We start from the raw sequence: 72,089 nt of genomic DNA on the forward strand, positions 1-72,089 counted from the left end.
AGAATTTGAAGCAACACAAACTTATTGCCTCCTAAAATTCCTTCCAGAACATCTCGGGCCTCATTTATGAAAAGTGACGCATTGCTGCGTGAAAACAGTGATGCATTACTTTTCATTGCGCCCTCCTTGCGACATGCTGGATGCGTCATATTTACAGTATGACGCATCATGTCGCAAGGAGTTACAGATGCGTCAGTATTTCTGACGTATCTGTAAGGGCAAAAATGACGCATTGCTGGAGCGTGTCACAAAAGTGACGCAACTCCAGCAATGAGTCATTTCACATGGACAAATCCCATTTCGAATGTGTCTGCGTCAATCTTACGACTGCTGTGAGGCAGGCGTAAGATACTGACGCATAAGCATCCTAGAAGGGGTGCAGTGAAATCTCATAGATTTCACTGCGTCACTTCTACGAGGCTTACTTGCGTCGGAACGCACACCCTGCATAGATTATACCTGGCAGAGGTATAATGTGGTGCAGGGGTTTAGAAAGTGACGCATCTACCTAGATGCGTCCCTTTGAAAATATGACGAAACATGGCGCATTGTTTACGCCGCTGGTGCGTCACAAAAAGTGATGCACCAGTGAAGCAAAAGTGACTCAAGTGCTCATAAATAAGCCCCTTCGAGACCACCCTATATTCTGTGAACCATTCTTCTTTAATAGACTCCTCTCCACATCAGGCAAGGCTCAGAAGATGGAATCGTGCCTACTCACCTTAATTAATGATCTCAGTCTAATGCGTACTCCCTACTCAGTAAAAGGATCCACCTGGAGTTTGCAGTAGGCGTCATGAACAAGAACTTCAATCTTTCTCAAGTGTGCCTCACTCCAGGACTCAGAAACTCTATAGGGCAATGTAATGGAGTACCAGCTGTCAACTCAATAGTCTTTAATAATATCAATTACAGTAAACACTTTGCACCAGAGAAAGATTACAAACAGAAAATATGACCAAATACACATTTTCCACAGTGTCCAAATAAATAAACATTAGAACAGGCAAACATACAGTTACTGTATACACTTTCAGGTAATGACTTTGCAGTGCACAACCTTCCTATGGATAGAGGTGGTTTAGGCACAGTTAAGTTTCTTGCTGAAAGAGATGATGTCTGAGGAGCAGTAAGGCTTGCGGCCCCAAGAGCTGCAATATTCACTTATGCGGTGGTTGCAGGTCATGGTTAAATACCCCATGCTCAGGTCAGTGAAAGATTGCAAACTGTCTGGGATCAGGAGCCAGAACTCAAGGAATGGCACTGCAGGTAGCCTTAAAGGGGGAGACAGGGCTTCAATGGGGATTCCAGCATTACATGGGAATCTTAGGGAACAGGCAATGCAAGCAAATAGATGAGTTTGTGGCCAGCTGAATAATGCAAGGAGCCGGTGTTCTATCAACATCCGAACTCAGCGACGGATTGGTAACGCAGGCACTCGGGTAATGCCCGAGGGACCGATGTCCAGTTCCAGCTGTGGGCTGTTTTTTTTAGCAGCCTTGGGAAGATTTGTCGGCTTCTGCGTTATTCGGATGCTGCCAGCAGTCCAGTGGGTGCCTGAGTGGCCTTTCTGGAGGCAGATCAGCCTCAATTACTTCTCTTTTATCAACGAGTAGAGCTGGGGCCGGCCAATTAACATATGCTTATTGAGAGGGGGCAGGGAGCATGACCAATAGCGGCCTCACTTGTATACAGGTGTGTTTCACCAGTGCAAGCTAATCCGTGCATTTTTCTTAAACCCCCTTTTTTTTAAATAAAACTTCGCCGAAGCAGTGTTTTGCAAAAGCAATATGCAAATGTGGCGCACGTTTTTTATCGTGCCCGGGCCGATTTTTAATCCCAATCCAACCGTGTCCGAACTTTATCTGTGTATGTACCCCCTAGGAGTTGCCTTCAATTTGCGCATGCATGTTTGTGGTAGCGTATGCGTACAATACGTCCCACCGTCTGGCTATGTACCCCTAACGTATTTCATTTCATTTGCGCATGCTCAATTAAAACATGCCCAATTGCAGCTCTCACACCAATTGACATCATACTCAAACAATCACCCTTCTGCCAAGCATTTATAACCTGCCAACCTTCTTGAACTTTTCCTATTCCGCAGTCACAGCCATTGATAGTGTTCGTATCTACGTCTTCGTAAGTGAGCATTTTTTTTAAGACTAATTAAATTAATTAATCTGAACGATCTTTAAATATCTCGTAAATGCAAATTTTTGTTTGATTTGACAATGTTGTTTTTAAGCACACTTTCCTGCTTTTTTATATTGTTAAAGTGGACTTCGTAACTTTTGTATCTGGGCAAATCACTTAGGGCCATATGTATCAAGATACCAATTAGCAATTCTGTAATAGCGATTTTTAATAAATATCTATTTCAGAATCGCTAATTGGTATGTATCAAGAAAATCGCTATTCTTTAGCGATTTCTTGATATTCCTTAATTGCGGATTCGCAAATTGCGGATTTGCAATTAAGGAATACTTTCCCATTCACTTCTATGGGCCTCCTAGCCAATAGGGAGGAATGGGAATTTATTCTCAATTTGCGATTCGCAATTTGCTAATCGCAAATTGAGAATAATTTCAAGGGTGCAGGGGTGTCCAAAGGACACCCTGTTGCACCCCTGAAATAAGTATGGGTGCACATGTGGTGCACATACATGTCACATTGCACTTTGAAAAATGCTGAAATGTGCATTTTTCAAGGAAATCGCAACCTAACACCAACTAGAAGTTGGTAGTAATTTGTGATTCCTTAAGGGCATTTTGGAATTTTTTATTGCTTAATACATTGCATTTAAGGAATCGCAAAATTTGCAAATCCTTAAATGCAATTGCAAAATAAGGAATCGCTAATTTTGCAATTCCTTATTTTGCACCCAAATTCTTTCATACATACCAATTTACGAAAATGAGTTTGCAAACGCCAAAATTCTGTGAATTTCGGCGTTTGCGAACCCATTTGGCCGTGATAGATATGGCCCTTAATCCTGCCACATTTCTTTAATTTGGCAAGCGCCACGTGGCTGTTTCCGCACCAGTGTGCTACGTGCTGTTCAAGTTAATGCGATGTAGTTTTTGTCATGTAAGTAGTGCGTCACATGCCCCATGCATTGCAAAAGTAATATTTTCGGCAATAGTGTATTTTAGCATGATTTCCAGCTCTTATACCTCAAATATCTTGCATTGGTAGGCGATGTTTCTGGGCAAATCACTTAATCCGGCCGTCTTTAATTTTTTTAAGTAGTGCGCCACGTGCTGCTTCCTCCCCATGCACTGCACATGTAATCGATTGGTCAATGTTGTATTTTAGCACGCCCTCCATGTTTTTTAATAATGTTAAACTTGATTTGCTATCCTTTGTTCTGTGCAAATCTCTTATTCCTGCCATGTTTCTTTAATTTGCCAAGTGCCACATGGCCGTTCACGCAGCAGTGTGCTACATGCTGTTCAACTTAATGCGATGTAGTCATTCTCGTGTAAGTATTGCGTCACGAGCCCCATGCATGGCAAAAGTAATGTTTTCGGCAATGTTGTATTTTAGCACAGTTTCCAGCTCTTATACCTCCAATATCTTGCCTTGGCAGGCGATGTTTCTGGACAAATCACATAATCCTGCAGCCTTACATTTTTTAAAGTAGTGCGCCACGTGCTACTTCCTCCACATGTACTCCACATGTAATCAATTGTTCAATGTTGTATTTTAGCACGCTCTCCAAGTTTTTTAATAACCTTAAATTTGATTTGTCCCCTGTTCTATCTCATTGTACAGATAGCTCAACCATGGGACGTACTGGTCACCACAAGCTGTTTATTCCTGCCAATGCACTATTCCAGATGGTGGTCAACCACTCAACGTACCAGATCCACTGACTGCTCTCCATATGCTATCAGCCGAAAATTGCAATGGACATAATGGAGTTATCAGGTTTGACTTTAACATTTCATGATTGAAAAGCATTCTGAGATAAGCATTTGTGTATTTCATGTGTTTGCAGACAGATAACTGTGCTGTTCTCATGTTTTGGTAGAATTAGTGGGCATTCTGGTATCAAGAAAAGGAATACAACATGTCCTCTCGATTTTATTGGCTAAATATGTCATTTGAAATTTAACAATGTGTGTTATAATTTTTCTTGCTTCTATACATATTTTTTATAAAATCTAAATCTCCATTGTGATAGTCTTATAGACATTTGTTTCTGAAACAAATATGTTTCTCATTTAAATGCTCGTTACACGTTTTGAGCCTGCACTTGAGATACAAAGTGAAAATGTTGTTTTGAATTTTTTTATTTGAAGACGTGTCTTTTAATTTTTCTTGATGTTTATTTCTCAATTTCTTGATCATGGAAGATCAAAAAGGGTTCTATCAGATCAAGGCCAGGAGTTTGTAAATGAAGTGAGTGACCAATCTCGGCCTAACATTTGTATAATGCAATGCTATTTCCTATTTCGCTTGCCGAATATAACCTCTGATGATTGCTTTTCAACCCCAATCCTATTGAGAACAAATGTTTTTATGTACATTTAAATTAATCTTGGACATATGTACAACATATACATTTTTAACTCTTTTTTTCAGTTTGCAGAATGTTACATAAATTAGCAGCAAATTGCAGAGGTTGAAGAAAAGTATATCCTCCTGTTCCAGCTGATTACACTGATGTCTCAAATATGGCATGAACTGGTTGTCTGAAGCCATACAGATGCACACATTTTTAATGGATAATGTTAAGGTAAATACTCTCAATATGAGTAGTCAACGAAGTTAAAAAATAACAGATATAAGTACTTGAGGGTTTTTTGGTGTCAGATAATGTCCAATTCACACTTGTACGGATGAGCCTGATATAGGGTGGATCTCTGTATAACTAATGGATGATTAGGTACTTCTTACTTTTTCTCTTAAAGGGTTCCATATTGGGGACGAATATTAGGCTGTGCAGTAGAGGTTAACGGTGTTGCTCCACTGGTACTTGGGCCTTCTCATGAAACAGAAGGAGCCTCTCTCAATAGCCTTAACTCTCTTATTCTAAAGTTGACCGGATTCTTAGTCTGTAAGTCCTTCCGCATACTTGCAGTTCCCCTCCAGTACTCTTTATTGGGGTCTCCTCTTGAAAGCAGTCTTGCATATCCGGCAAGCAACCAACCAAAGCGGAGGTCAAGTTGAGAACTCTGTTGGCCACAGTGTTTACACGAGGTAAGCAGAGCGGCCTAGACATACAATACCTCCAATTAAATGCATTAGAAATAAAAGAGCTTATTTACAAACCCCTTGCGCCACATTTGCGGCACTTTCAACATGAGAAAAGTAACATAAAAGTGTTACAAGAGTTTTGTAAATAAGCCCTAAAAATATTGTCCTGCATAATGACTTCATCTCTCACCTAATTCTGTCCTATCTCTGAATCATTTTAAAGACCTCTTCATCAGTAATATAAATATGATGCAATAGGCACTTCTATACAGACACCGTTTGAATGCAAGCCTATAAGAGAAGTAAAATCTATCAGGTACAATGCGCACATTGAAAAAATAGAAAATATTGACGTGTTACTTTGGCTTGTAATGTGTGACCTCATTTAGTCACATCGATCTAATTTTAAACACTAATTTTCTTTTTTGTTTTGCAGATTAACTTCCATATTTCTATTGGACTCCATATTATATGTTGTTTGTTATTTTGTTTTGTTAGAGTTATGGTTCTAGTCATTTATTGTATTGTTATCATTTAGTTAAATTTCCAGTTATTTATTGTTTTAATAAAAGTTAATTAAAAAAATACATACGTCTTTTTTTGTTGTGGGGGTAGCAGTCCACAATAGAAATTATGGGGCAGATTTATGAGGCCGTTGCGCCTCTTTGCGCCGCAATTGCGTCACTTTATTTGACGCAACTGCGGCGCAAACAATGCGCCCTATTTACAACGTGACGCATCTAGGAGATGCGTCACGTTGTAAAGCACTGCGCCATAAGGAGGCGTTCCTGCGCAGGGGGGGCGTTCCTGCGCAGGAACGCCTCCTGAAAGTGGCTGAGTGAAATCTATGAGATTTCACTCAGTCACTTTCAGGGCAATGCTGCGTCAAAACCGTGCGCCTGCTTGAAGCAGGCGTAGGTCTTGACGCAGCATTGTGCACATGGTGTACCCCCGAGCCTTGCTGGAGCTGCGTCGCGCTTGCGACGCAACTCCATCAATGCGCCACATTTCTGGCATAGATGCGTCACGCATCTTTGCCGTTTTTGCACCATGGTGCGCCGCATTATAAATGCGGCGCACCATGGGTGGCGGAGCTGTGGTGCACTGTGGCGCATGTTAACTGGCGCATCCCTGGGGATGCGCCAGTTAACATAAATCTGCCCCTAAATTTATAATTTGAAGTATAATTCTGAGGTTAGCTCTTCACCAGATCTTTACCAGAGTGTATAGCTACAACTTATGGTTCCAAATCAAAAGAATAAAAAGTACCACGCCATTAGCAACATAGTGTGGTGAACTTCTAACCTCTGTGCTCACGTAAGTGTTCCATGAACTGTTATTATAGTAACAGGCAGGAAACCGTTTGGGGGTAGGGTTAAAAGTTACTGGCTGTACAGAAACCGTTATATTTACCCTGGATCCTCTAAATGACAGAAAGTAAAGCAAAGTTAAAAAAACACTGTGTACCAGATTTACAACCCCCTTGCACCACTTTCACATCCAAACCCCCCTACAAAATTACAAGTATGTGGGCCTCAACGACCCCCCTCAAGCTCCGGGAATCACCACCCCCAGGAATTTGTGTATTACGGGAGGCAGACTGCGTGGCCCACCGCCTGGTGCCCTCGAGGGCCCTGGAAACTACTACAACCGGCTCCTGCAGTGTCCCGAGGTGCCTACCCCCGGTATACTACTGTTTGCTTTGACAGAGCAGGACTCTCACGACTCCCGCCCTCCCATAGCAAACATAGTTTGCATTTTGACAGACAGAGCAATGACATCTATTCTCATTTTCAAAATCCAAAGCAGATTGCATTTCCATATACTAATTAGCATCTACCCATGCAAAAAAGCAATACTGGCTCCCGGAGAACGCAAAATTTCATCACACAATGTTGCTTAAAAAAAACAGCAAGTGTGCTTGACTTCTCAATATACTACCTTATCCTATGTAAGGCTATTTTCAATCATGTTCTGAGAACCAATAAGAATCATGCTTTTAAAAAACAGAAATATGCCCCCTACTTTTCTGTGTAGAATGTTGTCAAACAACCAATCATTTATTTTCTGTTTTAATTTCACTTTTCCCCCTATCTCCCTTTGTCTATTCTAACATATGCCAAAGGCAGAAATGGAACTACTCCAATCTATTTTGTCCACAGATTGAGAATGCTAGGAAAAAATGTGAATAAATATGTTTCTAATTTTCTCCGAGACTATAGAATGGAGTCCATATACCACAACAATCTGTGTTTCAATATGCATGGCATCTATAGGAGAGATGCTGTACATTTTACAGATGAAGGGAACAGAGTCTTTCCCATGAACTTTACACTCTGCATCAGTACTTACTTGTAAGTACTAAAATCACTCAATAAACACAAGGGCTCTTTTTAGAGCCACCCAACATCTATACACATAAGCTTCATCTATATCTGAAAAATACATGCTTCTTTTTTTTCGGCGGCAAAATGCGCAGATCCTACACGCATCCCGTGACTTTAAAAAAAAAGAAAAATACTATCTTACTTTTTTGGCCCTACGGGTCCTTATGTGACCCCCTGAGAAGACCTATGGGGTCAGGGTGTGTCTACCCTGCCCACTTTTCACATTTTGCACACATATTTCTCTGACTTCCTCAGCTTCGCTTCTAACGAGGCACAAAATGGCTGCCAACGGTTCCTGGTTTTGAATGTTTACAACCACTTGGCAGCCAATTAGAATTCAACGCGTCATCGGGACGGTGAGCTTATCCTACGAGGCCAATCCTCGCACAATCCGCGGATCCTCCACGCCCATAGATATGTAAATGACTTTAACCATAATTTTCAAAGAAACTACTGAACAGATTGACACCAGATATGCGAAAGGCACAAGTTGGAGCTGAGGACTACGCCAAATTTTGTGTAATTCCGTTCAGCCATTCGGGCTGTAGCAGTGGATAAAAGTCCAATGGGAAAATGCATTAGGAAAACACGTTTTGGGACCCCCTTTTTTCTCGGCCCCCGCTTCACCAATCACCTCCAAACTTTTAGGGAAGGAGCAGAACATTCATCAATCAACACCAAAGTTATTGCCACTAGAATGTTGCGGTTTTCCTATGGATAATAGGTCCTAACTATAACTACCTACTGGCGGCCGTGTAATTATATACACACACACATACACATACATACATCTTTAGGTGGGATGGAAAAGCTGAGGGGTCTCGCAAAGGGGCATTGCCGATGTAATTAAGGGTGTGGCTTAAAAGCACCTAAGTTGAAAATCTATGCTTAGCTTAGGCAACAGCTCCTCTGCACTTTATTTACTCTTCCCATGGGTGTACAATTTAACTTTATATTAGCCACTAAACTACCGCATGGTATCGAATTTTAGAGGGGGCTGCATCTCATTATTTGTGAGAGCGCTTAAACAGTGATTCATTTATAACCACGGAGATCTACATTGCACTAATGTGCGATGATATGCTGCATCACCAAATACTTATAAGGTCCCAAATGCGAGACCGATTGCATTGCAAATGCTTGTTTCTCCAGTTGGTGGTGGTCCCAAACTGAAAATAAAATGAAATATGTAACTCACTGATTGGATCCATTGGTAAATCTACCTGTGGGCCAAGTTGATCCAAGTACTAGGCATAGTGATGATGATATCATCACGCCTCACATAGTGACTGGAAGCACTTCTGTTCTCATCTCACTCTAGTCTCCCCATTCCTCACTGAGCCTGGTGCAGTCTATCGCTGTCTTAGTCATAACCTCCCATTTGCTAGTTGTTGCTGGGGCTGGCTCATGGCTGAGATTGGGTGGGGAAGTTTTGGAAAGAGCAGGACGAATTTGGGAGTCAGGACATGTGCAGGAAACAAGCGGAAATGCTGACTTTGCGTTTGCTGCATGGACAGTGCAGCTGTAAACTATCGTTGAGGTACTGGGGTTGGCCGTAGCCACTACAACTTTCACTCTTTTACTGATTCAGACTAAGTGAATCTCTCCCTTTTCTGGTGTGTTGTTTGCACTGACTGTGCATGGATGTTTCCTATCTGTCGTTTGATCTGTACCCTCTCCCTCCTGAGACTCCCTCCACTTACGTTGGGTCTCCCACGTCTCTCGCTCTCATCACTCCATATTGCCTCCCTCATCTCTACAAACAGGCCCTCTCTAGTCTGGATCTCAATACTGATAAGCGCTCAGGCTCTCTCCACTCTCCACTTCAGAAATCCGTCTTTGGGCAGCCTCAGTCCCACCTGGTGTCATTTCTCTCTTATCAGAAATTCTTGGTATGGACACTTCCCTCTCCGGTTCTCCCTCTCTCTCCATTCAATATGTCTTCATTAGAACTCACTTTGCTTATTTTATTCATTTATTTATGTATTTATTTATTTATAAAGTTTTGTATAGCACGAACAAGGCCCAGGAGGGTATCAGAGCGCTTCACAGTTGAGGTAGGTGGATAACAAAATGTGACAAGAACAAACATTACAAATAGGTTCCCTTGTCTTAGTCAAACTGTTTTATCTCTCTACATCGTGCTCGTACCTCACTGTAGCTTGCTCTCTAGATTCTCCTTGACCCATTAAGATTATTTTCTCTTTTCATTTAAGCCAGGGGTCTCCAACCTTTTCTGTACTGAGAGCTACTTATGTTCAATAAAACGCATTTGTTCAGGCCCTTTCATTTCTTTATTCGTCCCCTTTCTCTGTATGAGGCATTCCCTCTTTCTTACATTGGGTCCTATACCCTATTTGAGTATACTTATGTCAATTTAGGCATTCCTCTCTTGACACATTGCCTCTAACCTTTCCTTTCATTTTGTCTGCACTATTCTGTCAAATCCTCTCTGTCCTGCTTCTCTCTGTTCCCATTGCACCCCGGCCTCCATGCAGATCCCTCCTCTGTCCATCCTCTCTTGGGCCCACTGCTCCTTCAGGCTTTCTACTCCTTCTATTGTCGTCTCCTCTCTCCATTAAGGGGAGGAGGGGGTTCCGCTCTGGTTCCGTCAGTCTAGGCTCTCTTTAGTACCTGTGCGTACCAGTACATGCATGTACTTGAATAGTGTTTATTTCTTTGTACGAACCCAATCAACATATTGTGCCCCCAGCCTCACTGCAGGTGTACGAGCAGAGCAGACCTTAATGACGAGGCAGGATATTTTCACAGAATACCTTCAGATGAAAATAATTTTGATGTGTACCTCTGAATTGTGCAGCAGGTACAGTGGCACAGAGGCCCAGGATTCTTTAGGGCGCTCAGTACCAAAATGTTGCCAATATCTTAGTATCTAAATGGGGCTGGAAGGATCAATCCCCTTGATGGCATTAGGCTCATCTGTTGTAGCTTGAATTCTTATAATGCATCCTTTCCCTTGGTTACTCATTCCCTGCTGCTCAGCCAGTATGAATGTGATGTGGGTGGAATGTTGGAATGCTTAATGAGGTAGTGGAATGCTGGAGTTCCTGGTAGACTGGAGACAGATACAGTTGGAGTGTGTGGGCTAAGCAGCAAAACTGCTGCTCCTAGTGGGGCTGAACTTATCATCCTACTTCCCTTCCCTAACTAAGCTTAATAGACCTCTTATCTAGAACCTACTTCATGGCTACCTCTGGACTTCTTTTGAAGTGTAACATCACCCCTACTACGCCACTGGAATTCTGATATAGTGCGTTTCATCTAAAGTGTGGGATAGCTCAGACAGTTAAGGTTTTGCAGCTACAATTTGTATATAGTCGGCATGTCAAAGGCTCGAGTTCTAGCATGTCTAAATCGCGTTTCATTTTTCCAAAAACGTAGACAATAAAAAGTGTGGCCTCTGGTTATATTATCATCTGCAGTTGCATACTTAATGCAAAAAACACTGGTGCACTGCAAATATACATCGACCATTACAGAAACAACCCAGGCTTTCAGAAGCGGTCGGATTCCAAAGAAAATGTGGGTCGCAGCACCTATTTTTTACAAATGAAGCACTGTCCTAGGCCTGCCCACAACCAGAGGTAAACAAAGGCTCCTTTACTTCGCTGGCTGTCCTTTGGAGTTGTGTGGGTCTCACAACACAAAGACAATGAAACATTGAAAGCCTATGGGAAGTGGTCCACAGCTGCAAATGTTTGAAGGTGTGCATGTTTTTTTGGGATAGGATATGACATTCACGGTCTGGGTCCAAAATCTACCAACAAAGGGCCCAGAGCTGCACAGAGAGTAGAACATTGATGTACCACAGCTGTGAGGTGCTTTGTGCTGCGTTTAGAAAGGAATAGGTTAGTGACCTGTCTTATGCACTTCAGAAGCATTGCAGCTGTTGTAAAGCAGTTTCTTGACGAATACCGTCATTGGAAGGGATCATTTCCATTTCTAAGATTTATCTCCTTCCTACTTGCTATAAAGTGTCACTCAAAGTGTCACACATAAAGTTTTGAAATGTCACACATAAAAACCCTCAATTCATGGAAATGTCACACATAACCAGACTGAAATCTTGGCAGCTGTGCTTGAGTAGACTAAAACTTGCCAGGCATTGCTTGTGTTTTTAAAGTGTGGACATCAAGAGAAACAAACATGAAATGACGTTGAATGTGTGATGCAAATAAGCTTGACCCTTACTGGGAAGGTTCCATTCACCCTTATAGCCAAGGCTCTAGACATTCATCCTCACAACCTCCCAACCTTCCATCCATCTTACCACCCTTCCTTCCATCCTTTTCATTCATCAGTTGAACTTTCTGTGTATCCATCTCTCCTTTCATCCATCCATCCACCCTTTCAAAAGCCCACCCACTATCCTTCCATCCATCCATCCATCCATTCTTTTACCATTCGAACCATTGATTTATCATTCAATTCATGTATCTATCTAGCCTTCCTTTCGCTCTTCATTTACCCATTCATCTGTCTGTCCATCAATCCTTTCACCAATTGAACCCTTCCACTCATCCTTCGACACCTCCATCCAACCATGCTTGCACTTTTCCTTACTATGGGGCAGAACCTGGGCTTCCATGGGAATTCACAAGGGCATATTATCAAGCCCATTATCGCCGTTTTAGCAGCAGTTTTCTGCCGCTAAAGCAGTGATCATTTTAACGCCATTCTTGATTATATGCCTCTTTGTTCTTTCAGCATTCCTACCTTCATTTCATCCTCCCTTTCAAATATCAGTCTTTCACCTTTCCTTCCTTCCTTTCACCCTTCTTTTCATATTCCCTCGGTATTTCAGGCAATCAGGTCCAATGGCAGCCCCCACTTTAGCTGCTTGTAGACATGAACCACCATTTTTGTTGGCTGGAGTATTCGTGTCGGAGAGGGAACGCAGCTAATTTTCACTAGGCTTGTCCTTATTTGGAGTGACACAGTGAGCAAAATAATGTTTTTGAACGTAATTACCAGCAGATGGAATTTACTGAACTATTTCAGGCACCTTTTATTTTGTTTCTGATTTTCCCAGTTGGCTCTATTACCGATTCTACCAATCACAGGAAGCCATATTTGGAATAATAAAATTGCCTATACATGTTGACGTACTAACACTTGAAAAGGTTCAGAAACACTTATGTTCTCTCCCAAACCAACAGTATTCTTCATTTCCTGGAATAATGTTATATCAAGAAAAATCAGAGTTCTATTGTTGGATCGAAATGTGTGGTTACTTTAGAAGTAATCGTCACTGTGGCAGGGTATACAATAGGATAAAAAAATCTGTTTAATTCCACAGCTAGCTTCTCATGTATCAGACAAAGTATTAATGTGGCTATATGTTTTGAGTACTTTTTATACTATCAAACGTATTGCCTTATGGCTGATTCAGACCAAATCATGGCATTGAGCCTCAAAAGAAGACCGTCACCGACCGGTCAAGACAGCTCCCTGTAAAAGAGAAAAAACAACTCATACATGAGTACACAGCAGTCTTGTAGAAATGTTTGACTTCTGTGAAACTCACAAACAATTCCAGAGTACATGAAAATCTGTCACCATTACATCTTCCCAGCAATTCCTAAATGTGAAATCATTTACCCAGGGAGTCAAAATAAAACAAAATACATACATTTCTACTTACTCAACTTCACTTTGTAAATTCGTTTTCTTTTGTCCACAGGGAAATATTTATGGACCCACTTCTAGCCCTGAGCACACCCTACAATATACTAAAGTGTAGTATACAATAAGTGATGGAAAGAAAGCTTGAATTACTCAGGGCCGCACCCCAGTCCATCCTTATTTTGGACGCCATGACACCTCAGTTTGGACCCAGCTACATGCAAATCAGTCTTGACCATGTTCCAATGGGAACAGTCCAGCCCAAGCTGCCAAACCAGGTCCTCCCTGAACCGGAACACAAGCAATCCAGAACCAGTTTTGCCCTTGTTGTGGGCTCATGAGTTGGACATAGCTTGGTTCCAGTGACACAGTGTGCATGGGACCCACATCGGGACATACCTGTCCCACTTAGGGTGACCTACTAAAGTATACAAAAAGTGATGGATGGAATGCTTGAATTAATCTCAGCAACTGTTAATTACTCGGGCCGCATCCTACTCCATTGTTATTTTGCATGCCATGCCACCTCAGTTTGTGGTTTGTGATCTGGTTCAGGGAGGACCTGGCTTTTCAGTTCAGGCTGGACTGTTCCCAATGGAGAAGGGTAAAGACTGATTTGTATATAGCTGAGTCTCAACTGAGGTGGCACGTCGAGTAGAATAATGTTGGACTGGGATGAAGCTGGGTGATTACCTGTGGCTAAGATTAATTCAAGCATTTCATCCATCAATTTTGTATACTTTAGTATGTCGCCCCAAGTGGGACAGGTATGCAGTGATGTGGGTCACATGCACACTATGTCAGTAGAACCAAGCTATACCCAGCTAATGAGCCTATAACAGGGAGGAAACTGGTCCTGGGATGCTTGTGCTCTAGTTCAGGAAGGAATTGGCTTAGCAGTTCAAGCGGGACTGTTCCTATTGGAGCCGGGACAAGACTGATTTGCATATTGCTGGGGTCAAACTGAGGTGGCATGTTCTGCAGAGTAACGAAGGACTGGGTTCGGCCTGGGTAATCACCAGTGGCTGAGATAAATTCAAGCATTCATCCATCACTTTTTGTATACTTTAGCACATCATACAATATAAGCTAATTTGATCACACAAAAGTGTTACTCTATGTTTGGCCCTTTTGACCTATCTTGTGTATCCCCTGAAAACTCCTCTTCAGCTCTATCTTTCTCCCAGTTCTCCCCAACACTTGCCGTCTAAAGTGAGTGGCTTGTTTCTTAAACTTCTGTTGACTTGCTGCCCATCACTTACCAATATTCTGCATTCTTGTGCTTCATATTTAGTTTTTGTGAATTTGTGTAAAGTAATGCTTCCTGCATTCGCTTCAAGTAACCCAAACAATCACAAACATAGTCACAGAACTTCTGGGCAGGTCTTAGTGTGCCCATGCCCTATGTCACTACTAGGGAGATGTCATTTAAAGATGAGGGTAAGAGTAAATGACAGTGACCAGATTCTGCTCTGGAAAAAAACATTCATTGCCATCTCATTTTCAGGAGTAAATTGTAATGTGTTTGTTATGAAGTACAAGCAATCAAATATAATTTGATGATAAGGGGGCGACACTACAGCAATAAGTAATACATATTTTTCTAATCATTATCTTCTGTTGCTTCAGTCCACTATATCGTTCCTATTGCTTTAAAATTATGCTATCATGATGGTGGCTCTACATTCTCATAACACATCACACACTTATGAAGCCCTCTTCTGAAAAAGTCATTGCTCCTGATATTCCAAATACAAGCATTCATTTTTCACATCACTCATAGGGTACTACTAAGTATGAGTCACATTTATTAATGTATTTGTTATAGTGCAATTTTATAGCGGTGATCACCTGATCTTCAGGCCCTCAAATAAGACCTTGCTCTGGGTAGTTTATTGGTATTGCAAGCATGCGACTGACAGTGAAGTACAGTACAAGAAACAAGGTCAGATAGACAAATAAGGACAATAACCTGTTCAGCAGTCACAAGCCCAGCTGTGGCCAGAGAGCAAGGTAACTGGCTAAAAACCTGATAACATGTGTAAATAAGGATCTGAAGATCAATGTGTATTCAAAGTAAACACACCTTCAGCATACATGGTAGAGGGCTTCTTGTATGACATTGAGCAAAACAGCAACATTGAATCACTGTAAAGTAGAAGTGCCCAACAAAGGCTTGATCAATGTTAGATGTGTCGGATATGAACAGTTAATAAATTGATATGCAATTCATCTGAATTGATATCATTTAAGTAATAAAGGGTTTTTCTGAAAATCTGGAAACTGGAGACTGAAAGTTAGTTTGCTATCCTTATTTTGATTTGTTGGACCAGCATAAGTATGACAAACAGAATCTAGTATGGAAGGTTTGGTCCTCAATTGAGAGGCTGTTATACTAAAACAGCATTTCTTAACCTTTTAACTTCTGTGGACCTCCATTGAATCACTAGTGGAAGCCGGGGACCCCACCTTAAGTAACTTCTTGGATGTGAAACTCAAATAAATGCACAAAACTACAGAGACAAGTATGCGTCAATCAAATATCCAAACTAATGAATATTTTTTTAATTCACAAGCAAAACAAAATTATTATTTTAATGGGAAGGTTGGAGCTCTTCAGAATTGGGGTTCACTTATATAAGACAAAGCTATATGCTATGCGTCACCATTTCGCTTGTATTGTTTGCCTTTAATGCATCCTATTTTTGTCCTAGCATGTAAGTGCTTTAATTGAGGCCAGTAATCATTCAGTCCACTCTATCGATCCTATTGCTTTAAAATTATGCTATCATGATGGTGGCTCTACATTCTCATAACACATCACACACTTATGAAGCCCTCTTCTGAAAAAGTAATTGCTCCTGATATTCCAAATACAAACATTCATTTTTCACATCACTCACAGGCTACTACTAAGTATGTGGCACATTTAATAATGTATTTGTTATAGTGCAAATTTATAGCGGTGATCACCTGATCTTCAGGCCCTCAAATAAGACCTTTCTCTGGGTATTTTATTGGTATTGCAAGCATGCGACTGACAGAGAAGTACAGTACAAGAAACAAGGTCAGATAGTCAAATAAGGACAATAACCTGTTCAGCAGCCACAAGCCCAGCTGTGGCCAGAGAGCAAGGTAACTGGCTAAAAACCTGATAACATGTGTAAATAAGGATCTGAAGATCAATATGTATTCAAAGTAAACACACCTTCAGCATACATGGTAGAGGGCTTCTTGTATGACATTGAGTAAAACAGCAACATTGAATCACTGTAAAGCAGAAGTGCCCAACAAAGGCTTGATCAATGGCAGATGTGTCGGATATGAACAGTTGATAAATTGATATGCAATTCATCTGAATTGATATCATTTAAGTAATGAAGGGTTTTTCTGAAAATCTGGTATTGATCAGACCCTTCTGGAACTGTGCTGTCCAAACCTGCTGAAATGGTGACCAGCTATATTCAGTAAAAAAATTAAAAACACTTGGAAAATCAACAAACACAGCCATTTCTATAGATCCTGGTCGTAGATTCCTGCAGGGGTGAAGCCAAAGCTTTTAATTGAGTTTGTTGATATTGCTTTGACTCTCTTGTCACCAATGAAAACAGCCATCAGTTAATGAAGTCGAGAGGCTCTTGCGCATCGCAGAATGCAATGAAGCTCTATGCACTCTGCCAATTTAATGCAAATAATTCCATGTATATTATTTAATATTTTGGGGGCATTTAGTCATGTTCATGTTTAAGATACATTTGCGAATATATCTAGAGGAAATGTGATCAAATTTGAAGGCATCTTTGCCAGTTATCAGGAACAATTTGAGCACATATCTTCAGTGTCTCCTTGGAATATTGACCAAAATGTATGCCAAACGAAAAGCATGTAAGGCTGTATGTTTTATGTTACTTTTAATGTAATGGATGGTATGAATTTTAATTGTGTTTTTATGAATACAATATGTATTTGAATAAAGTAATTGAATATAATTGAAATTGACTGTAAAATAGATCAAAGTAGCAGTTTGTCAAAATTAAAATAACATTTTGGGCCAGACGAGGTGGGGTTTGGGATACAACGAAGAGGATCATTTATTTGCTGAAGTACTTCTAAACAAATGTACATGTTGTATTAGGAACCAAATAGATTTATTCTTTGGTTGGAAACCCCCCACTGCACATGCCCTGCCATCGTCTGCAACAGTGGCCAGAGTTTCACTTATACATGTTGGCACACTGCATTTCACCCACCACCTCCCTTTCATACTCCATATGCACAGAGGAAGTAAGAAAATGGTTTCACCTTGTCCCATGTCCCAGTTCTTCTACTACTGTGTAGTACTTGCCTTCTTGTCTTGGAAAATCCCTTATTAATTTTTGTACACTAATTCCTTCAATGTCTCTAAATGATTTGATACATAATTGTTATGTTTTAGAAAAATTCTCACTCTCTTGCAAGGGGGGTATCAGTGTTGATTGATTTTTTTAATCAGACACAACCACCAAGAGCAAAGATGCGGTGGCCGAGGGAGCTGAACCCTCCACCAGAACCTGCTCAGGTTGCAAAAAAACTGGGCTTTAAATTTGATTCTGGTCTTTCAGGATAAGCAGAGGTTAATCATGTATCCTCTCAATGTTTTTGGAAATTAAAAATGCTTTGTAGGTTTCTTTATTTTCTCCCGATGGATAGCAGGAAGACAGTGGTCCATGCCCTGATTACCTCACAATTAGACTATGCCAACAGTCTTTATCTGGGCCTCCCTGCATATCTAATTAGGAAACTACAGATTATTCAAAATTCAGCTGCTGGGTTGATTAGGAACATCCCACTTCGTCATCACATCTTCCCTCACCTGCGGAGCATTCACTGGCTCCCAGTAAAGAGAAGAATAGAGTTCAAAGCATTAACCACAGCACGCAGGGCTTTGACAGAGAGAGGTCCCAAGTACCTCAAAGCTAGAGTACAGAAATACACCCAGACCAGATCCCTGAGATCCAACCATCAGGAACTTTTATCAGTTCCTCGTTATAAAAAAGCGCGTTTCGGCGGTTGTTTGTTCACTGTAAAAACAGCTGCACTCTGGAACACCATGCCAATACATATCAGGAAAGCCAAGACAGAGAGACTGTTTAGGAAGGCTCTGAAAACCTGGCTATTTAGCCTTCCATGAATCTCCTAGCCTCCCCCTCCTGCTGCTGCCAGCGCCGGGACACCCCCGTTGGGGGTAGCCGCATGCTCTATAAGTGGTAATAATAATAATAATAATTGATTGACCAAATTAAATACATTTTAATAAGGGTGCTAGTACCTTATCCAGGAGCTAGTTCAAAATGCAATGTCAGCTATACGTTGCTAGGTGACAAAATGGAGCTGGATCACAATTATTTTTTAATGGTGCTACTATTCATGTCTTTGAGGGCTGCAAGGTAGTATTTTGTGCAAACTACCATATTATGACAGCAGTGTTCTAGAAGTGGTAATATGTGACAATTTGTTGTTGTGCATTTTGTTGTGGTGGTGTCCTTTGGTGTTGCTATTAATGTTGCAATGTTTCTTTGCTTTTATTATGTTGTATGTTGTGTACTGTTGTACTCTCTATTTACTTTAGTGATGTCAATAAATTTCCTGCCAAAAGCAGCACATTCCTTTCAATTGCAAGTGATAAACCACCATTTGCCAGGATGTCCAGCTCGTTAACTACTTAAGACACTAGTCGGCCCAAAACTGTGCCAGAGACTAGTCTTAAATTAGCACTCATAGTGCCCACTTTATTGGATAGTGGCCAAGGTGCAGAATAGAGAAAGGCCCTCAGGGATTTTCAAATGCCTTGGGCACGCATATTAAGAAGGGGGCAATTCCATAATTTGGCAGTAAGAAATGAGAAAGAGCAAACTCCTTGTCTTTCTTTCTTTCCTGAAAGAGAGAAGGCAAACATGCAAGGAAATGGAAGAGCTGAGTGTGTAAGAATGGAAATTCATTTTTAAGTCTGCTGAGTAACTAAGTCAGCCCTGTCTGATGAACTGGTTTTGAAAAAGTAGGCTAAAAAACCACAACAGGTGAAAATAGTGTGGGGGAGTGAAGGGCAGATTATACTCGGGAATGCAAGACCAGGTATTTATTCCACAGAACAGACAGTCTGACAACTGCCTGTACCTAGGATATCAGAAAATACGCCAAAGACATGCCCCATTCCCCTTTCAGAAGCAATTCCAGAAAGGATGGGTTGTTGGATCACAAGTTGGAGTTGTTGTAATTGAATTTGCATATAATTTGCCCCGGAAAGTCCCTCAGAATTGCAGTTGTGTTGGATAACATATATCAGAGGTATGGAGTTTTATTTGCTCTTTAACCTAGCAAACATGAACCCACAATAAGCCAGACAGTGGTAAATCCCTAAATGCAGTTTTACTAATCACCCTTAAATAAACAGCTCTAAGATCAAACAGAAAATAAATAAATAAACTGATGAAGGATGAAAAGGCAGGGGAGCTACAGGGATTTTAGGAGCCCAGTGTAAAAATAACATTTTGCCAGAGTCTTGCGTGAAAAAAAGGCCTTATTAACAGGTATTGACCCAGAGCAAGAAAGAGGAAGGCAGAAATAGAAAAAAAACGGAACGAGAAAATAAGAAAACAGTGGCAAAGGTACAATGCAGGGATGAAAAGGAACATACAAGAGAGATAAAGAGAAAGAGAGTGTAGGATGGTGGAAGAAAGAGGAATGAGATAGATTTTGTAATCTTTGCATTCTGCTTCTCTAGCATTCGGGAAAAAAGTTTTCCCTCCATTTTATTTTTACAAATGAAACAGTTGCTAATCTGACTACCCACACAGTACACAAGGGATTATAAGCATGTAATGCAAGTGCAAAGCAATAATAGATAAAAAAATATGCATAAAGTATCTTCTTGGTATGTGGGTGAATAAGGAGCTTGAGTCTTTTATATGGAAATCCTCCCTGCACCATGTTCTTGGCAGAGAAGGATTCATCATTACCACCTACCTCTAGTTCAACTAGAGCAGTGATACTCAAAGTACGGCCCGGGGGGCGCTTGCGGCCCTCTTGACCTTTCCATGCAGCCCCCCCACCCTCCCCCCCTGGTAAACAGCAGCACGAGCTTCTGTTTGGCTGCTGAAAACTAACATGCAGAAAAAAAGTTAAATAAACAGGTAAGCCTTTATTAACCTGCAAAATAAATACTTACCTGTTTAACATTTTTTTAGACCTCTTTACACAATCCCTGACCCACCCAGACCCCCTACTGCCACCCTGCCTGCATCAGTGTGGTCCTCGGACACATCACAAACCGTACTTTTTGGCCCCTGGGAAAATGTTTGCCAGTGCCCATGATTTAAAGCATCAGTTCTTAAGCAGGGGTCCGTGGACCTCAGGGGGTCCCTGGGAAACACATAGTGGGTCCGGTATTGTTTTAGAAAAAAATAAAATAACAGATTAGTACTGTATATATACATAAAAAGATAAATTAAAAAATGTAAAACACTTTGTAAATGTGTTCTGAATTTGAAAATGGAGACTGAAAGTTAGTTTGGTATCCTTATTTTGATTTGTTGGAGCAGCGTAAGTATGACAAACAGAATCTAGTATGGAAGGTTTGTGTCCTCAATTGAGAGGCTGTTATATTAAAACAGCGTTTCTTAACCTTTAAACTTCTGTGGACCTCCATTGAATCACTAGTGGAAGCCGGGGACCCCACCTTAAGCAATTTCTTGGATGTGAAACTCAATGCACAAAACTACAGAGACAAGTATGCGTCAATCAAATATCCAAACTAATGAATATTTTTTTAATTCACAAGCAAAACAAAATTATAATTTTAATGGGAAGGTTGGAGCTCTTCAGAATTAGGGTTTACTTATATAAGACAAAGCTATATGCTATGCGTCACCATTTCGCTTGTATTGTTTGCCTTTAATGCATCCTATTTTTGTCCTAGCATGTAAGTGCTTTAATTGAGGCCAGTAATCATTCACACACTTGGTTGATGTACTTGGGCGGTTCTCGCAAAATCAAGCTGAGGATATCAACCTATTTTTAGCCTCTGGTTTCAAATTCCTTCACATTTTCAGAGCGTTATAACATTTTCAATTTACCTTTGCTATGTGTATATACTTTATCGAGCATATCCATATCACCCACCAAGAGCGCCCCTTATCTCTTTATAGGCCCTTTCTCATATTTACTGAATTATTTTTATAGAGCTGTTCCTCATAATATAGGGAGTCAGAGCGCGGAGTCAGAGCGCTTTATACCACACACGCTCGCACACACACGCACAAACACACATTAATCAAAATTTCCATTGGACAAACACAGACTTCTCCACCAAGTATATTAATCACCACAGTTAACTTGACATTTTTATTATGACCTGATAATAACAGGTCACAGGAAGAACTCTGCAACATGTGCCTTCAACCCAGTATGATATTTTAAAGTGAAGTGCCCCTTACCTTGGGACCCAGTGGGGCAGCACAACCCTGAAGACACTAATATTTAATTTTTTGGACAGTCATGGACCTCCTGAGTAGGAGTCACGGACCCTTAGGGGTCCACGGATAGCAGGTTGAGAATCACTGTACTAGAACCGAGGGAGAACATGCTTTACGGGCAAATAAAAGATAACATGATGTTCTAGAACCAAACATAATACTTTCAGAAATTAAAGTAAATTTTAAAGGCTCCAAACTTCCCATTAAAATTTTAATTTCCATTTTTGCAATTTGTTTTGTTAATTAAATAAAATATATTTCATAATGTTTTTGTTTGAGGTATACTTCTGTATTTTTGTGTTGTTTTGAGGTTCAAATCATAGAAATTACTGAGGTGGGGGTCCCGAATTCCAGCAGGGATTCCTTGAGGGTCCACAGAAGTCAAAAAGTTACTCTAGAGATGATATTGGAGTGCATTCTTGGGTAGTGACATGCCAGCTGCTGCAGGATTGGTGGGTTTTGGCCACTAGAATGTTGTACTGGAGGCACTGGGCTCAACTGAAATGTTTGTTTTACTTGTGCATGTGACAGATATGATCTGTTCCACCCTGGCTCCTTCCTAGGTCGCAAGATGTGTTGTTTTATGGTGTTCAGTTTTGATACCAGTGCTTCAGCCTCATTGCTCCCTGACAAATGAATGCAGTGTATTAGATCTCAAAATATTTTGAGCCTGCTTCACAAAGCTGTGCGTTTGAGTCTTTTTGGTAAGATTACTCCCAGGTTTGTGGCAACATTTCTGACTTTATTGCAATTCACAAAGAATGCCAGGAGTGCTCACTGTCTGATTGGTAGATTTCCATTAGTCACTTATGTAACTATGCATCCGGACATGTGCACCAATGGAAAATTCTACATTCATTAAATTGATGCAAACGAGCATTTGCAGGAAATATTTCAATGTATCATTATATCTGTGTTCCTCTTGACTGCCTTCAGCCATGAGCAGCAGTGGGTAAACAACTGCTGTCCAAATGCCATGCTCTAAGCCATTCCCCATTTCTGGAAGTCCCCACCTAAAGTCCCATGGGGTCCTTATGGGGTGGGACTTTAGGTGTCAGGGAACTGCAGAGCATGACTGCTGAGTGACCTGGCTCTTTACCTAAACCGATCTGCCTCTCTGCCTCCCCTCTTCTCTGTATCTTTTAGCGCCAAGACGCCACGGCATTCGTGCGCTCTACAAATATTTCAGTCAGTCAGTCAGTCAGTCAGTGGCCCCGTTTTGCTCTTATTGGCACATTGTCAATCTTGTGAAGTTTAAAAAACATAAACTAAAGAGCATCACTCATTTGTGGGCCATTAACCTGGTGATGTAGAAAAAAACACACACTTTCCAACCCGCCATCTTACTGTCTTGTGAATACAATAGGTAAAAACGAATGAGATCCTTTTAGAATTAACCAGCTTTCCTGGTTTGGCAGTACAGTCTTTGAGGCTGAAAATCATTTTCAATACTTGCTTGGCATTAATGACCTCACTACTCATTTTCCATGCTCTTTGCGGCTCCCATCATAAAATGAAGTCCCTGTTCTACAACACATATGCCTTCCCCACACCTACTCGCACTTACATATAACTTCTGATCGAAGAATCCAAACACTCAGCTGATTAATGTCCCATATACTTCCGGGTTCATGCCAGCCTTACACAATGTGTTAAACACACCCCCTTTCATTGTTTATTGTGAGTGCCTACACAATCTTTTACACGCAACATGGTGGATTTGCAGTTTTCTCACTTATACTGAACCCATGAAAATGCTATGGTGTGATCTACGGGGTTGAGGAAAAACACAAGCCTATTAATTACAGAGGAAACGTGCACTCGAGCATCTGCAGCACAAACATTCGCAATACAAGAAGTACAAGAACCACAGTCATTCAATGAATACATAAAACATTCGTTTTTTCTATATCTTTGCAATCTTTTTTTAAAACAACAACACTACTAAATCAGTTTCAGTTGAGCCTGTCTTTTGAATGCTTAGAGAGGGTAAATAGTTTTGTGAAACTGAAAGCAAACTGAGTTGTTATCTTAGACCTACTGCCTTCTTCCAACTATTATCAAACCAAACAACAAGTACAAATATTGATTTAGATACAGACTTATCTTTGAAATTGGTAAGAATTTAGAAATGCGAAATCGGATCCCTGTTAGTATTTGTATAATCGTTTTGCTAAAGTGGGCCAAAGTATAATGACGTAGGTGAATGCCTCTCCCCTTGATGATGGAAACTGGATGGGGAGTTGGCAGCTCGGGCAGGAGGTGCAGTGTAGGCATGATATTTCTTTGTATGTAACCGGCCCACTCCAACATGTTGATGGTTGACCGTGACGACACGTACTGCCATGTTGGTGTTCAGAAATCATACCAGATTTTGCTTTCCGCAATGATACAAATATCTGCATGGCCTGCGCTTTCTCTCTCTGGGTGGAAATCAGTAGAAAAAAGCAATGCGGGGAGACAGGAGTAAGAATATGGGTAAAGGAAGGCAAGGCATCAAAAGTAAAGTCTTGGAGAAGAAGAAAGGAGTCTGCGGACGCTGAAGATATGAGAAAGAAGGACCATACAACAGAAAGATAGTGTCTCGAAAGGTTATGTGTTTGGAGTAAAACATAGACTTAATTGCTGTTTGTTGAGGTTCTGGTTGTTCAGGGACGGTACGTATGTGTTGTGATGGTGGAGGGTTTTGATAAAGAACAAACGCACTACCAACTCAACGTTAGCTGTTTTCAATCTCTTATTCCTTCTAAAAAAAGGAACTCTTAGGTTCATTTAAAAGAACCCTCACTCACAAACCTAGTTGGTGGCATGCTTCATCTTTGGGGTCCCACCCTGGGTGCCGAATGCCCCCAGGGTGTGCTTCAACGCCAGATTTACTGCGAAGCTGGTTCCTTTAGAAGTGCGTAAACTGCAAGTAATTTAACATTGTCTCAAGTCTACCACCTGATCTGGAGCTTTATTTAATTGTGACCTTGGGCAAGTCTATAAACATGGGGGATATTTTTTTGGACTTCGATGGTCCTTTTTTATCCATTTTTGTGTGGTCAACATGTTTTCAGCTATTTACCATGTGCCCATAGGGGTCAAGATGGTTTTCATCAGGACCAAAAATTGTGCGATGTGCATGCACCTTAAGGCACACACTGCAAGGTTCTGTTGTGGAACTTACATATCAAGAATCGCCTCTTGCGACTTTACCTGTTGTGCATTTTTTTCATACAACATGGTGGCTCTGAGAGGGGTAGACCCTATTGTCACACTTTTGTCAAGGCGTCTCACCCTCTCACATCCCTCTGTTGACTACTTAGAACCCCTATCCCGAGGAGACAACAGAGGAATGCAAGAGGGTTAGATGCCTTAATTACATTTTGACAATAGGGTCTTGCGTATGTCTGCATGTAGCGTCTTTCAGGAGTTCTGGAGCCAGGCTTAACATCTTTTCCTCGCCTTCTCAGGGCCACTTGTATTTGTACCTGCCAAATACAGTGGTTATGGGGTTGCTGGAAAACCATTACTGGGGCAGGCATGCATTCTGAAAGGGCCGGGCACATACATTCTAGACTGTTCTAGAGTAACACTCTGATGGTTATTTTTTGCAGTATGAAAGTGTAAAGGGTAGAGAAGTCATTAAGGAATCAAACAATTAGCCAGTAATTCCTTTGGATACATAATAACCCACGGATATCTATCTGAGGTTAATTCATTTATTACAAAGCCAAAAAACACTGAACATAGAGGCACCTCAACAGAAGTGTGTAGAAATAAAGAGGAATCAGCCTAACGCCAAATCTGTGCATCCAGTTCAGATGGTGCAGCATAAGCAGAATCATTAATTAAAAAAGTTGAATACAGAAAATCAGGAAGCATGAGATTTCTTTGCATCGGGGGGTTGATGAGTATACAGCATTAAAACCATCCCTACTCTAACACTAAGGTGACATCCCTCACTAGGAATTTTCAGAAGGAAAGGATAAAAGGTGTCAGTGCATGAAGTCTTCCTAAGAAGACTCTCCACAATCAATGGGTCAAGCCACATAAAGCTACCAAAGACAGAGCTTGTTCTAAGACGCTCTCTCTCTGAAGGCAAGAAAGAAGTGGCACACTATCCCTAAATCCAACATACAATTATCCTCAGGTGGCACTTCCATGGTGCACTTCGTATAATGCCATCCACCCTGGGTACAGTCCTGAAGGACATTTTCCATGATGTCGATGGAGTACCTTCTTCAATACAATTTGTCGTTGGTTCCCAGGCCTTCTCCTGTGTGAAGCCCAACGACCTTCCTTTATGGACTCAGACCACACAATTGTAACTTCTTCTCTCCTTGCCTGACTAGTAAAACAAAGACATTATTCTATCTAAATGAGCGCTTCTTTACCTGCAACACAAAACGTGAGAAATGAAAAATTCCACAACACACACGAAATTCAAACTGTTATTCCTTAAGCGAGAGTTTCAGGGACAAGCAAATCAGGCCTACGAATTTCAGCTAACATAAGAGAACAACATATAAGCTTTATAAATTTACATAACATTGATGTAGTTTCAGCTAGTATTTTTACCTATGTACAAAATAACAAAATGAATAAACATTTGCAAACATGAATAAGTGTCATTTGCAAACATGAATAAGGGGCCGATCAGGATTGCGGTTTTTCCGCATCCTCGGGGCCGGCGGAAGCCACCGCCGGCCCCGAGGATGCGGAAAAACCGCAGCGGACTGACCAAGGACCCACCGCCACATTAGGATGGCTGGTGGGTCCTGGTTTCCGTCCGCAGATTTTCCGCCGCGGTTGGCTTACAACCGCGGCGGAAAAGCTCTAATATGGTGACGGTGTCTCTCAGACACCGTCCACCATATTAGGATGGGCAGTGAATTATGCTTTTCCGCGGCGCGTTTCCCGCCGTGGAAAAGCATACGGAACTTCACTGCGGGGGCCCGTTGCGGGCCCCCTAGGTGAAGGGGGGGTGGGGGTGCACATGGGGGGTACCTATGGTACCCCCCTGCATTTGCATGCAGAAAGCGGCAGGCACCGCACGGTGCCTGCCTCTTTCTGCATGCAAAAGCAATGCGTGCATTTTTAACATTGCCGCGGGTGCAGCTTGAAGCTGCACCCGCCGCAATGTTAAAAATAGAGGATGTGACCGCCAGGGTGGCGGTCACATCCTAATTGCACAGGAGGGAACTCCGCATGCCATGCGGAGGTTCCCTCCTGCTCTGGGGTCGCGGACGGACGCAAGTCCGTCCGCGATCCTGATCGGCCCCTAAGTGTCAGTTGCACAACACGAGTTCTTCATGTTAAAGATTCCCGCTAGTAACATTCATTTTCTGCATCGATTCTCCATGTTATTTGCCAACGGACTAATTTACACCACGTATTTATGGTAATACATTTCAAAATTCTAATAATTTGCATTAATGCAACAAGTGATTATATATGCGGGTGTGCTCTAAACGTGATTATGATGCCCCCCTACAATTAAGATGAAATTCCAGCTAAATCAACTCTATATATTTTATTAACATAGTATAACTTTCTTTCGTGGTGCTGCGTTCAGTACCTTGCCACAGGTTTATTGCATCACTACGGCATCACAACAGTGCTTTACAATATCTACAAAGGTGTTTTTTTGTGCAGTGATAAAGTTACAGTATAATTTTATTTGCAAAACACAGTAGTGCATATGACATGTGCATGAACAGGTTCTGGGTATTTTATTTGCTTTTCTTCCACTAGGTGGAAGAAGAGGGCAAGTTAAGATAAGGAGGAGCATTTAACCAGCGTCTAGGAAGAATCTTTTTTCTTCACATATTGAGATACTTCTAAGTTTTTCGCCTTAGTTACCAGATGACTCCATGCAATCAGCTACACTTTCCCTGCCCTAGGCCTTTCTGTACTTAATGCATTCTGGGAGTTGTCGTTTTGTTTAAATTAATTTCAACAAGTTGGACCAACACACCTGAAAACAATGCATGTAAAATGAAATCCTGTGACTGGAACCATGTGCCCTTGATGACACGGAGTTACCCGCAACCTTATTTTTGAAAGTCACGAATCTATGTCCATGTCCTTCTATGGAGTGACCTCTAAAGCGCAGGTGATCATCACAATGAAACTCTTGGAGCTATCAATCTGAACATTCAGTGCCTCAGCCCCAAAATGAATACACTCTTAGCTACAGAAAAGTCACATTTTATGTATATACAACAGAGTTCCATAATTTAACTTCCTGTATGCTATAGTAACTGCCGCCATATTTAGCGTAACTGTCTGATTATAAGGAACCCGGGCCGCTTTAGCGTTGGGGGCGCCCGGTGCGACAGTCACTTATGGCGCTCCCACGTCCCATGACTGCCTCCTCGGTTTCTCTCCCTACCACCTGCAAAAGTGCCCCTCATCTCTCCTATCATAAGATATTGCTAAACACCGCGTTCCCCTGAGGTCACAGCGCCTCCCTCAACAGGTCAGTGCCCAGTGCAGCCACGCCAGTGACACTGCCCTAAAGCCGGCCCTGTATAGAGACCAAAAGTATGGATACTGGGGCATATTATCAAGGGGGTTTATCTCCGCTTTTTGGGCTTGAAAAGCTAAGAAAGCGGAGATAAAATTATCTCCCTAGTACCTACCTGTCGCTAACACCAGTTAAAATGTTTCTGAGAAACCTGAAAGGTACGTCCTGAGAGGAATGAGTACAGCCAGTGCAGAGCTTTCCTGCCAATATCACAAAACCACAGCCTTTCTAACAGAATGTTATGTGATACCATGTCAAAGGCGGCGCTGAGGTCCAGCATCAAAATGCAGCAGTGTATCCCTCATCTAAGATAAGACGGACAGTTTCGGAAGTCAACAGCAAGGCTGATTCAGTGCTATGTGAAGGACAAAAACCGGATTGGGTCTCAGGCAGGATCTTATTCTCCTCCATAAAACTGGACAACTGCCTATTGACAAGCTTCTCATTTTCTTTTAGAGAAGAGTAGGAACAATGATATAGGCTGGAGAAGTGTGGCTCAATGGTTAGAGCGGCAGACCCTGATGCAGAGGTCTAGCCCGGGACCAGGGTTCAATTCCCTGCCTCGGACTTAATAAATCTCGCCTCGTACCTATTCCAATCATGGAGTCCCACTCTGCAACTCTGGGCAATAGCTTGCTTAATTTCCACAATGGCCCCCACAACGCTAAGGATGCCTGGCCTCCACCTTGGGGGAGCTTTCCTCACAGGGAAAGCCAGGATGGGTTCCACAGCGGTATTCGTAAAAGCGCCTTGAGACCCTTGCGGGTGAGTAGTGCGCTATACAAGTTTCAATTTACATTTACATAGGCTGAAACGTTTCCTGTTCTGAAGGATCCAGAAGAGTTTTGTTCAGAAAAGACATCACAAAAGCATGCTACCATTGCTAGGGTACCATCCAGAGGCTAGGGACGGATTGATAAATTCACATAAACCCTGGTGGAGGGTTTCACACCCCTGCTCTAAGATAGAGAGAGATAAGGTCGACTTGGGATCCAGATTTAACAGTGGCTCAGACGTCTGCGAAATCCTCCATCTGAATACGATGGAAATGGCAGAGCTTGCAATTGTCAATTGAGGAGGCAAGATGGCGACCGTGTAAGACGGTCGGGAGACAGCTCGCGTGAGGAGGAGTGTAAAGTCGAGCAATGACCCCGTTTTTCCCCTAACAGAGGCTGTGATTCGGATGCTGGGTGGAATCTGCGAGGGTCTCTGACATCAGGAGTAAAAGAAAGTGCTTGAGAACGGCAAGAAGTCGGCAAGAAGTCGGCAAGAAGTCGCGGCTGGGTGAAACTGACGCGCATGAAACTTACGTGCTGTCAGCCGCTGCAGCGGCTGCTACTGGAGGTGTTCCAGCTGACGCGGCGGGTCAGAGGCGGAGCTGCTTCCAGACTGCAAGCGGAGGCGACGGAGCTCGCGGAGTTAATCTACAGAGTCGAAGCCCTGCGGAGTCGCTTCCAAAATCGGCAATCCCAGCGGAGAAAGAAGTCTCGCGCTAAGAAGCGACTGAAATCGGATACTCTCCTTCCAAAAGACGGTGAGAAGCAGAGAGTCTACAATCTGGAGGGCATTGGAGCTTTACAAACTGAGAGCGACGAAAACGAGGATTTGTTTGGCGGTAAGGAGACATTTGGGCCAGAAGAGAGGCGAAGGGCAATTATGGCTCCTAAAATGAGCGCTAGCGCTAAAGCAGCAGCTAGGAGAAGAGCAGCAGCGGCGCTTGCAGAGTCTATGGCTGACAATGAAGGCAGTAAGAGGAAGAGACAAGACTCCCCTCAAATAAAAAAACTAGCTCAGCAGGGTGCTAGCAAGGGGAATTCGGATAATCAGGGCACTGTTCCAATATCAGACATCTTCCAGAAGTTGAATAAGAATAAAGACACTAAAGATATGAAAGATATGAAAGATCAGAAGGAGGATGATACACAGGCTCCCCCGGATAATGGTAATGGCAATGAAGAGGTTCCACCCTGTACTGTAACTGAGGATCTCACAGAGCAGTTGGATTCTATAGTATTGGTGGAAGAAAGGGAACTGCAAGGGGAAATTCCGGTAGAAGATCAGTTGGGTGACGTTAAACCTTTACATCATGGCATGGAAGGGATCTTGCAGGATGATACAGGGGGAAGCAGCTGTAGTAAAAAAGAAGCCCAAAGTGAAGCATTCTTCTCGGTATCGGAGGGTGGCGAATGGTCCGAGGAAGGAGATGATAGCTTGGAACAAGAAATCAGCGATATAGAGACTGGCAGCGACTCAGAACCTGAGGAAAGTACTCCCCCAAGCACAGCGGTAAAAATGGTGGTGAGAGCAAAAACACTTAATCAAAATGGAGAGCCACCGCTTTCGAATGCTCCCCTAGACAGCCCTGAGGGGGCCTCGGCACAAATGTCGCTCCTGGAGATTATTCACCAGGAGATATTGGCTCACAGAGAGGAAGCAAGGCAAGACAGTCGGAAATCCCAGGCGGCAGTGAGGAAGATACAAGGGGAGGTGAGAAAGCTGACAAAGGCGTGTGTGAACCTCGGTGAGCGAGTGACCAATCTGGAGGATAGAGTGGTATCCACTGAAGCGGATTCAGCAGCGGCAGTCAAGAAAGTTGACATGCAAGCAAAACAGTTTACCGACGTTCAGTGGAAACTTGAGTCGTTAGAAAATAGGTCACGGCAAAACAACCTTCGGGTCCTTGGAATTCCCGAAGGGGCCGAGGGGACTGATATGAAAGCATTCATCGTCAAGCTCTTTGTGACCGCCTTTAAGGAGTTGAAAGATTGGGATTTTGAGAGGGAGATCCAGAGAGCACATCGCACCCCGGCAAATATCTATCAAAAGGCAAAAGAAGGAGTCAAGCTTAGGGCAATCTTGATCTTTCTGGGTAACTTTAATTTGAGACAAGCAATCTCTGAGAGGGCGAGACCTGGTAAAAAAAAAACAGTCGATGAATATACCTTTTTCGTTCGCCCTGACTTCTGCCATATCACAGTCGAGAGACGCTGGAGATTACGGCAGATGATCAAACCTTTCCAAGACAAGGGTATGCAGGCTTACCTGATCAACCCCGCCCAGCTGAAAGTAATACGGGATGGAAAAACATCTTATTTCTCGTCAGAGATTAAAGCTAAAGAGTTTTTGATGTCATAATTTGTGTACTAAAAGAATGATCAGATGCTGACCCAAATGTGAATGGGAATGAAAATGGGAGTACTGTAGTATAATATTTTTGCGGGTAGTGAAAAGAGTAGGGGGTACTCCCATGCATCACTGAAGGAGCTCAAGGAAAAAGGGCGGATTCTAACTGGTAGCTAACACATATGGTGGAGGGGTTTGTAAAAGGTAGGGGATCATGTTTTGCTAATGTAAATTTGGAGGGGGGTAAAACTAAGGGGCACAAAAGGTTACAGTAGTTGAAACTTCTCCTCACGCTAAGCTGTAACCATCACGTGCACAGACCAGTGGTCTGAGCGCCTCAAGACAAGTGGGAGGGTTGAGGGCGAGCTCTATTCTGGAGCTCGACAGGGGGAGGGAGGAAGCGCAGTGGGAGGAGAGGGGGGTGTGGGGGGGAAGGGGGGTGGAAAATTGGAAAAAACAAGAGATGGAAAGGAATAGTCTGCAAGCTAATATCAGGTATCTGGATAAGAATCAAGGTAGGAAAGGCAAATATTTTAAACATGTCAGACATTAGAATTTGCAGTATTAATACAGGGGGTTTAAATGATTGGAAGAAGAGGCAGAGACTGACCCATTTAATCAGAACAAATAATATAGATATAGTTTGCGTTCAGGAAACCCATATTCCCTGGAATAAAAGGAAGATCTTGGAAATGTATGGGTATACTTTGATTGGTTGTTCCACCCAATCATCAATGATAAGAGGAGTGGCTATACTAGCTAAAAATCATCTAGGTGGAGCGAAACGTATCAAAACAGATGGCTCAGGCAGATGGCTATTGATGGAAATGAGTATGGGGTTCACATTATGTGTTATATATGGTCCAAACGAGGATGATTCTATGATGTTTGATAAGTTGGAAGAGGAATTGGCTAATTGGGACGCCCCGCTGATAGTATGTGGGGATATGAATATCTCTGCAGACTGGCGCCAGGGGAGCATATATACAGGCCGAAAACGAAAGGTTAAGGCAGCAATAAGCTCTATGATGCAGTCTCATGGCCTGGTAGACATCTGGGGAGATAAGATGCCAGGAGATAGTGGCTATACATATTTCTCCCATCCAGTAAAAAAGTATTCTAAGTTAGACTATTTCTTCATCACAATGGGAGAGATTGGGAAAGTAAACATTCAGAAATTACCAAGAGTAATTTCAGATCATAATCCTCTGGTACTCACTTATAAAGTTCCCAGTGTATTAAGGAAAATCTCTAGATGGACCTTTGACAGGAAATTATTAAATGACGAAAGGTTTTTAAATCATATGAAAATGTGGTCAAAAGAATTCTTTGATCTTAATAGGTATAGTGCATCCAGAAATGGTGTCTGGGAATCGTATAAAGCTGCATTAAGAGGGGAGACGATTAGCTGCGCAACAAGAATTAGGAAAGAAGATAAGAGCAAGATAGATAATTTGATAGCAGCTCTGGCTGAAACAGAAAGACATCATATCGAGGAAATAATAACTGGTAAAGATAGTAGCGAGACTACCAGAAATATGGCCAGGATTAAGGGTGACCTTTTAAAAACAATCATTCAGAACGAGATTTGTGCATATCAAACGCAAAGAGCAAGGCGCTATGAGACCGGGGAGCAGGCGGGCAGAGCACTAGCATTGCGTATAAGGCAAGATTTGAATAGAAATAACATTAGTAAGATAAGCTATAATGGGAGAGAATATAACGACCCGAACTCTATACTACAGGCATTTCATGAATTTTACCAAAAACTATATGATCAGGATCCAGGGGCGGTATTTCCTATAGAAGACCAATCTTTTATAACACCTAGGGTGGAGGATGAAGATAGAGATCGGCTGGAATTGGGTATAACAAAGGAGGAGATAGAAAACGCTCTGAGTGAACTAGCATTGGGTAAAGCGGCAGGTCCAGATGGGATCCCGATCGAGGTTTATAGGGCTCTGAGGGAAGAAATTCTGCCAATACTGGAGGATCTTTTTAATGGAGTCATATGTTCAGGTGTTATTCCGGATAGTTGGAAGCAGACCAACATTGTGGTATTCCACAAAAAGGGAAAACTGGAGGAAAACCCGGGCTCATATAGGCCGATCTCTTTAATCAATACAGATGCGAAACTATATTCAAAAGTTTGGGCTAAAAGATTAGGAGGGATTATAGATAAACTAGTATCGCCCTGGCAACATGGGTTTGTTCGAGGGCGTGGTACTACCGAACACACTGCAAGGGCTATTTCATTATTTGATGCTGCAAATATGACAGGGAGTGATATGGCTATGATTTTATTGGATGCCGAGAAGGCGTTTGACCGTGTAGTATGGGATTTCATGTGGGATGTGTTGGAGAAGAGAGGTTTTGGAGAAAACTGTAGGAAAGGCATTAAGGCTATGTATGCGGATCCAGTTGCCAGAATCACTACTATGGGGCTTCAATCTGAGGAGGTAACAATCAAAAGAGGCACACGCCAGGGCTGTCCCTGCTCACCTATATTATTCGCGTTATATATAGATCCGTTGATTAGGAAAATCCTGGCCTCAGACAGAATATCCCCTGTTATTTCGCATGGTCATACTACTAAGATACTAGCGTATGCGGACGATTTGGCAATTGTTACGGATAATCCGGATATAGCAATACAGGAATTAAATAATCTGGCTTATCAGTTTGGGGCATATTCAGGGTATAAACTCAATACAGAAAAAACTATAATAATCGGTACAAAGAATATCCAGAAAAGAGATCAAAGATATGTTGACGCTGCTATTTATTTAGGAGTTAAAATTAATGCAGATGTGGGAAAGATAATTCAGGAAAATTATTTGCCAGTATTGGCGGCGATAGAGAAAGAGCTGAGGAGAATCGATGTTTTACATTTATCTTTGATTGGACGAGTTAATGTTCTCAAAATGACAATGTTTCCGAAACTGCTGTATCTATTTCGTGCTATCCCCTTATTAATTGAAGAAACTTTGATAAAAAGAATGGAATCAGTCTTCTCACAGTTTCTCTGGCAATATGGTAAAGTAAGAAGATCGCTAGCTAAACTGTCACTACCTTTAGAGAGGGGAGGACTAGAAGCCCCTAATCTCAGACTATACCACTGGGCCTGTTTAGTGCTGCATATGAAACAGTTATTATGTTGTAACACTCTGGTAGGCCAGCTTGGCCTTTCAAGAATTCCCACAATCTACGAATTAGTAATAGGCGAAAAAGCCAAGGGGATCTTGATACGGGAAGTAAATGCGCAATTTTATAAGAGGAGTAAAAGTAAATTGATGTTAGCTGCATGGGGCGTATGGAAGCAACTGTTGAAATTCCTTAAGATCCCGAAGATTAATGGTATTTTAGACCTCTGGGATTCAAACCCATTTAAACATCTTGGACAGAATAGAAACAGTGCCCTTTGGAAAAGACTGGGTATCCGGTATTTGGGAGATGTAATGAGTAAGGAAGAGTTGGTGGGGTTCGAGACTTTGCAACAAAGATATGATATTTCAGCGAACCACTGGATGTTGTACAATCAATTAGAACAATCAGTGAAGTCCATAAGACCCAGGGTTTCTATCCAGGAGATGAATCCAATTGTTCAATATATAAGGAATGGTGGTCGTAAGATCAAAATAGGCTATGGTCTTTTGTTGCAGAGTCTGGAAGATGACGTGGTGCAAGTGGAAACCGCATGGGCTCTTAGAATTGGGGATCCAAATGTTGATGTGGACTATGCATTAGCATTGAACAAGAAAATATTAAGAGCAACCAACTTAAAAACACAACATTATAAAATGATTTTTAATCTATATTACACCCCATCAAAGTTGTTCCAATGGGGGAAAGGGATACAGATAAATGCCCGAGATGCGACCAAAGCCCTGCAGATTTAATTCATATGTTTTATTCCTGTCCAAACTTGAAACCTGTTTTAACTGAAATGGAGAAATTTTTATCGGGGCTGCTAGAGGGACAAATCTCTCTATCCCCAACGACTGTGTTAATTGGCAGGGATGAAAATCTGAAAATCACACACGAGGCGGAAGCCTTTGTCTTTCTTTGTGTTGCAGTGTTAAGAATTTTAATAGCGGCGGCATGGAAAGACTCAGTTGCCCCCTCATTCCAGGTCTGGTTGACAAGATTGCTTGGAACTCATAATATTGAAGAATGCTTATATAAATTCAAGGGACAGAAGAAGAAAGTATTTGGTGAAAAAATCTGGGCACCCCTTAGTAAGTGGAGGGAAACAAGAGGATGAATTGATTGAATTCCTGCCTGTCTGTAAAATTACTTTTAGATGGTGATTTGTATTATGTATTGAAGAACTGTTTTTTAAACTCTTTTGTATTTTTGTACTTACCGTCTTATCCAGCTGATATCTCATTATATGTATGAATATATTTCTTTCTTTCTTTGTAGTGCTATTCTAATCCATCTCAATAAAAAAAAAAAATAAAAAAAAAAGGAAATGGCAGAGCTTTGTGCTATCATCGGTAGGATCAACCCAGGTCTACAGTTGTGACTTGTTACTTGCTTCTGATGAGAAAGAAGAATACATTTTTTCCACCTTTCAGAAAAGAAGGAGGCAAAGGCGTTGCAATTCTCCACCGTAGGGTATGCGGTGGGTGACACTACAATAAGTCAGGTGAGGGATTTAATAATCTTAAAAATTGCATGTGAAAAGTTCTTAGAAGCTGAAGTGTGAGTAGTAAATCCATTTATGCTTGCCAGGAATTTCTTTGTGACAGATGTAAATGATTTTTTTCCCTGTTGTCGCACATTTTACACCCTGAACCTTTGTGAATAGGTCACTTTATTTTTAGGGGCTTATTTACAAGCTCCGTGGCGCAGGGCAACACAGTAAGGGACCTTGTCGCTCTGCCCTGCGCCACAGGGAATGGGCAGAAATGGGCAAGATACCGCGCATTTCTGTCCTCTCTCCCTGTGTTGGTGCACAATGGGCTACCTGGTGCCGACGCCGGCACCCTTGCACTATGGTTCATGGATGCCTACGTAGCAGACAGGATTGTTTCTGTGTAGTAAGTACCTGTGTGCTGCAGCACACATAGAAAGACAAAACAACGAGGAGAATTAAAGATATTTCTCCTCGTTCCACCTCCCCAGGGGAAGAATAACATTTTAATACATTCCCAGGTTTACAGATTCTTGTAAATCTGTGGGGCATAATTACAATAGTTTGTCATATGGCAGCGCCTCAAGCCTTCTAGCTGTGCTATCCTAAGTAAAAAGAAAAGGGCTGCATTGCACCGTATCTACAAGATACTGTGCATTCCTGTCCTTACTGCCGGCAAACAGACTGCAGCCAATTGCCAACTCAGGGGCACCTTCCTGTACGAAAACAATCAAAAGAGGCATTTTCCTCATTCTATGTGTGCTGCAGAATGCCTCCCCATCACAGTGTAAGGCAATGCAGGGAATTGCGCTGAGTTGCCTAGCTCCATATCTACTAGGCCATTAAAAACCAAGCAGGGAGGCTTTCCATGGACTTGTAGATATGGCTAAGGCCTGGGCGCCACCGAAATGTCACAAAAAGTGATGTTTCAGCAGCTACCAGGCCTTGTAAATAAGCCCCTTTGTTTTCTCGTTATCCTGCTCCATTTCCCCCCTTCCTTTTCACCTGCATCAGTCAAACCTCTCTTGAAAGAACATCTTTTGGTCCTCCTCTGTGTAACTAGGTTCAATCTCATTCTGGCCCAACCTCTGGAACTCTCCCATTATCTTCTCTTTCCAATCTGTTATTCTTTGTCAGTGTGGATTCTGCCTTTCCATTTTACCCAGGATCCTTGGCCTCATTGTAATCATCATTATTACCACCACAATGTCCTCTGTTCTGACACTGTGAATAGGACACGTTACAACGCATGCCCTTACAACACATTTTTTACAACGCAAAATCTATTACAACGCATGTCATTACAACGCATACCATTACAATGCATAATCCATTACAACACAAATTACTATTCTAACTTCGCCGGGGAGTTACTTTGGGGATTGTGTTGTAATAGCATGAGTTGTAATGATATGAGTTCTAATGGATTTTGAGTTGTACAAATTGTGTTGTAATGGCACGCATGCGTCGTAAACGATGTCTCCCGACACTGTGGATTCTTCTTCTCCTTTTGACACTTTTATCATCCTATGCTTCTGTCTTCTGAATTTCTCTGGGTATTTCCAGTTCTGCTCACTTCTCCTTTTCCTCTTGCTGTTAAAATGTCTCCTTTTCACACCTTTAATACATGAAGTCATTAAGGGCTGTGTTCATGGCCCTTTACTCTTTACTCTCTGAGCTGCACCCTTGCCTTCAGTGATCATTTGTTTGGCACCTAATCCTGCTGTCATCGAGTCCTAGGATGCTTGCTTTCGGCTTGTCTTCCCGCTATTGCAGCTAGCATGGCTACTCACTTTCTTTAACTCGCTCCTTCAAAGAATGTCGGGGCATATTATCAAGAACAGAGTTAAGATTATCGCTGATTTAGCGGCAGGAAACTGCAGCTAAAGCGGCGATAATGGGCTTGATAATACGCCGTAGAGAATTCCCATAGAAGCCCATGTTAACACCAGAACCTGGGCTGCTATGGGAATTTACGAGGGCATATTATCAAGCCCCCTAACGCCGCTTTAGTGGCAGTTTCCTGCCGCTAAAGCGACAATAATTTTAACTCCGTTTATTGATAATATGCCCGACATTCTTTACTTTCCTTCTTCTGATTCAGTTTTTCTGCCATCTTCCATGTCATTTCCTTCTTCTGCAGCTGCTCTCTGGGCTTTAGTTTCAGCTCTATCCTACATTTTCATGAGTAAATGAGAACACCAGTGCCTCGGGGTGTTTTACCGAGAGAAGGGTCACTATACAAGTTAATTGATTCATTCATAATCATACACCATTTTGGGACAAGAGTTTGATATTACTCGTACCACGTGCCACGCTGATGCCCAAATACTTTTTTTTTGTTTTAAATGTTTGAGTTTGGGTACCCATTCGGTAAAATATATCTGTTGGGAAAAACATCAACCGGCATTTTTAAACAAAAATATTTTGAGTTGGCAACGCGTTCAAAATGTCTAAATTTGAGTCCTGAATGAGCCACTGTGGAATAGTTTTTAATAAGAGCGCATGAGATGTGCATGGCATCTTGGCACACTCTGACAACTCTGTAGGCCGTTGACTTCTGGTTGTACGTTTTTCACATAGCTTGTGCTCCATGGGCATTCACAAAAGCAGCGAGTGTTTGTCCAGTGGGTCATGTATACAAATCACGATGTGCATATCTGTGTCTTCCTGTTCAGGTAAGAGCTGTGTACCTGACCCAGCCTGGGTGTCAGTTTCTTTCTCTCTATTAACCCCTTGCATGCTTATGACGAGCTCAGCTCGTCATGAGGCACAGTGGATCTGAGCTCATGACGAGCTGAGCTCGTCATAAATGCCGCGGCCGGCTAATTCCCCGCCTGTGCGGGCGTTCTATGAGATTGGGCGGAGTCATGACGAGTCCAGCGCGTCATGAGCACAGCTCCACTGTGCAGCATGACGAGCTGGACTCATCATGAGTACCGCGGCACCGTGCGTGGCCCCTCCCCCTCCACACCGCGGGGGAATTATCCCCACATGGAAGGGGTTAAAGGGATTGACACTTTTCCTTTCCCTGTGCTCATCAGTGTTTCTTTGTGCCTGTGTTCCTGACCCAGGATGTGTGCCTGTCTCTCTCTGTTATGTGTGTCATGGCCTTTGTTCCTCGATGTGTGCCTCTCTCTCTTTATCCTATTGACAGACAGTGTCGTTCTCTGCTGTGGTGTCCATGTCTCCCTGTGCCAGTGCCTATCTACCTGTCCCCATGTCTCACTTTTAATGTCTGGGGCTACATCTCCTCATATCCTATTTCCCCATGCCAATATCCCTGCCATCCTACCCAATAACCTAACTCCATTTACCAGTACCTGTGTGTTCTCTGCCATCTACCACTATTCCCTCTTCCAGTATCAGTGCCTTACCTGTTCAAGGTTGGGGTCATTTCCGTGTTTGTATTGTATCAACAGGGGCGTAGTTACCATTGGTGAAGCAGGTGCAGTGTCACCGGGGACAGAACCCCGAGGGGCCCATTGAATCCTGCCAGTGCTGTATTTTTCTACCCCAGCATGCAGCCAATGGGATTAGTGTCCTTGCTTGCACTAGGGCCCACGGCATCCTTGCTATGCTACTGTGTGTCAAGATAGTGTGGCTGGCGGCGTCCAAGCGTACGTGCCCCCACATGACCTGCCGCTGTACGTGTTTCACTTTGTCAACACAACTGCTGTCCTGACTCAGTGTCAATCTGATCCGTGGCTCAGTGCCAGCCGACAGGCGTGCAACTCTCATTGGGCTGAAAGTCCTTCAGCCCTCCCCCACCCCCTGTCACTTTCCATTGGGAGGGCTGGTGGTGACTGACTGAAGGTAGGCAACCATTCTGCTGGGTCTCCTGAGGAAATGTGCAGGCTCCATGAGCCTCTGTTAGTATACTTGTATGCTTCTGTGGCACTGCTGCCCCAGTCTGTCATTCTTTCTGTTCAAAGGAAAGGAGCAGTGACTTGGAATACTTAGACCAGTGGAGAAGTGGGAAACTGCAGCATGGATAAAAGCTGACAGAGTGTGGAGGTGTGGCGCAGCGGCCAGAATGGCTGACTCCAGTGTGCGGGGCCCACGGTTCAAGTCTTGACAGCAGCTTAGCTTAGCATCATGTGACGCTGGGCAATAGCTCACTTAGGGCCCGATGTAGGTAATTCCGATTTACCCACTCTTAAATACCGAATCATACTGATTCGGTATTTAAGAGTAGGTAAATTGGAAGTAGGCAGATGTAGGTAATTTTACTTTTACAATTACCGATTCTGTAAGATTCGGTATTTACCGCATCGGTAAATACCGAATCGGTATTTTTTTTTTTTTTTTTTTTTTTGCGTAAGACCTTTATTTAAAATCAAGCAGTTAACACATCATGAGCCTACAACCCTGGGGCCGGCTCGCTACGTTTATTCCATTAACCAACATTGTGAGTGAATGTTACATATGTCGCAGAATATTGTAGTTTATCGTATGTATGGCTAATAGCTGGTATTAGAACTGAGTCTCACATTTTCTCTTTTAATAACAAGAACAATACAACAACATACCCCAATTCAGACCGTACAGTGTAACCTTAGCGTACTACCTAGCAGTTGTGGTGGCTTTCATAGGTTCCCCCTCTTCCCGCCGTCATCCTGCACCCGTCCTGTGAGTACACATGCAGTCGGTCAACCCATTCAGTCCACGGGTTGAAGTTCCTCAACATCCTGTAGGGAGGCCAGATAATCCTCCAAATAAACCCACATATTTTTTGGTCTCGACTTAGTTGGTAACAACTCTTCATAAGTTTGTAACTTGTCGCGACAGGTGGACATGTCATGCAACCATGTTTTTAACTTCGGCACTTTACGACTGTGCCAGCATTGCGCCACTTGTCTCTTAGCTAATAATAATGCTACCGCACAGAACTTCCGCTTCAAAGCCCTGAACTGTGGTACTATCCCCAGTAAGCAGACTTTGGGTGTACAGTGTACCTCCTCCTCCAGCATAATAGACAAAGTGGTAGTTACCTCCCCCCAGTAACTTTCTACCTTGGCGCAGCCCCACGCCAAATGTGCAAAGCCCGCACCCTCCTGGTTACACCTTTTACATCTGTCCTCCTCCTGAAACCCAAATTTTAGCAGTTTCGCTGGTGTGTAATAAACTTGATGGAGGAATTTAAAGTGAATTATCCTCAGATTACCGTTGGGTGTAAGTATCTGTGTCAGGGCGCAGGCGCTAGCCCATTCTTCATCAGACAATGGTGTGTCAAGTAGTGCATCCCACCGCCCCTTTGCCTTCAATTCCTGCCCGTCTAGGTCCGATTGTGTAGCTGAATAAAGCCTAGACACCAGGTGTGACAAATCATTAGTTGTGATCAACAGTTGCAGTGGTGCAAGGCATTCCGGCTCCGAAAAATACCGAATCGGTATTTACCATTGATTCCTATGGGCCTTGAAGCCCATAGGAATCAATGGGAAATACCGAATCGGTATTTACCGAATTGGTAAATACCGAATCCTGGCAGGGGGAACGGGGTGTCACTTTGACACCCTGTAGCACCCTAATTGCAAGCTTGTGTGCCAGTGACACACATACATGTCCTAAGGGCATGTCTGTGTGTCACATGGCATAGGTGTACATGCACAGATGTGCATGTACACTGGAATTCGGTATTTTACCACCCAATAGGATTGGGTGGTAAATTAAGAATTCCTAAGGGCCTGTGGCACTGCAAACTGTGCCACCTACATATGGATTTACAGAATCGGTATATTTACCGATTCAGAAAAATACTGAAGCGGTAAATTTACCGAATCGGTAAATATACCGATTCTGTATATTTTAAGGCCCCTACATCTCCATTAGCAAATACCGGTCGGTAACGGCCGAAATCGGCCGTTACCGACCGGTATTTGCCAACCTACATCTGGCCCCTAATCTCCAGGACAGCCTCCAGCGCCTTGAAACCTTAAGGGGTGATATGTTCACACTTTACAAATATGGATTATTGTAGATCTATCTAATCCCTCCCTATCCACACAGAAGCAAAAGACATGTGTGCATATAATTTTTTACTTTTACTAAAAGCGCATCTCGAGTTATTATTTTTCATTAAAAAAAACGGTATTAGATTAGTTTCAGTAGAAAATGTTTATTGGTGAGATATTTTCTACCCAAAGCAGTCTCCTCTGATACCCTCTAAGACTTTTTAACACAAGATGCATGCTCTGTAAATAAAAAAATACATAAAATCAACAATGCAAAGTTTTGAGACATTTATGAATTTTGTGTAACGTGAAACTTGGGAACTTTGCAAATTTCGCAGGTGCAATAAAACTTTTTCGCAGCCCTTCAACCCACCCATTCATTACAAATGACAGACACAATATTCATTTACAAGACAATTAAAAGACAAACAGTGTATTCTGTGCTGCACGACTTTTCCCTGCAACAATGTATATTATTAGAATGGTGCATTAAATGAATAAAATAGCAGCGCACATGGAAATGTGTTTAATGACCTCATTGCAATGAGGTCATTCATAATAGGCAGCGCTGATCAAAAGCAATATTTTTTTTACATTGTATAAAAAAAGAATATTGTTTTTATTGCAACCATTTAGAGGTACACATATGTGTCTGCATTGTGCCCTCTGCAGACACCTGTGTATAACCTACAGGACCTACTTGTTACTAGCAATGCAGGTGCAGTGGGACCAGGGCCTAGACATGTGAGGGGGCCACTGTAATCTAATTACGGCTGTCTTTTAATACCAAACAGAGGGCCTGAGATGTTTTTCCTTGCTTGTATCAGGGCCCATGACGTTCATCCTAGACCACTGGTAACTCCCAGCAGTTACTAATTCCTGTAGGGGCATTTAGGTCTTTCATGCTACTGATATGGATGACATTAGTATCACTGAGTTGATAGAACACTTGTCACAGTGTTGTAAAGCTGCAAAATTGCTGAGGTCATGTTTTACAAAAAGTATTTGTTTGTTAAATGAAAAAAAGGGCACTGAAAGATAAGGTAAAAACCAAAATGCTTCACAATACCAATAAAAGTTTTTAAGAACACTCAGCTGCATTAGTTAAGGTGCATTTAATATGAAAAAAACCTTACCTCTATAACATTTCCTGAGTAACTTCTTGAATAAACACATAGTTATGCTGAGCTTTGTTCAGTGCTACTGGAGGTCAATCAGAATTAATTAAGTACTGTTGTTCAATAATTTTGTAATGCTTTCTTTTGTTGTAGTTTAGACCCATTGTGTCATCAACTCCTTTTGATAAACATGTATTACGTGAATGACTGTTACTAACTAAAGTTATGAGCTGTGAAGTTTAGTTTTGTCCAAGTTAGTAGAGGTCATGTGCAGTCAATATTTTGTTTTTCTGAATTAATATGGCTTCTTTCATGGTCTGTACCGTTCGTACATGTTTAGCTGCCTCATGTCGTGAATGTGTGCAGCTACCATTTGAATGTAGAATTCTTTATGTAATGTACATTCACCAGCTTAAATCTATACTCTTGGTGCAAACTCTGGTTTGTTGGTTCAAGTGTACCTTGATTAGAATGAACCTGCATAACGTTTTCGGAATGCACATTCATGAAAGCAAATGGACATTTGATTGAGTTCAGTTCTATATATGACAGATAGTTAATGAAGTAGTACTTGCTTCATGTTAGCTGAATAGTAATAAAACTTACAGAACTTGCAATAGTATGGAGTTACTGTACACTTTGGAGGCTCTTCATAAAGGTACATTCATATGTGTAGCTTTACTTGTGTAAGTTTACTTCTATACCTAAGAGTAACTTTACTATGCTTTGCTATTCACCATTTCTGATTGTAAAGTTAGTCTTAGGTGCAGATTTACATGGCCCTGCATCCCTGTGCAACCTCCTACACCAGGATTTACGAATATAAAGTTACAATGCCTACCTTTTCACACATAGGTGGAGGTCTCCAGTACCAGTGCGAAGATGTCCCTATGGTGAACTATATGATATGATATAGATTTGTATAGAGCAACAGTGACCCATGGGTGTCAAGGCGCTTCTTGCCAATCCCAGCATTATACTTGAACATGACCAGATGATGTGGTCAATCACTAAGGAGAAGAGCTAGGTTTCCAAGGCCTTCCTAAATGGCATATGGAGCTTCATACTGATCAGATGGAGCGGTAGGGTGTTCCAGAGCTTGGCCCCTGAAAGCGAAAAAGCTCTACCTCCTCATCTCTTCCTGAGCGCTCTGGGGGTGACCAATAAATTGTGTTGTTCTGATCGGAGAAGTCTACTTGGATACCACTCAAACATTGAATTGATTCCTCCCGGGCCTGCACTGTAGTGCTTTGTGAACAACACACCTGGCCTTGAAGGTGATCTACTTCTGTACAGGGAGCCAGTGAAGTTCATGTTGTCCTTTAGAGACTGACATGTATTTAGGGGTGCCTATTCTTAGTCTGGCTGCTGCCTTTTGCACCAGTTTTAATTTGGAAAGAGTAGTCTTGTTAGTATTCAAATAAAGGGCTTTGCAATAATCAATCCTAGATGTGAGTAATGCCAGGGGCACATTGTTTCTGTGCATGGGAAGGAATGAAAGGGAAGATCTTCTAAAGAGTTCCCTTCGTATCTCTGGTGGCCCGTAGAGCTGGGTCCCCTGCCTGTTCCTACGTACTCAGCAGCAAGAAATGTTGGAATCAGTTGGTAGATGGATCTCTCTTTTACGGTACAAGTCCGGCAAATCTCTTTAGCTTGTTTTGGGAAGTTGAGAACTATCAGGAAATTCCTAGGAGAGCAGTAGAATCACAATCACACCCTATGTGGGCTGAATATATGATATATATATTTATGGCACTGGCCTTGTTTTCTTTTTCATCTCCTTTTTAATAAACACACTGCAGGTCCAGTGCATTCTGGAGGTGGATTCGGGTCCCCGTGCTGAGATGAAATTGCCACAAAGTCATTGCCAATGAAACAATATCTGCCATTCAGATTCATATGGTCTAAACATGATATGGTGGTTTTAAATGAGTACAGACACTAAAGATTAAAGACAGGAGTAATGTGTTGCCGTAACTCCATTTTAATTTTATAAGTGAGCACTATGAGCCTTCTGGGATCTTTAGGTTTTAATCTTTGGTTTCCTTTAAGTGACACACATTTGGGAGTTTGGTTACTTGTCCTTTTGGATCAATAAATTGCTGATGATGACACAGTACGCTATGTGGTAAGTACCTACCAGTAGCTTCCCTGGTGTAGCTTATGTTAGGTGCTTTCTTCTTTCACCTCACTTCTTTGCACCCGCTTAGTTGTCAAAGTTCTGTGGGTTTCCGGCCTTCGTTGATTGGTTTTAATATAGTAAAGATAACATATATGGGGGGTACATGACTAGACAGCAAACCCGGTCCCAACAAGATAAGAAATGGTGCAACTTTCCCTTACAGGCTAAACATTTCTATATGTAATCTGTAACCAGGTCTTTGTATTTTACCATTGAGGAACCTTTTGCTTATGTTACATACATATTCCCCAATCACAAGTAGATTAGGTTTCATTTTCCAGTCCGGAAGCATTGTCCAGATTGATAGTGACACTTGAGGTAAGGTACATGTTGACCTACACACACATTACTTTATGAGCTGAATAGGGCCATTACTTCCACATTCAGCGACCCATTGCCTTTTAATCCATTGCCTTTTCATAACAAGAGTACACACCTATTACATTTAATTGGGTCTTTCTTAGCTATTTTTACTACCAGGGCCGGCCCCCCTAGGAGCAGCCGAGCTCTTTGCCGGGGCCGGTTTTCGGCAGATTTTGTTACAGGGGCCTATTTTGCAGCTATGCAGAAAAAACAGCCCTGTAACAAAAACGGCCCCCGAGGGGCCCAAAATCGGCCCGCACCCTAGCGGCCCACCGGGGAAACACCCAGTGCCCGCTACGGCCAGTCCGGCCCAGTTTACTACCACTAATTCACATTACAACAATTTACACATAGAGCCCCTTTACCATCACCTTATATTGGCATGTCTTGCTCAAAAGACCTCTGGCAAACAGCCCCCTTGAGGGGCCGCTGGGCATTGCAGCACCAGCCCAACGAGGCGCTGCCCGATGATGAAGCATTCCAAATCCACAGGAGTGTCAGGGTTTTTGCTTCTGAGCAATCAGATCCCCAGATCTCTTGTCTCAGTTTCCCAGACCCAGATCCTCTCACCCCCCCCCCCCAGCCCCAGTAACTGCATACTTTTTTTATTAAATGTTGCTTTTTGGGGCTTGTAGTTTTGCTTTTAACAGTTTCACCATGTGCTCAAAACCCCAGCATACAAGGTGCTGATGTCTACAATTCCACATTTGGCCACTAGCCACCTATGTTTTAATAATTATACTATGTCTTCAACTTTGTTTTAAAATTTGATGAAGTCAACTACTCTATTTTAAAAAAATACTTGTTTCAAGTGTAGACTCTGCTCACATATTTTGTGATGCTTCACTCACATCATGCATTACCAGAAGCATTGGCAATATGAATCGTTTTCTTTCTCTTGTGTAGATTTTACAACACAATAAAGGTTCAACATGGATAACAGCTGCACAACCTTCAGTAACACAAATAATAAGTTAAAGACACATGACAATAGCACTCTGAACATAAATTGATTCACTCACACATAAAGGACAGGTGCATCGCTGGTAGCTAATACTCTAAAGAGAGAGTGTGAGGCGTTAGATGACTGTTGCACAATTCCCATAAACGTTCAAGAAGTACAAAACATCTGGAAATAAAAGCTAAATCTCTAATAGAATTAAAAATTAACATACATTCATGTACTCATGAAGGATGATGACCACTCACCTACCTTGTGCCGTACTCTTCATCAGTGGGTTCCATATCTTCAACTGGGGGGCATTCACAAGTACTACTGTTCACTGTTTGCACGTCTCCTAGCTATGGGTTCCTTAACCCCTTCGATGCGGATGACAAAGCCAGCTCGTCATGGGCATTACCTGCGCTGTGCACATGACGAGCTGGCTTTGTCACAAAAGTCGCGATTTTCAAATTTCAGCGCACAGCGGGAAAACCCGCTAGCGCGCATGCGGTTAATTCAGGTAGGTTCATGTCCATTATGTCAACATTTATGTTCTCCTTTAGTTACACTGTTAGACCTATATTAAATTTGTATATGGGTGAGCTAAAATATAGCTTTTTGGTGTCTCCCTACCACAGGATTAAAAACAGGAGGACAGAGCAAGGACTCTACTTCATTTTCCGTCAACATATTTGAGTGCTCGAATATTGCCCCCACAGGGACAGGCCCTAAGGAATATAGGTATCTCACATCAAGTATTGTGAAATAGTCCCTGCATGATGTGTAATATTCGCCAGCCTCAGAAAGAGGGTCTGAGGGCAGTGAGACAACTTTCCTTAGACCTCACTCCCTGAGGAGGCCTCACAATGTGCCATTGGTGGGGCTGTCACATTGTGCAGCATGTTTCACAGTGTGACTCACTGTAATCGTAGCTTGCACTATGAAACAGGCAATGCTGACAAGCCACACTCACAGCTGACTGAGTGTGGGAAGTGGGAGTGCATAGAACTTGGGACTGTGAATCAAGTGTCCAATACTAAAGCATATCACACCTCGCAACCTGTACCATTAGGGGAGTGGTGGTGAGGCAGCGATGGCCGGGTCTCGTAATTCTGAGCAGCCCCAACTGTGTTGCTTGTTGCCAGGAAAATCATTGCAGTGGAGGCTGAGAAGAGCAGCACTTAGCTCATCCTTTTCCTCCTAACCTTCTGCAAGTGATGCTATCTGTCTCTTTATTTATAGCTGATGTGAACATTTACATAATAAAGTTTATCTTGGGTTGTTTGACTTTAGCACCTTTGATTATATCACTGCACTGAGTGGCCTGTACTAGAATTAGTGAACCACACACTGTCTGCTGACTCAAGAGGCAAGGATCACACTGTTTGGTGAACCTTGGAAGCCAGGATTGAAGCCAGGTTTCCTGATTAGACATTGTGCAGTTCCGATCCTGGATGTAAATGTGTTTGTATTTATATAGCGCCTTCTACCCAGAGGTCTCGTAGCGCTGTATTCATACCGCTGTGGAACCCTTCCTGGCTTTCCTGTGAGATGTTGTAATGGCTGGATTTTCCGTTGAGATGGGATCAGCCCCCAGGGGCCCCTATGACCCAGCCAAAACGTACTCACCTTCCCTCCTTAGACAGTATTCACAATGGATAGATGTACGGATATATATACAGGTCGTACCTAAGGATGGGGAATATACCAGATTCTCTACAATATCTTATTCAGATCAGTTGGTCTCGCGGCCACCCCGACCCAGACCGGTCTACCCTAGGGCAGATCTGACACACAATCCGGTGCGTCTACACATGGGCCTGCAGAACCCAATGCTCCCTTTTCCAAACGGTTCACAATCCGGCGAACCTCCACGCCAGTCTCCCCCCTGGCGCTCCCACTTATTCAAGCCACAATCCTGTGGGTATACGCGTTGGTCTCCCACCCAACGTTCTCACTAACGCCGCATATCAACGACGACCACATTCCTATGAACCATTATCAGGACAATGTCTCAGTTACCTACTCAGGATAAAGCTATAATAATGACTTTCGATATGGTTTCCAAATTATATACTGTACCTCCTATTCTTGGCATCAAAGGTCCACTCACTCCCTCTTTGTTCGATCACCATTTACCTGATCGGGATTTCACATCCGCTCACATAAACAACTCTCGACTAGGAGTTGCATTTACCAAGATTGAACAGGAACACAAGGCACACGATAATTCTATAAGAATTAGGGTATTTATTGACAATAGACACAAATCACATTACTATGCAACATAATTTCTGCAAAGGAAAGATAAAGATTAGAACGCGTGCTAAGTGGGAAAAGGACAGAGGTCACCTGGTTAATATGAAGTCTGGACTCGGCAGTCATCTAGGTTCCCTTCTCGTCTCTGTGTCCTGGCTCGCCTTGCAGTCACACCCCTGCCGTCACAAGTACACGTCTGCACCGCTAGGCTCAACCTCGTCTGCTTCCCTCCAGGGCACTGGAACCTTGCTGGTTATTAGCTACCGTCTCTCTCTCTCTCTGTATCAGTGCGCTCCGCGCTAATTCTCCTTCAGTCTTTCTCAGAGAGTTTCGGTCTTAAATCTTTCTCGGACTTCAAAGATGGCGACTGTCCGCCATGAGATAATTAATGGCAGAGATGCTAACGGCTAGATGCCGCCTACGGACTGACTGAAAAACTGACTAACACCTTCGCTAATATCAAAGCCCGTTCCTTCATGGAAAGCTACGGCCAGTAACCTGCCGCCCACCAAATTCTTGTACCTCCCCGTACCAAGGACACGTTCCCAGCCGGCCGGCCTGAAGTTGTGTCTTCGGTGTGGAGAAAAATACATTCCTTCGATAAGGGCCAGCCTGAGCCGGTTCTCTCCAAGCGAACAACAGCTTGAAACTAAAGCATTACACTTCACCTAGAAAGCCTTCTCGAGCTACCGGACAGAAAGCAAAATGGAGTCTGTCTCGTTTAAGGCCTACAGGGCCCACAATATGCGTAACTCCATGGAAAATATCCTAACATATTAGCAAATGGGCAGATTATGACTAATACTTATATATCTAACCCCTAACTTAAATTCATAAGCCCTACACTAAGGAAAGTGACACGAAAATGCTCTAATATATGGAAGGCAGGGGCCCTGTCTATAGTCCTAATCCCTATGCTATGGGGGTGATAGGCTGGAGTCACTCTCCATCATTCTTCCCCTTAAAGGAGCCAAAAGGACAGCCATTACATTACACCCCTTGACTCCAGTCTATTAACCACAAACTAAATAGAACTCACATCAGTAGAAGAATAATAGGAAACAAAACTAACTGATCTATGACTCTTACCAAGTTTAAAGAATTGGAGCAGGGAAGGGATGCACTGAATAAAGCAACAAATAGCTATCAGGACACAAATAGCAACAATAACTCCCCCTAAAATCTGTCGTAAAGAATGTAAGTCAGGCAGCCAATTAAAGAGCCAGTCAAAGAAACCCTGATCTATGTGTTGTCTAATTTCTGCAGTCAAGTCGTGGAGTTTGTCAATATGGGATTGGATAGATTTAGAATGGTCAGACAAATTAAAACAGCATAGACCTTCAAACTCAGAACATTCATGTCCATGTTTTAACAAAAGGTAGTCAATAGCAGCGCGATTCTGTAAAATAGCTCTACGTTCGCCTTGGGCGTCTAATAAAAGGTCAGAAAAAACAGTAGATGTTTGGTTGATGGACTTAACCATCCAACAGGCCATTTTGCCGATTGTCTTGGTATTATAAACGGCCAATGCAGGCACCCCAATAATAGAAAAGGCTAAACCAAGGTATTCAGATTCAGAATAAAGGTGAACAGAGGAATCGCAATCCTCATGCAATGACATTGAATCACGTACAGTACGGGAATGTGCAGTAGGATGTGAGGAAAACATTAATAGGCTCAATCTAGTGATGGCACATGGACCACCAGAAATATTCGCAGGAATATAGGGCCAAGATGAATTCCCGCAGGAGAACAGCCATCCAGCTGGTAACAACATTGAACGATAATAACTAGGGGCTACTAATAAACGTTGACATGTCATATTGTTCCTTACAGAAAGACACAAATTTGGAAGTCTCTTTAAACACAGCAATCGTTGATGAGCTGAAAAAGAAGTAGAAGCCTGTATCTTTAATTTCAAGCATTCGGTGATAGCCTTAGGGTCACATGTCATAATAAAACATAGGTCTCCAGGGGTAATATTAAAAGTAGTAATTCGGGAATTAATAGCGATATCAAGGTCTGGAAGAACAGTACATGAGGGACAAAATTCGTGGGCCGCAAAGTCGCCCAGAATAACATTGGGTCGGGCATTTGAGATGTTAAAAATGTGTCGCAAAGTTTCAGTAGATGCGGGGACGGCAACCAAACAGGTCGCTAAAATGTCAGTGACTGATTTCATTGGAGTAAGACAGAAATGCGGAGAGTTCGTCACCCGCTTTGCGAGTGTAATCCAAAAGTTGGAGGAGGCAGCCCACGCAGACCGCGGGGCTCGGATTATCCCATCAACCGGCGTCGGTGGATCCTCTCCTCTCCCGGCGTAGCAGGCCAAAAGGAGTCCAGCGCCGACACATCCTGCAGCAGCAGTCCAGAGAATGATCTGGAAGAATAGAAACACAGGCCTTAATCATTCTCGTAAGTAACATTTATCAGCTGGGACAGCTTCCCAGCCATCTTTCCCTGGCTTCATCACCAAAACGGTGTTGTCATGACCGGTCGCAATAATATCAGCCTGTTCAGGAGGATTTTTAGGCGATTGCACCCATATCTTAGCTCCAGGAAGATCAGATGATCCGAAGCCTTTTTGTCCTCGCACAGTTAGCAACGTTGGGGCAGAGCCTTTTTTGATCTCACCACTGAAGACAGGCATAATCAGTAACTGAGCAACACGGTCAGACTTTTTAATGAACAAATCAGTCTCACTGCTATTAAGCAGGAGAACCTTAATCTCTCCCTGATAATCACTGTCAATTACTCCTCCGAGCACTTGTACACCTTTCAGGGCCAGGCCAGATCTAGGGGCAATTAATCCAAAACTACCGGCAGGTATACAGACACCAATGCCAGTTTCAACAATGATTCGATCCTTTCCTGGAAATTTTGCATCATTTAAAGCATGCAGGTCGAGGCCTGCGGAGCCTGGGGTCGCTCTACATGGAGCCAAAGCACCGGGGGTGATTTCCCAATACATGACAGTGTTTGATACAGAATTAGGTTTCACATCAACATTTGGAGGAAACAAACGCATTAAAGGGGATTCAGCATGTAACAAAGGGCGATTATTCAGAATCAATAAAGCTTGAAACAAGACATCTCTCCACTGGCTGTATCGGTCATCAGTCAATTTGCGCAACTGTTCTTTCAACAAACCATTCATTCTCTCAATCAGGCCTGAAGCTTGTGGGTAATATGGAATGTGAAACACCCAATCAATATTATTTTCCGCACAGAATTCCTGCACCAATCTTCCACGAAAGTGGGATGCGTTATCTGATTGAATTTGGAATGGGACACCATAATATAGAATAAGTAGCTCCAGGGTTTTAATGGTATTCACTTGGGTAGCGTTCTTGCAAGGGAAAGCGACCAAAAGGCCACTATAAGTATCAACAACTGTACAAATATATTGACAATTTCTGCTCATAGGGAGCGGACCGATATAGTCAATCTGCCAAATTTGAACGGGCAATTTACCTCGATGCAAGTGGCCTCGAACAATCTGAGGCACCTCCTTTTTCCTAGAATGCTGACAAATGGGACAATGTAGAATGACATCTTTAATCAAAGAAAAAGGAATATGAATTCCTCTATCGGCAGCCCACCTGCTAGTGGCTTTCTCTCCAAAATGTCCTGCTTTCTGGTGGGCCCACTTCGCCAATCCCGCCAAATCAGAATCTTGCATATCCACCACTGCCTCAGCAATTTTAGATTTTTCATCTGCAATGTTATGGAAAAATTTATCAAGGGAGTCAATTGGAGTGTGAGCATCCACGTGAAAGATTGTTACAGTACTCTGCGGGAGCAGCTCCCAAATTTCTTGCCACAATTCCTTCCCCCACAATTCTTTTGAATGCAATTCCCAATTATGAGAATGCCATGTTGGTAACCATACCGCCAGTCCATTCGCAGTGGACCAGGAATCAGTGAAAATATGACATGTGCCAGGTAGTTCCTGTTTCAAAACTTGGTAAACTGCATAGAGTTCAGCATACTGGCTACTCTTACCATCCCCAGTTGTACTCAATAATTTCTGCGTGATCGGGTTATAAGACACAGCTTTCCAATGCCTTTTGTCACCAATGAACTTCGCTGAACCATCCGTAAACCACACATGTTTTCTATCCTCCACGGACAGATCATCAAATGATTTACCCCACTGAATGGGAGACTCTTGCACCACGGGAACCGAACACTCACTGTCAGTCTCATTGGAGGGCGCCTGCGCCACTCGCTCATGTAAAACAGCCACACCTTTCAGACCCACACGTGCCCTGTCCTGAATGTACCATTTCCATTTAATCACACTAGCCTCCTGAGCATGTCCAATTCGATGGGATTTCGGTGAACTCAAAACCCACTGCATAATCGGAATTTCGGGCCTCAAAATCACAGCATGGCCTAGGGTCAGTTGCTCGGTATCCACCAGAGCCCAATAACAAGCAAGTAACTGTTTCTCAAAGGGTGAGTAACGCTCACCAGCCTCAGGTAACTTTTTAGTCCAAAAACCTAATGGCACTTTTTGTCTGCCCTGCTTTTGCCACAAGCTCCAATTGGCATACAAGCCTTCCACGGACACATTCAGATCCACATCACCTTCACTCACGGGCCACAAATCCAAGGCATACTGAATAGCTTCTTTAGCCAAATTAAAAGCAGTCTGTTGAGACTCACCCCATTCAAACGCATTCTTTTTACGAGTGACTCGATACAATGGAGCTAAAATCTGAGTTAGATGGGGGATATGTTGACGCCAAAATCCAAACAAACCAATGAAGCATTGAGCCTCTTTCCTGTTTCTGGGAACTGCAAAATTCAAGTATTTTTCGCTTTACCTGTGGGATCACTTCTCTGTGACCTTCATGCCAATTAATTCCTAAAAATTTCACATTCTGGGATGGAGTTTGTAATTTATCAGGATTAATTTCCCAACCTTTCGCTCGCAAACAATCAAGGATCTGATCTAAATGGGACTGTACTTGGTCTTGCGTCTCACCTTGAATCAAAATGTCGTCAATATAATGACAGACCTGAACTCGTGGATTCACGGGCACTTCAGACAAATGCTCTGCCACCAGCCGGTGACAGATCGTAGGACTATGCACATAGCCTTGAGGAAGACTTCGGAACGTCATTTGACGTCCATTCCATGTAAAACTGAACTGTTCCTGACATTCGGGGGCAATCGGTATCGAAAAGAAAGCATTAGCAATATCAATTGAAGCATACCACGTACCTGGATGCTTTTGAATTCTCTGAATTAGCGTGACAATGTCAGGCACTGCAACAGTCAATTTAGGAGTGTTTTTATTCAATTCTCGATAATCAACAGTCATGCGCCAAGAATTGTCACTTTTGCGCACGGGCCAAACGGGATTATTCCAAGCAGATGTGACCGGAGTAATGACTCCCGCGTCAACCAAATCCTGAATAGTAGCAGTAATCTCTTCATGACCACCTGGGATACGATATTGCTTCTGACAAACCACCTTCGTGGCTAAAGGTATTTTAATAGGTGGCATTCGTAAACGGCCAACCCGTACGGGTCTGGTCGAAATGTACTGTCTAGTTCCAAATTGATAACAACCATCATCCAAATGCAAAGTCATTCCTTTCAAAATGTCAATACCAATTATAAATTCCAAAAGTGGTACAACCAACACAGAGTATTCTCTACGAGGAATCCTACCAATTCTAATTTCGAGTGCAGTTTGAACTGCGGGTGTTTCTTTACCACCCAAACCAGTAATCGTAAAAGACTGTCCATGAAATTTCTTCGACTTACCATGAATTAAAGTGGCCTCCGCCCCAGTATCAACTAATGCTCGGGCCCTTTGGATATTACGATGTTTCCAAAAAATCTCAATATCTACATAGGGTCTGTTGTCTCTGTGAGCCCACTTGTGTACCGGAGCTTGACCTATTACCTAGTCATTTTTCCCGCGATCCGTCAACCAAGACAAATCAGGGTAAATGCTCTCAGTTTTCTTTGGTATCAAAATATCTTGTTCATATCCGTCTCCAGTACGAAACGGATTAGTGTCATGTCCAAAAAGTTGTGAATTACGGTCAGAAAGTCTGTTACGATCCTCTCTTTTTCTCATATCAGGGGAATAACTCCTTTCATCTTTTCGTCTGTTGGAAACACGATCATCTCTCCCCCTCTCACGATCATCCTCTCTCCCCCTCCCGTCATTACGATGAGGGGATCCATCACGTTCATAACGCCGTTCATCATGGCGATCAGAATTCACACGTCGCCTCTCATCACCACTGTCATCCGAACCACGGTCACAGTCATTCTTTCGCACACGACGGGCACCCTCCTTTCGATCCAAACCACGCTTACGAAACATGTCCCATAAGCGATTATTAGGCTCACCGTCAATGTCCTCCCTTTTAACACCATCAGCAATGAGAGCAAGAAACATGTCACGTCTAGAGAACTTATAGTCCCCACCAGTACGACCCTCAGGTCGAGATTGTCTTTCAGGTTTAAACCACTCACCCAGCTCACCAAGCTGACGAACAGACTCAAGCACAGCAGACAAAGCATTGCCAGTTTGGTTAATCAATAATGTCATCATGACCTGCTTGTAAGCAACAGGAGAAGAACGGATAATGCGATTGCGCACAGAAGATGTTAAAAGACCATCCAGTAACCTATCAGCAGTACTAAGAAAGATAGCCGTTTTCATGACTTCCTCCTTTAAACGTTGCGACGCATCGCGCAAAGTGTACCATGGTTTCTCATCAGTGGGCCAATCAGATTCAGTTGGATATTTATGATTACAGCCGTCAGACGCAAGCTGGAGCAAAGTAATTTGACCAGCACCATTATAGTTTCGAAAATGATCCTGAATCGTAGAATCAGAACTCAAAGAGCAAAATCGTAAGCAATCAACCGCATCGAGCATAATACCGGCAGCGCCAAGTTCATAAAGACGCACCATCCAAGTAAGCAAGGCCTCACCAGGCCGTTGTCGAAATCGTTGTAAAATGTCACTAACCTCCTGCTGAGTAAAATCTTCAATACAGTCTAAAGCTATACCAGCCGGGTTACCAGGGGCTTGTTGTAGTTTACGTCGAAAAACAGGGTGAGCAGAAACTTCAGGAAGAGCTTCCGAGGAAGCCCGCATCTTAGATTTAGAATGGCAATCAGGGCAAGCTACGTCATCCGAACGGGAAGAACGAGCACGGTCACTGTGAGGACCTATATCAGTACATGAAGCAGATTTACAATCACGTCCGGAGCGAGAAGACTCGCGCTTGTCACCCTTCTCTGCCGAGGAGTCAGAAGTATGAGAATCCCAGATATTACCGTCCCACTCATCGGGGTTCCAATCCATTCCGGCTTTTGCTACAACCATACGCACTTTACGTGTAGATACACGACCACGACGATGTTTATACTTATATCGTGCAATACGGACCGCAGCTCTTTCGGCAATGGTCTGATATGTTTCAAGTTTGTCGGCAAGCAATTTATTTTGACAACGCAAAAGAGTATGCGCATTTTGCAACTCAACACACTGTCCTTCCATGTCCTTAAACTGCTTTTGTAGCTGTACAAACCTCTCATGCAATAATCTATATGCATTAAGAACAATCCAACCTCTGCGTCCTAAAATAGGAAGCTCATCACCCTTCACTACTGGCGCTTTCTGCAAGTATGATACCACATCGGCAGGCTCCGCCTGCTCCAAGCATGAAGACCAATTTTCACTCAAACCAGTAGAATCAGCCCACTCGCGGGCCAAGGCCTCGTAAGGGGTACATTCCCAGCTGGGAATCTGAATCGGTAACTTGAAAACCGACGATGATTTTTTCGCAAACATAATGACACACAAAAAAAAATAAAAATTATATACACAATTATAAACAAAATTTTATACGTAGAAGCCGAGCGCAAACCAACAAGATTAAAACAACACAATGCACACAGGCTTCGTAAACAGTTCGTGACGCCAGATGTAATGGCTGGATTTTCCGTTGAGATGGGATCAGCCCCCAGGGGCCCCTATGACCCAGCCAAAACGTACTCACCTTCCCTCCTTAGACAGTATTCACAATGGATAGATGTACGGATATATATACAGGTCGTACCTAAGGATGGGGAATATACATAGATTCTCTACAATATCTTATTCAGATCAGTTGGTCTCGCGGCCACCCCGACCCAGACCGGTCTACCCTAGGGCAGATCTGACACACAATCCGGTGCGTCTACACATGGGCCTGCAGAACCCAATGCTCCCTTTTCCAAACGGTTCACAATCCGGCGAACCTCCACGCCAGTCTCCCCCCTGGCGCTCTCACTTATTCAAGCCACAATCCTGTGGGTATACGCGTTGGTCTCCCACCCAACGTTCTCACTAACGCCGCATATCAACGACGACCACATTCCTATGAACCATTATCAGGACAAGTCACAAGTACACGTCTGCACCGCTAGGCTCAACCTCGTCTGCTTCCCTCCAGGGCACCGGAACCTTGCTGGTTATTAGCTACCGTCTCTCTCTCTCTCTGTATCAGTGCGCTCCGCGCTAATTCTCCTTCAGTCTTTCTCAGAGAGTTTCGGTCTTAAATCTTTCTCGGACTTCAAAGATGGCGACTGTCCGCCATGAGATAATTAATGGCAGAGATGCTAACGGCTAGATGCCGCCTACGGACTGACTGAAAAACTGACTAACACCTTCGCTAATATCAAAGCGCGTTCCTTCATGGAAAGCTACGGCCAGTAACCTGCCGCCCACCAAATTCTTGTACCTCCCCGTACCAAGGACACGTTCCCAGCCGGCCGGCCTGAAGTTGTGTCTTCGGTGTGGAGAAAAATACATTCCTTCGATAAGGGCCAGCCTGAGCCGGTTCTCTCCAAGCGAACAACAGCTTGAAACTAAAACATTACACTTCACCTAGAAAGCCTTCTCGAGCTACCGGACAGAAAGCAAAATGGAGTCTGTCTCGTTTAAGGCCTACAGGGCCCACAATATGCGTAACTCCATGGAAAATATCCTAACATATTAGCAAATGGGCAGATTATGACTAATACTTATATATCTAACCCCTAACTTAAATTCATAAGCCCTACACTAAGGAAAGTGACACGAAAATGCTCTAATATATGGAAGGCAGGGGCCCTGTCTATAGTCCTAATCCCTATGCTATGGGGGTGATAGGCTGGAGTCACTCTCCATCATTCTTCCCCTTAAAGGAGCCAAAAGGACAGCCATTACATTACACCCCTTGACTCCAGTCTATTAACCACAAACTAAATAGAGCTCACATCAGTAGAAGAATAATAGGAAACAAAACTAACTGATCTATGACTCTTACCAAGTTTAAAGAATTGGGGCAGGGAAGGGATGCACTGAATAAAGCAACAAATAGCTATCAGGACACAAATAGCAACAATAACTCCCCCTAAAATCTGTCGTAAAGAATGTAAGTCAGGCAGCCAATTAAAGAGCCAGTCAAAGAAACCCTGATCTATGTGTTGTCTAATTTCTGCAGTCAAGTCGTGGAGTTTGTCAATATGGGATTGGATAGATTTAGAATGGTCAGACAAATTAAAACAGCATAGACCTTCAAACTCAGAACATTCATGTCCATGTTTTAACAAAAGGTAGTCAATAGCAGCGCGATTCTGTAAAATAGCTCTACGTTCGCCTTGGGCGTCTAATAAAAGGTCAGATAAAACAGTAGATGTTTGGTTGATGGACTTAACCATCCAACAGGCCATTTTGCCGATTGTCTTGGTATTATAAACGGCCAATGCAGGCACCCCAATAATAGAAAAGGCTAAACCAAGGTATTCAGATTTAGAATAAAGGTGAACAGAGGAATCGCAATCCTCATGCAATGACATTGAATCACGTACAGTACGGGAATGTGCAGTAGGATGTGAGGAAAACATTAATAGGCTCAATCTAGTGATGGCACATGGACCACCAGAAATATTCGCAGGAATATAGGGCCAAGATGAATTCCCGCAGGAGAACAGCCATCCAGCTGGTAACAACATTGAACGATAATAACTAGGGGCTACTAATAAACGTTGACATGTCATATTGTTCCTTACAGAAAGACACGAATTTGGAAGTCTCTTTAAACACAGCAATCGTTGATGAGCTGAAAAAGAAGTAGAAGCCTGTATCTTTAATTTCAAGCATTCGGTGATAGCCTTAGGGTCACATGTCATAATAAAACATAGGTCTCCAGGGGTAATATTAAAAGTAGTAATTCGGGAATTAATAGCGATATCAAGGTCTGGAAGAACAGTACATGAGGGACAAAATTCGTGGGCCGCAAAGTCGCCCAGAATAACATTGGGTCGGGCATTTGAGATGTTAAAAATGTGTCGCAAAGTTTCAGTAGATGCGGGGACGGCAACCAAACAGGTCGCTAAAATGTCAGTGACTGATTTCATTGGAGTAAGACAGAAATGCGGAGAGTTCGTCACCCGCTTTGCGAGTGTAATCCAAAAGTTGGAGGAGGCAGCCCACGCAGACCGCGGGGCTCGGATTATCCCATCAACCGGCGTCGGTGGATCCTCTCCTCTCCCGGCGTAGCAGGCCAAAAGGAGTCCAGCGCCGACACATCCTGCAGCAGCAGTCCAGAGAATGATCTGGAAGAATAGAAACACAGGCCTTAATCATTCTCGTAAGTAACATTTATCAGCTGGGACAGCTTCCCAGCCATCTTTCCCTGGCTTCATCACCAAAACGGTGTTGTCATGACCGGTCGCAATAATATCAGCCTGTTCAGGAGGATTTTTAGGCGATTGCACCCATATCTTAGCTCCAGGAAGATCAGATGATCCGAAGCCTTTTTGTCCTCGCACAGTTAGCAACGTTGGGGCAGAGCCTTTTTTGATCTCACCACTGAAGACAGGCATAATCAGTAACTGAGCAACACGGTCAGACTTTTTAATGAACAAATCAGTCTCACTGCTATTAAGCAGGAGAACCTTAATCTCTCCCTGATAATCACTGTCAATTACTCCTCCGAGCACTTGCACACCTTTCAGGGCCAGGCCAGATCTAGGGGCAATTAATCCAAAACTACCGGCAGGTATACAGACACCAATGCCAGTTTCAACAATGATTCGATCCTTTCCTGGAAATTTTGCAACATTTAAAGCATGCAGGTCGAGGCCTGCGGAGCCTGGGGTCGCTCTACATGGAGCCAAAGCACCGGGGGTGATTTCCCAATACATGACAGTGTTTGATACAGAATTAGGTTTCACATCAACATTTGGAGGAAACAAACGCATTAAAGGGGATTCAGCATGTAACAAAGGGCGATTATTCAGAATCAATAAAGCTTGAAACAAGACATCTCTCCACTGGCTGTATCGGTCATCAGTCAATTTGCGCAACTGTTCTTTCAACAAACCATTCATTCTCTCAATCAGGCCTGAAGCTTGTGGGTAATATGGAATGTGAAACACCCAATCAATATTATTTTCCGCACAGAATTCCTGCACCAATCTTCCACGAAAGTGGGATGCGTTATCTGATTGAATTTGGAATGGGACACCATAATATAGAATAAGTAGCTCCAGGGTTTTAATGGTATTCACTTGGGTAGCGTTCTTGCAAGGGAAAGCGACCAAAAGGCCACTATAAGTATCAACAACTGTACAAATATATTGACAATTTCTGCTCATAGGGAGCGGACCGATATAGTCAATCTGCCAAATTTGAACGGGCAATTTACCTCGATGCAAGTGGCCTCGAACAATCTGAGGCACCTCCTTTTTCCTAGAATGCTGACAAATGGGACAATGTAGAATGACATCTTTAATCAAAGAAAAAGGAATATGAATTCCTCTATCGGCAGCCCACCTGCTAGTGGCTTTCTCTCCAAAATGTCCTGCTTTCTGGTGGGCCCACTTCGCCAATCCCGCCAAATCAGAATCTTGCATATCCACCACTGCCTCAGCAATTTTAGATTTTTCATCTGCAATGTTATGGAAAAATTTATCAAGGGAGTCAATTGGAGTGTGAGCATCCACGTGAAAGATTGTTACAGTACTCTGCGGGAGCAGCTCCCAAATTTCTTGCCACAATTCCTTCCCCCACAATTCTTTTGAATGCAATTCCCAATTATGAGAATGCCATGTTGGTAACCATACCGCCAGTCCATTCGCAGTGGACCAGGAATCAGTGAAAATATGACATGTGCCAGGTAGTTCCTGTTTCAAAACTTGGTAAACTGCATAGAGTTCAGCATACTGGCTACTCTTACCATCCCCAGTTGTACTCAATAATTTCTGCGTGATCGGGTTATAAGACACAGCTTTCCAATGCCTTTTGTCACCAATGAACTTCGCAGAACCATCCGTAAACCACACATGTTTTCTATCCTCCACGGACAGATCATCAAATGATTTACCCCACTGAACGGGAGACTCTTGCACCACGGGAACCGAACACTCACTGTCAGTCTCATTGGAGGGCGCCTGCGCCACTCGCTCATGTAAAACAGCCACACCTTTCGGACCCACACGTGCCCTGTCCTGAATGTACCATTTCCATTTAATCACACTAGCCTCCTGAGCATGTCCAATTCGATGGGATTTCGGTGAACTCAAAACCCACTGCATAATCGGAATTTCGGGCCTCAAAATCACAGCATGGCCTAGGGTCAGTTGCTCGGTATCCACCAGAGCCCAATAACAAGCAAGTAACTGTTTCTCAAAGGGTGAGTAACGCTCACCAGCCTCAGGTAACTTTTTAGTCCAAAAACCTAATGGCACTTTTTGTCTGCCCTGCTTTTGCCACAAGCTCCAATTGGCATACAAGCCTTCCACGGACACATTCAGATCCACATCACCTTCACTCACGGGCCACAAATCCAAGGCATACTGAATAGCTTCTTTAGCCAAATTAAAAGCAGTCTGTTGAGACTCACCCCATTCAAACGCATTCTTTTTACGAGTGACTCGATACAATGGAGCTAAAATCTGAGTTAGATGGGGGATATGTTGACGCCAAAATCCAAACAAACCAATGAAGCATTGAGCCTCTTTCCTGTTTCTGGGAACTGCAAAATCAAGTATTTTTCGCTTTACCTGTGGGATCACTTCTCTGTGACCTTCATGCCAATTAATTCCTAAAAATTTCACATTCTGGGATGGAGTTTGTAATTTATCAGGATTAATTTCCCAACCTTTCGCTCGCAAACAATCAAGGATCTGATCTAAATGGGACTGTACTTGGTCTTGCGTCTCACCTTGAATCAAAATGTCGTCAATATAATGACAGACCTGAACTCGTGGAATCACGGGCACTTCAGACAAATGCTCTGCCACCAGCCGGTGACAGATCGTAGGACTATGCACATAGCCTTGAGGAAGACTTCGGAACGTCATTTGACGTCCATTCCATGTAAAACTGAACTGTTCCTGACATTCGGGGGCAATCGGTATCGAAAAGAAAGCATTAGCAATATCAATTGAAGCATACCACGTACCTGGATGCTTTTGAATTCTCTGAATTAGCGTGACAATGTCAGGCACTGCAACAGTCAATTTAGGATTGTTTTTATTCAATTCTCGATAATCAACAGTCATGCGCCAAGAATTGTCACTTTTGCGCACGGGCCAAACGGGATTATTCCAAGCAGATGTGACCGGAGTAATGACTCCCGCGTCAACCAAATCCTGAATAGTAGCAGTAATCTCTTCATGACCACCTGGGATACGATATTGCTTCTGACAAACCACCTTCGTGGCTAAAGGTATTTTAATAGGTGGCATTCGTAAACGGCCAACCCGTACGGGTCTGGTCGAAATGTACTGTCTAGTTCCAAATTGATAACAACCATCATCCAAATGCAAAGTCATTCCTTTCAAAATGTCAATACCAATTATAAATTCCAAAAGTGGTACAACCAACACAGAGTATTCTCTACGAGGAATCCTACCAATTCTAATTTCGAGTGCAGTTTGAACTGCGGGTGTTTCTTTACCACCCAAACCAGTAATCGTAAAAGACTGTCCATGAAATTTCTTCGACTTACCATGAATTAAAGTGGCCTCCGCCCCAGTATCAACTAATGCTCGGGCCCTTTGGATATTACGATGTTTCCAAAAAATCTCAATATCTACATAGGGTCTGTTGTCTCTGTGAGCCCACTTGTGTACCGGAGCTTGACCTATTTCCTAGTCATTTTTCCCGCGATCCGTCAACCAAGACAAATCAGGGTAAATGCTCTCAGTTTTCTTTGGTATCAAAATATCTTGTTCATATCCGTCTCCAGTACGAAACGGATTAGTGTCATGTCCAAAAAGTTGTGAATTACGGTCAGAAAGTCTGTTACGATCCTCTCTTTTTCTCATATCAGGGGAATAACTCCTTTCATCTTTTCGTCTGTTGGAAACACGATCATCTCTCCCCCTCTCACGATCATCCTCTCTCCCCCTCCCGTCATTACGATGAGGGGATCCATCACGTTCATAACGCCGTTCATCATGGCGATCAGAATTCACACGTCGCCTCTCATCACCACTGTCATCCGAACCACGGTCACAGTCATTCTTTCGCACACGACGGGCACCCTCCTTTCGATCCAAACCACGCTTACGGAACATGTCCAATAAGCGATTATTAGGCTCACCGTCAATGTCCTCCCTTTTAACACCATCAGCAATGAGAGCAAGAAACATGTCACGTCTAGAGAACTTATAGTCCCCACCAGTACGACCCTCAGGTCGAGATTGTCTTTCAGGTTTAAACCACTCACCCAGCTCACCAAGCTGACGAACAGACTCAAGCACAGCAGACAAAGCATTGCCAGTTTGGTTAATCAATAATGTCATCATGACCTGCTTGTAAGCAACAGGAGAAGAACGGATAATGCGATTGCGCACAGAAGATGTTAAAAGACCATCCAGTAACCTATCAGCAGTACTAAGAAAGATAGCCGTTTTCATGACTTCCTCCTTTAAACGTTGCGACGCATCGCGCAAAGTGTACCATGGTTTCTCATCAGTGGGCCAATCAGATTCAGTTGGATATTTATGATTACAGCCGTCAGACGCAAGCTGGAGCAAAGTAATTTGACCAGCACCATTATAGTTTCGAAAATGATCCTGAATCGTAGAATCAGAACTCAAAGAGCAAAATCGTAAGCAATCAACGGCATCGAGCATAATACCGGCAGCGCCAAGTTCATAAAGACGCACCATCCAAGTAAGCAAGGCCTCACCAGGCCGTTGTCGAAATCGTTGTAAAATGTCACTAACCTCCTGCTGAGTAAAATCTTCAATACAGTCTAAAGCTATACCAGCCGGGTTACCAGGGGCTTGTTGTAGTTTACGTCGAAAAACAGGGTGAGCAGAAACTTCAGGAAGAGCTTCCGAGGAAGCCCGCATCTTAGATTTAGAATGGCAATCAGGGCAAGCTACGTCATCCGAACGGGAAGAACGAGCACGGTCGCTGTGAGGACCTATATCAGTACATGAAGCAGATTTACAATCACGTCCGGAGCGAGAAGACTCGCGCTTGTCACCCTCCTCTGCCGAGGAGTCAGAAGTATGAGAATCCCAGATATTACCGTCCCACTCATCGGGGTTCCAATCCATTCCGGCTTTTGCTACAACCATACGCACTTTACGTGTAGATACACGACCACGACGATGTTTATACTTATATCGTGCAATACGGACCGCAGCTCTTTCGGCAATGGTCTGATATGTTTCAAGTTTGTCGGCAAGCAATTTATTTTGACAACGCAAAAGAGTATGCGCATTTTGCAACTCAACACACTGTCCTTCCATGTCCTTAAACTGCTTTTGTAGCTGTACAAACCTCTTATGCAATAATCTATATGCATTAAGAACAATCCAACCTCTGCGTCCTAAAATAGGAAGCTCATCACCCTTCACTACTGGCGCTTTCTGCAAGCATGATACCACATCGGCAGGCTCCGCCTGCTCCAAGCATGAAGACCAATTTTCAATCAAACCAGTAGAATCAGCCCACTCGCGGGCCAAGGCCTCGTAAGGGGTACATTCCCAGCCGGGAATCTGAATCGGTAACTTGAAAACCGACGATGATTTTTTCGCAAACATAATGACAAACAAAAAAAAAAAAAAAATTATATACACAATTATAAACAAAATTTTATACGTACAAGCCGAGCGCAAACCAACAAGATTAAAACAACACAATGCACACAGGCTTCGTAAACAGTTCGTGACGCCAGATGTAATGGCTGGATTTTCCGTTGAGATGGGATCAGCCCCCAGGGGCCCCTATGACCCAGCCAAAACGTACTCACCTTCCCTCCTTAGACAGTATTCACAATGGATAGATGTACGGATATATATACAGGTCGTACCTAAGGATGGGGAATATACATAGATTCTCTACAATATCTTATTCAGATCAGTTGGTCTCGCGGCCACCCCGACCCAGACCGGTCTACCCTAGGGCAGATCTGACACACAATCCGGTGCGTCTACACATGGGCCTGCAGAACCCAATGCTCCCTTTTCCAAACGGTTCACAATCCGGCGAACCTCCACGCCAGTCTCCCCCCTGGCGCTCTCACTTATTCAAGCCACCATCCTGTGGGTATACGCGTTGGTCTCCCACCCAACGTTCTCACTAACGCCGCATATCAACGACGACCACATTCCTATGAACCATTATCAGGACAATGTCTCAGTTACCTACTCGGGATAAAGCTATAATAATGACTTTCGATATGGTTTCCAAATTATATACTGTACCTCCTATTCTTGGCATCAAAGGTCCACTCACTCCCTCTTTGTTCGATCACCATTTACCTGATCGGGATTTCACATCCGCTCACATAAACATCTCTCGACTAGGAGTTGCATTTACCAAGATTGAACAGGAACACAAGGCACACGATAATTCTATAAGAATTAGGGTATTTATTGACAATAGACACAAATCACATTACTATGCAACATAATTTCTGCAAAGGAAAGATAAAGATTAGAACGCGTGCTAAGTGGGAAAAGGACAGAGGTCACCTGGTTAATATGAAGTCTGGACTCGGCAGTCATCTAGGTTCCCTTCTCGTCTCTGTGTCCTGGCTCGCCTTGCAGTCACACCCCAGCCGTCACAAGTACACGTCTGCACCGCTAGGCTCAACCTCGTCTGCTTCCCTCCAGGGCACCGGAACCTTGCTGGTTATTAGCTACCGTCTCTCTCTCTCTCTGTATCAGTGCGCTCCGCGCTAATTCTCCTTCAGTCTTTCTCAGAGAGTTTCGGTCTTAAATCTTTCTCGGACTTCAAAGATGGCGACTGTCCGCCATGAGATAATTAATGGCAGAGATGCTAACGGCTAGATGCCGCCTACGGACTGACTGAAAAACTGACTAACACCTTCGCTAATATCAAAGCCCGTTCCTTCATGGAAAGCTACGGCCAGTAACCTGCCGCCCACCAAATTCTTGTACCTCCCCGTACCAAGGACACGTTCCCAGCCGGCCGGCCTGAAGTTGTGTCTTCGGTGTGGAGAAAAATACATTCCTTCGATAAGGGCCAGCCTGAGCCGGTTCTCTCCAAGCGAACAACAGCTTGAAACTAAAACATTACACTTCACCTAGAAAGCCTTCTCGAGCTACCGGACAGAAAGCAAAATGGAGTCTGTCTCGTTTAAGGCCTACAGGGCCCACAATATGCGTAACTCCATGGAAAATATCCTAACATATTAGCAAATGGGCAGATTATGACTAATACTTATATATCTAACCCCTAACTTAAATTCATAAGCCCTACACTAAGGAAAGTGACACGAAAATGCTCTAATATATGGAAGGCAGGGGCCCTGTCTATAGTCCTAATCCCTATGCTATGGGGGTGATAGGCTGGAGTCACTCTCCATCATTCTTCCCCTTAAAGGAGCCAAAAGGACAGCCATTACAGATGTCCACTCCTGGGTACCCCCAAGGTGAAGCCAGGCATTCAAGCGCTGCTGGGGCCATTGTGGAGATTAAGCAAGCTATTGCCCAGAGTCACACCCATGATTAGACTAGGCACCGAGGCGAGAATTGCCAGTTCCGGGGAGATTGAGTCCAAGAGCCTCCAAGCCGGGAATTGAACCCTGGTCCCGGGCCAGACCTCTGCATCAGGGTCTGCCACTCTAACCATTGAGCCACGCTTCTCCACATTGAGCCACGCTTCACATTATTTCCCCTTCTGCCCTAATGACAATTTTATTAGTCAATGAATGAATGAAATTTTGTGACATGCAGAGATACTTCAGAAAGAAATGTCTCTGTACTGGAAGCAAGGGTAGGATAATCCAAGAGGCAAGTCTGTTGACTTGTGCCACTCAAGGACTTTAATGTTGTTATTAAAAAAGCAACATTATTGTATATTATATCACATATGATAGAGGTTTCTGTATAGTCCACATTCTGAACCAGATTACGTCAGGGTGATGTCAAATTTGATGACACAGAAAAGTAGGCAGAGGGAAGAAAAGTGGCAGAGGGAAGAAAAGTAATTGCCCAGGGTCACACAGTATGAACAAGCTGGGAAGCTGTAATTTAAACCAGAGTTTCTGGGTGGAATTCTGAATTGCCAAGATTATTTAGTGAATATGTGCGTTCTAACACCATTCTTGTTTAGCTGCCATTCCAAGTCAGCATCCTGAAATACATGTTGTTTGTGTTGATTATTTTGTGTTCCATTATTACCAACCGAGGCTTCTGGTTGGCAGAGTATATACCCTGTCCAAGCAGAGAACCACAATCCTAGTCAGGGTAAGTTAGATATACTCTCAAAATTAACCTGTGCTCACCCTCTGGTAGATTTGCACAGAGCAGGCAGGCAATGTGTAAAGTATTAGTGCACACTTTAATTACAGTAACACAGTGAAAACAAAAAGACTCCACACCAGTTTGGAAATATATAGAATATGTATCTGAGTAAAACAAGACAAAAATGACAAAAACCCAATAAGTAGAATTAGAGATATGATGTTTTTAACCCCTTGCATGCTTGTGATGGAACCGTTCCGTCACAAGCCTCGGGTGAGCTGTGCTTGTGACGGAACGGTTCCGTCACGGCCCGCTCGCCGCGCCTGCGCGGCGCGAATTCCGCGCCTGCGCTGATGAAATATTGGGCGGGCGGGTTCGTGACAGAACCTTCCGTCACAAGCACAGCTCACCCGCGAGCCGTGACGGAGCGGTTCCGTCACAAGCACGGAACCGCCGCGCGGCCCTCCCGCCCCCTTAGCGCTGCGGCGGAATAGCCGCCGCAGCGAAGGGGTTAAATTAAACGTGAAATCAGTGAAACTATGGCGATGTATATAATAATCGTAACCCCCTTTCCCCTAGCTGCTGAACAGCCTCCTAATTACTAGTTCACAGCTGAAGGCTTTGGAAATATCCTTATGTCTTTATTGGGCCACTGCCTTCATGAACCCCAAGAGCAGGATCTGAAAGGTCAAAGCCAGGAGCCAGTGGTGTGGCTCCAGGGAGGGTGCTTGGGGTGTTACACCCCCTTAAAGAATGTATTCTGTAGTCAGTAGTTGGGTATAAGTGCTTTCAGTCGAGTAATGTGAAGTGTCTGTCAGATTTCACCTGGGATTTTTACACGCAGTCACTGACAAAAACGCACACACTCTTGTCTATGCATTGATGGCCTTAAACATTTTTGATTAGTTTGAAAAATATTGCGTTTTAAGCACTCCCAACATCCACAGTCTTCTCTCTTTCCCCTGCCCTTAAGCCCCCTCAAGTCTGAAGCTCATACCTCCCCAAACATACTGACCAAACTATGCCCCTGGCAGGAGCAACAAAGAACAAGACAGCTGTGGGTGCTGACTCCACGTTATCTCTATCTGGGGTCCTTGTGAATTGTGGGAACAGCATGGATAATCACTCTTTGTTCTCAGTTTCCCTGTTTTATGTGTTACTAGCACCAACATCTTCCCAAATGATTGCATTTGAGGCTCTGGGAGTTTCCAAGCATATAAAAACCATGAATATTTGACATAAAGGTTACCATGTAGTACCAAGAAGACCATTTCTAACTTTCTGTGTGTTTTGGAGCTTGGACATGGTGCACCCTTCAGGTAGGAGTTGTTTGCTGTACTAACAACATATCATGCAAACAGGTTAAGGTGTTGTGTGCTGGGAAATGCAGTTTGAATAAAATAATAACTGAAAAAAATGTGCTTACACTGCACTAGTGTCTGTCAACTTTGAAAACGCCCCTTTCAGGGATGACGATGAAATATCTTACAAAACTTTGTGTTCAAGTCTACTAGGATGACTCAATACAAATGGCACCACTTGGGGTTTTGAAATTCACCATTTTCCTCTGATAGCCCTAAAAATGGACCCCAAATTGTCAAATGCTCCTAGTTTGACTGCCTAACATGCATTAAATTGCATCATTTCCCATCCATTGTGCTAAAAGTCATTGAAGATAAACACTTTGGTCTTATTTACAGGCCTTACGCAGCAGCTGCATCACTTTTTTGTACGCATTATAGGGCAAACAGTGCGCCACACTGCTCCATATCTACAAACTGAGGCAGTGGTTCAAATGCCTCAGTTTGTAGAGCCCTGTGTCACATTATACCTGCACCAGGTATAATGCATGCTGGGTAGGCGCCCCCATGAAAAAAGTCACGTAGAAGCGACGCAGTGACATTTTCAACATTTCACTACATCACTCTACCAGTTGACTACGTCAAAATCCCTACGCCTGCTCAGACCGGTCATAATCCTATGTGTTCTGCCGCATTGGTGTAGTTGCGTCAGTTTTAGTACCAACTTCAGCAATGTGCCACTTTTGCGGCAGCAGATGCAGTCGAACATCTGAAGCATCTGTTAATCCTTGTGCCATGAAAGCCCTGTATTGTAAATACAGTGCATCCATGGCGTCACTAGGGCATTTGATTCAGGTGCAAGGAAACTGATTCATCGATGTTGATGCGTCCGTTTCTTGTAAATGAGCCCCTTAAATCTTAAGAGAACAATGATACTAGTCCAGAGTACTTAAAATAGAGCATAGTTCACATATTGTCCAAAGCAGAGCCCCCCCCATATTATGCAGTGCATCCCAACATTGAATGGGACCCCACAAGTAATTTTGACAGGAGCTATTTAGACAGCTCGCCCTCAGCGCTTGAAGCGCTAGCCTCCCTTGAAGTTTGGGTCTGGTTGCGCCCATGCCATTTGATGCCCCTTCCTACTTCACCCTTTTTTTGGCTCTTCATCTTTATGGGGGTGAGTGACTGATGCGCCCTGAGTACTGCACCCTGTAGGAGTGAAGCGACTGGGGTGGAGATTCCTGGTGCTCACCATGGTGGCGCATTAGAATGATGCTCTCCGTGTCCTTATTATTTTTTTACTGAGTTTTATATAGCGCGAACTTCACCCGGTATTGGGTATCAGAGCGTTTTATATAGCACCAGTTGTGTTACATGAGGACACATATTCATTTTTTGTTAGGCACATGGAGATTAAGTGCCTTGCCCAGAATCACAGGATGTTCAGTGTCATTGCCGATACTCGAACCTGGGGGCATAATATTAAGGGCCTTATCGCTGCTTTAGCTGGACTTTTTCCCGATAATTTTATCACCCTATTAGCAAGCTGTCGCTAACAGCAGTTAGCGACAGTTTGTAGGCGATAGCGAGCGGTTTGGGGCCCGCTTTGCATGTCAGTGATATTTATCGCTAATGACATTCAAAGTAGGCTACCCAACCTGTTTGCGACTGAAAGCAGTCGCTAACATATTATCAACGCAGGCGTAGCGATAAAAAATTTGCACTAAGCGCGAATATCGCTGAAAACGTACGCCTGCTCAGACCACTTCTTAACCTGTATATCCAATGGGAGTTGGATATTCAGATTAAGACCCTATTGGCGTTAATGCCTGAATAGCGCTGGATGCAACACATTTAGGTGCAAGGAAAAATCATGTTTCATGGGTAGTACGTCGTCACCCTCGGGCTCTAATTTGCAGCACATTTCATTAGTACAGGGATGATGAAAGGCTGAGTTCATCTCACCAGGCATCATATTGAGACTACCTCTGAGTCGGCCTTAACCCACGGAGCTACTTTGAACTGCTTCGGTTCCATTTGCAATGCTATTAGAAACAGTATGATAGAGAGCTGAGTGCGACAACAAACCTGCTGCGCTCTTTTACTAGCAAAATTCAGATGAGGACTTTGAACTAGGGCAGGCACAACTCTACATTTCACCTCGGAATATGATGCTATAAAGTCGTGTTCACTAATCCGCGTGCGCTTAAGGAAAGAATTTGAGAAGGAGAACGCCACGTGGTGATACTTGCACGAGAAGTGGCTGATAGTAACCCATCTACTTCTGTCTCGTGATTTTTGCTCTGCATTCTAAACGTGCCTTTTCAGCGATATCCAAAAATGCACTGCACAGAATGTGACTCAAAGTCATAAAAAAATACTAAAGCAAGACTTTGTGATAATTACTGCAGTTTGTATATAGTTTTTCCAGAGCACTTTAGATGGGTCAGCACATTAAAATCAGACTCACTCCTGTCATGCGTTCTCTACAAAGCTGCTAGGCAGCGGCAGTCACGTGACCTCTGCGTCCGTAATTGGGAATTGTTTGTACCTCGATATCATTTAGGAACAGCGCAGCTGGTTGTCCTGCCAGGGCGTGGCAGCCGGGCCTTGTACTGTCGGTTCTGAGACGTCATACAACCGGGTGGTGTTTAGACTGTTAATAAATGTTGTGTCCCTGTCAACAAGATCAACAGAGCCGCGGGCGAGCCATGTTGGAGGGCTCGGGACATTCTGTTCCTTTCCGGCTCGCGCACACTCCAGGGCTGTGGCCCTTTGGTGCCACAGCGCTGGGGCCTTAGACGCTCAGCCGGCTGATAAGCATTAATAAACAGTGGCGTCTGGGAGGCTCCAACGGCAGCTGTGCAAGTGGGACCATGGAAAGCACATATTTAGAAGAATGCACTTTGAGCCTTTGCATACTTTTGTATGGAATAAACCTGCAGCAATATTTTCTACAAACAAAAAGTTGTGTTGTGTATTTATTTATTCATGCATGCCTATTTTGCTGTGGTGTGGGGTCTTGCGCCTATAATGGAACTAATGCCTGCTCACACTCAGTGGCCTAATGAAACTTAAGTGCCCCCCCCCCTGCAAAGTACATGGGGGTGGGGGGGATTCACACAACCTACCACTTTGCCCCACCGCCTTAAAATCGGATATATTTTAATTGAAATTTTCAAAAATGTAATGAA

Source organism: Lissotriton vulgaris, chromosome 7 (genome assembly GCF_964263255.1).
Source record: "Lissotriton vulgaris chromosome 7, aLisVul1.2, whole genome shotgun sequence".
Taxonomy (NCBI): Eukaryota; Metazoa; Chordata; class Amphibia; order Caudata; family Salamandridae; genus Lissotriton; species Lissotriton vulgaris.